General features: G+C 38.1%; 3 protein-coding genes across 3 annotated transcripts; all 3 read left to right on the top strand.

The window, feature by feature from the left end:
* The first annotated feature begins 12608 nt into the window (after window positions 1-12608).
* Window positions 12609-22826, top strand: LOC145787214 (uncharacterized). Its single transcript, XM_082598938.1, has 5 exons — window positions 12609-12684; window positions 18758-18861; window positions 20547-20692; window positions 21008-21120; window positions 22657-22826. Exons 1-5 carry the CDS (start codon window positions 12609-12611, stop codon window positions 22824-22826), a joined length of 609 nt encoding a protein of 202 aa, XP_082455064.1.
* Window positions 22827-28032: 5206 nt separating this feature from the next.
* On the top strand, window positions 28033-41633 carry LOC145787806 (uncharacterized). The gene is made up of 6 exons (XM_082599633.1): window positions 28033-28130; window positions 29218-29287; window positions 31854-32022; window positions 33242-33392; window positions 33869-33938; window positions 40282-41633. Exons 1-6 carry the CDS (start codon window positions 28074-28076, stop codon window positions 41145-41147), a joined length of 1383 nt encoding a protein of 460 aa, XP_082455759.1. The 5' UTR covers window positions 28033-28073; the 3' UTR covers window positions 41148-41633.
* A 2352-nt stretch (window positions 41634-43985) lies between these two features.
* LOC145787213 (zinc finger BED domain-containing protein 5-like) lies at window positions 43986-45806 on the top strand. The gene has a single exon (XM_082598937.1). It carries the CDS (start codon window positions 43986-43988, stop codon window positions 45804-45806), a length of 1821 nt encoding a protein of 606 aa, XP_082455063.1.
* Window positions 45807-51273: the final 5467 nt, after the last annotated feature.

Below are 51273 nucleotides of genomic sequence, written 5' to 3'. Positions count from 1 at the left end.
TTACTTTGCGTAACTTAACCATAGCCTTCCGGCTTTCAATTGCTCTGCAAGTAAGCTATACGATTGTTCAATATAAAGTTTTAATAGATTTTGGAATATAGATTCGATATATAGATATAGATAATATAGATCGTGTCCACCTTCAAGCAAAGCATGATAGCGAAAGTTGGTTTCTTGGTTTATTTTATTTCACAAACCGCTTATGATCAGCCATGCAAGATATGACACAGATGGTTTATAGAACAACAAAATAAAATATCAAAATTGCAGATGAAACTAGCAGAACAGAATTTTTCGCTAGACGATGCAAACATTGTAATGGCTGGGTGTTGTTTCGTGATGACGTAACAGGAAACACAATGACCTTCGCGAAGGTCCTTGTCACGCGAGCGCTGTGCACGGCAAGCGCTGTTTCCTTCTGAGCTTGTTTGCCTTATACAATCGTTACGGTTGTCTTAGGAAAGTGCTTCCCACCTTTAGGAGTGGGAGGGGGATATTTAAGTAAGTCACCGTAGGCTAGAATTATTTATTTTAGCGACATCGTACGAAATCCTAATGAGCACAATTTTGGGAGACAAGTTACTTAACATATCATTTTCAAACAATAGAAACGGTCACGTCGATAGCCAGAAGTGAGCACCCGCTACTTTTAAAGTAGCGCGCTACCCGCTATCGCTACTTAGACCAAAATAGCGCGCGCTACTGCTACCCGCTACCAATGTATAAAAGTAGCGCGCCACCCACTACCGCTACTCGGACCAAAGTAGCGCGCACTACCGCTACTTTGGTCTACATTGACACTAGGAAACACTCTTCAAGTCCCTAGTGGCGTAAAAATGAACTTGAAAACGAATGTTATCATTCGTTTACACCAGTGTTTCCCAAACTTTTTTTTAATAGCGCCCCCCTGGACAACGAACAGAGTATCAAACGCCCCCTTTGACAAAAAAAGTAAGACCAAAGTTTTTTTTCCATTCATCACAGTCCAACTTTAATGAGACCGATGAGGTTGGTGCAATGCCATCAGCCTCTTGAGATCGGGTTTCAATTAGGATGGGAACAATCTTAAGTCTCCCCATCTAACTATATCAAGACGGTTTCTTTTGTTATCCAGAAGCGTTGTCACGGCACTGAAAGCACGTTCCACCAATTAAGCATAAGCTGGGAAAGGCAATGATAAAAACTTTGACCCGATTCCACACGTGAGGGTATTTCTCTTTGATTTAGTTTTGTAGCCAGAACGATTGATACGAGATATTGAACTTCGTTTTGAGTGCAAAATCGCTTTGCAATGTTATCAGTTCTTTCTCAAAAATTCCATGTTCGGAAATATTACAGAAGAGGTCGATTATCCAGTCATGGATTTCTAACTGGAATACATCCTGGAATCGAACTCCCATGCCTTTGTGTACTTCTTGAAGATGATTGCTGTACGTCTACATCAACGGATCAACATCAGATATGCCTTTGTCACTGGTATCAAGTTGATGCAAGCTTGAGAATTGGAAAAATTCTCGTCTAGCTAAATTTCGCTGATACAACACGAGCTTATTTCATTACCCTGATAGGATAATTTCAATTCATTAAATTTGGAAAATATGTCTGACAAATAGGCGATATCATTTCTCACAACCAGGACGTCATTCGCAAGGCCAGGGTCACAACTATTTAAAAATTCCACGATAGTTTCAAACAGGGAATAAAATCGTGCAAGGCAATTTCTCTTGGAAAGCCGTCGTACTTCGGTGTGGAGCAGTAAGCGCTCAAAAGCTTCATCATTCTCATTGCACAATCGTTTGAATGAGCGTGTATTCAGAGCGTGCGCTTTAATTTTATTCACTGCTTTGATGACAGTCTTCATAGACAAATTAAGACGAATGCTAGATCAAAATATTGTCGGATTGTAAGATCGGATTTGCGTAATCGCAGTGCTTCAAATTGTCATGCGTTACGTTACGACCTCAACTAACTTGTGAGGCACTGCGGAGCGAAGTTGCCAACATAATTGCCACAATATCTGCCACAGAGCTCTTATAGTCACCGTCTTCTTTTGCACTTCTTTGAAGCGAAACATGACAAAAATGCTTTGCAATCCTCTTCTTGTAACTACCCCGATTTACTCTCAGCGCCCCCCAAACGCCCACTTTGTAGCCAGCGCCCCCTTCATGGTCGCAAACGCCCCCAGGGGGGCGCTGGCGCCCACTTTGGGAACCACTGGTTTACACTGTCATTTTAAGGTCGTTATAGAAAACACATTCTAACTTAAGGGAAATTTATTATTATGCATCTTTCAAAAACACAAGCATTTGAAAATGAGAATCATTAAATCCTACCCGCTTTGGCTTATCTTTTTCAACAGACACAAGTCTCTCCACCGCAGCTTTGGAAGGAATAGGGGTGTTGTATTTAATGAACAGACGTTTTAACTTGGTACAGTAGGCCATTCCAAAAGCTCAAGGACTTGCTCCTGTCCGAAAAAAAGGCGTCTACAATGGTTGTTTCCTTTTGCACCTAATGGTCCACACTAAGAATTTGTTACTACAAAATAATTAATATCATTTATAATGTTATCGCTGCATTGGCATACACACAAAATAGCCCTATAATGGTTTATTTTGACAAAAACCGTCGTGTAAGAAAATTTTATCAGCAACAAATATCTTAGCTAACCATTTGTCAACAGTTTTACTTTAAACAATATGATAAAACCGATTATATAACTGCTTGACCACGCCAGTGTTACCAAAAAACGAGTATTTTTGCACTTTAAATTAAAAGTAGCGGTTAGGGGGAGTGCGACTAAAAAAAAGAAGCGCCTCTCCCGCTACCGCTACCTTGAAAAAAAAATAGCACCGCTACTGCAGCCGCTACTCCAACTAAAAAGTAGCGCCGCTACCGTTACTTTTACCAAAAAATTAGCGCCTCTACAAAAGTAGCGCGCTACTTCCCACCCCTGTCGATAGCCTATGTCATGGACGTAAAAGGATATTTTGTTGTCATGCAGAGACGTATAATGTATCATCATGGTAATACTGCAGTAGGCCTGATATTATTATTGATACAATTATCGTGACTTGACACGCGTTTCAAAAGATAGTTTTGTAGTTCACAATCTAGCCTACCTTGATAAATACCGTTTGATAATTTCATTTACGAATAGGCGAATTGCCATTGCATAATCATGTAGGCTTATCTGAAAAGTACTCCAGAGAAAATAAATTATAGCATGAGAGTATTAATTTATGCTTAATACTTTGGGTACAAGCCCCTTAAGAAAATATTAAATGACTTTGTGTTATGGTAAATCAATGTCTTGTCTTGGTTAAGCTTGTAAAAATTGTCCTGCATGGGATACCCAACAAATAATCCAATATATTCGCAAGCAGAAAAAATATACAGTATAAACTGAAAACAATAGCCTAAAACAATATCCTAAGAAGAAAGAATAGAATAGTGTAGAATAGCAGAATAGAATAGAAAGAATAGCCTAAAATTCTTTTTAGTCTGGCTGAAATTGAAACAATGAAAATCACAAGCATAACAAGAGTTCACTGGTTGAGTGCAAAGTTTCCTACGTCCTGTTTAACTGGTCTGTTGAGAAAGCGCATAATCGGAAGTGTCTAAGTTTTAAGTGACAGTTGGCATACGCTATACTATCATCGGCTTTCTGTATTTGGACACAGGTTAGACCTTATTTTCAATGAGTATGCTCACTAGTGATGACCGCATCAATATCTTAATTAGTTGGGCGCCTAACTTCACGAATGAAGAAACTTCAAGAGCAAGCGGCGCTGGTTCAACTCTCGGGGTATGCGCTTGCGCAACGCATTCCAAAGACCGCTCTCCATGCAGCGGCACCTTATTTTTGTTTGTCGTATCCAGGCTTAAGCCCGGTGGTTGAAGATTTAGATTAAGTGGAAAGGAAGGCAAGGAAGCCAATCTTCGTGTCCACTTTTAGGCATACCTTTAAGTGTCTTATCAAACGCAGCCGCATGGTCTTGAGCAGTATCGAACCGACACCCTTTCGAATGTCGTTCCAGGGCTCTCACCACTCGGCTATGCAGCCGACAGCGGCAGCTGATGGGTGGAATAATTCACAGACAACACTTTAACAATAGACGAAAACTTTTCTCTGTCAATCTCGGTAACCGGGTCTGCGTCAATAGTTCAAACTTCAAAGCCTCAACAAGTATGTAAAACCGCCAGGATTCAGTACTCAAAAAAGCTTTCTCAGTCCGAGGATACAGATTCAATCAAGAAGAATCAAGAGATGACAATGATGTAACTTCTTCAAGAATGGTTTAGTTTAGTGGTGTACGCAAGAAAGCCCATTGTGCCATGACCCTCTCCAATATTTTTAAGCAATGAGGCTAACATTTACAATAAAAATGTGGCTGGTTTTTCCTAAACCTTTCACGGCCTAGTATGCTACCCGCATTATCCAATTCATCCATGCGAAGCTTGCCACAATTCGTTGATTCCTACCGCAGCTTTCGAATTTTCCCTTGTTGTTGTGTACTTTTGGGCCTAAGATGATCTTAGACATCATTCACTTATTAAGTGTACACAGTAAAATATATCACGTAAGGGCACAGTGGCTTACGCAGGATTTTCTCAAGGGGGCATTCGAATTTTTTTTTTCGAAGCGAAACGAAAACGATTTGAAAACAGGGCCTATTTGCTAATATTAACCAGTAAATCATATTGTGTAAGATTACCCTACCATACTCAGCTTGCATTGACGATAATTTGTTTAGTTTGCAGCTACTAGTTTACTGATTTAGATAGATTTTGTATTGAAAACAAAAAAATGTGATATAACACGCTTGACATCACATACAATGTTTTACGTAGACGACGCAGTTAGCTTACTTAACCCAATGAACTACGCGCATTGAGGGTAGGCCTACGTTCAGTGGCGTACACAGGATTTTCTTGCTGGGAGAGGGGAGCGTTCGATATAATTTGACATTTTTTTTATCAAGAGTAGCCTAATGCTACTTTATGTTCTAACCAAAGTTTAAGGTAGCCGAGGTTATCTGTTGATAAACATAAACTTTCACGATCTTTGCGTAATACGTATGTCACTGTACTTTTGAATTGAATTGTTAGCTATGTGAATATGAAAAGCATGCTATTAGGTCTAAACGGATAAGTAAAAACTGTAATAGGTCGATTAACAGACAATGTCCATAGATTAAAGCATAAATCGAACCCCTTTGTGAAAGGGTTATGAAGTTTAACTAAAATAACTAAATGATTTTGCAGGGCCGTTTTTAGAGCATAATTTGGCAATGATAAAGGTCGTCTCTAAAACATGTAATTACATCACTCTTGAAATACAAAAACTAAGCACGAAGGAAAAAAATAACGCAGTGTTTGTCTTAAAAAAAAAGACGCTGGGTTGAATGCAAAACAGCCCACTTTAACAAGGTATAGTTACAAAAAATTTGGCGACGTAAAGTTTCCTTCCGTATGCAACCCCCCTCCTAAAAAGGATGTGAATTAAACAAGTCATTTCGAATACAGTAGTAGGCTATACGCTGAATAATCGCGATCAACGCTTCTAGATGCCATTATTGAACATCTTTGTCATTTCATGAGCGTTTAATTTTGGACAAGTCTTATGCTATCAACCGTTGAAATACATTTTCCAAGAAAGCGAGAGCATAGTATTACTTCTTCTGTAAACTCCAATAAAATAACATAGATTTACTGGTTTCAAAGATTTAAAATATTTATTCCAAATGATGATCGATACAAACCGCACGGATGCAGCCTAAGCTATGAAATACGAGTATTTGTAGCAATATTGTCACATTATTTTTTATTTAAAATCGACGAAAACGTTGCACTAAATATGATAATGGGTGGACCCCTAAACAGAAATGTGGGCCAACTAACTGGGGTTGAGAAGCGGTAATAGATTAATTTAAGCTATTGAATATCAAGCTTATGCAACAATATTTACAACATTTTTTCTTTTTTCATTTCAAATAGCTAAAAAATATTGAACAAATTGAAAGAAGGAGTGGTCCCCTAAACAGTCGTGACCCCACCCCCTCGGGGCGTACGAAGAGAAGTTAATACAGCCCTGCTACACAAGACTACTCTTCAACAATAACATGCCTGCACTATGAGCATTGTTCACTAAGTTAAGTAACTTAGTCACTTAGAGGCTACTCTATGTAAACTGTCATACATGACCAGTGATGTACGCGCACACAAAAAATTTTGACGCCGTCAGCGTAAACGCAAACGTTCGAAAAACCATACGCCGTATGCGTCATGGTAACTTGTAAAAAAAGTTCACGGCGTCAGCGTCATCACATACACTAGCGTAAACTCATTTTGTTTGCTAGGTGCCAAACATTCACACGGTATAAACCACTCGAAACAAACAAGTTTTATTTTGAATTTCCACGAAGAAACACAAGCATGTGAAAGTGTTCATCTGACATTTTGCTGCGTTTTGGTTTCAATATGTCTTTGCCCATTGAAAACATTCTTTCAACTTATTCAAAATTTGGAAAGTTTGATAAAAAAAAAATGCAAACAACAGCTAAGAAATTAAAAAGTATGCGTTGACGCTATGCGCTAAAAAACCGCGAAAACTTTACGGCGTAGCCTCAAGCGACAACTATCCAAAAAAATGTGGCTACAAGCGTTAGCGCAAACAAAAAGTCTACGCCGCAGGTCTACGGCGTAGAATTTGCGGCGTATACGTACATCTCTGTACATGACTTTAAGAGTCTTCCGGGTATCCAACGTCAAAGCACCTGTTTGTTTCGGATAAGATCCAACTGCGTTCTAGTAATGCATTTTTAATGGAACTTCCGTCACTTGAAACACGCATTGATGTAGCTTACCAGTGACAACACATTTTACCGCTTTATACACCATAAGCCCTATGGGACGTAGCCACGGGCTCCCCAAAATATATTTTATCTTTCCCCCAAAAAATATGTTTTAATACCTTTACAGCCTTTTAATACCATTGTAATTCATACTGAGTGACGTTTGTCCCCCAAAATTTGCTTTTTCCTCCAAAAATTTTCTTTCTAGCTACGTCACCGTCCTACACTCTGCAGAATTGAATCTTCAACCCAGGTTGGTTAAGCCCAATTTTAATTATTGCTAGTTGCTACTGAAAGTTGGTTGCTTCAACTCCACCATGGACAAATCAGATTTTAAATTTTATCAGGTCAGAAGCTAGGTAGTTTTGTTTATTCATAAAACTAGAAGGAAGTGGCGTTGTGGATCCAAAAAGAAAGCATTTCGCAAAGAAAGCAACCAAAAGTGGCCTGTGGGCCGACATGCTGCTTTCACATGTGGAGGATCTTGCAACTTTCAATGGATGAGCTAATGCTAGTCTAATATAAAGAAATATATAGGCACCTAGATGTTTGATAAACAGACCTGAGCAGGCTGCATGCCGGCGTGGGAAAGATGATTGTGTGAAACTTTATAAAGCAGTTTGTCACTTTTTCTTTTTTGCACTACAGATGTTCCTGCTGGACAAAGCTAGAGGAAATAGTGGACTTTAAAAACTCAATAGTACTTAGGCTACGCAGTGAATTTGACAACACATAGTTTAGTCTGCGCCCTGGCCTGTGCCTATTGCTTTTAACAAGCTTAAACCGGAAACTGTAATGAATCAGTTCAAAGTGAACTGAAACTTCCACCACACTATACCGCAAGACGTGCTTCATTTTAAAATGTTGCAAGAAAGTGATATAGCACTTGTATACAATGAGATATGTTAGTCGTTGCAAAGAAGCAGTTTGTAGAAAATGTTTCGTAAACGTTTGTCAAATGTAGCCTATGTTTGGGATAAAAAAAAAAGAAAAACTATTTTTGACACTCTTTTAAATATAGCCTAATGCTTGTTTTCAGCTTTATACTATACATTCTATTGAAAACGAAAAAGGGACACCACCCACCAAAATGTTACTTGGTAGTTTTTAAGAAATAAATTTCGGTCGTTCTATTGTCAATTAATTGAGTCACAACATGTTCGGTAGGTTGCGCAAGAATATGGTGTATAAAGAGAGGTCTGTAGTCACTAGTACATCAATTGGAGTTCTAGATAAACAATTTCCCTGCAATGTGCATCAATCTGATTATGCCAGATGAATGAGTTAAATTGTCGCAACGCGGTAAGTGCAAAAAGTGTTTTGACTTCATGTTTTGGAAAATGTCTTGAGGTTGAGTGAAAAGGTAAAAAAGTTTTCAATGGCCCAAATGATTGAGCTTACATTCTTTGTCGAACTAAATTTAGCATAGCTCCATGCATATGGCTACCAGTTAAAATTTTTTAAATGTTGTATGCCTGCAATAATTCATATGTTGACCATTGTGATGGAACACCTTCATCTAATCCAATGACTATATACACCGATTCAGCATTTCAGTGATCAACGTGTATGGTTAAGCAAGCGTTACAGCACCAGAGCAATCTTCATTTATCGCCAATAGAGTTGACCAAGTCTATAAAGATGTGGCGAAAAAGTGTCGCCCTAATCTAGATGCCCAATAGGCCAGACTTCTAACTAAAGCGTTGCGTAAGCACTGTAGGAGGCAACAATACGTTTGAGGTCAGTCCAGTGTAAATCGAAATATTACGAGAGCTGCAGGTTAGCCAAAAAGTTCCGTTGTTTCTTGGTATGTTTTATATTTCAAGTTAAAGTATTGTTAAACCATGTAGTGCTACTAAGTGTTTTTAGTATTTTCAGGAATGTGTCTCATGTACAACTCTCCATTCAGCGGCACTTAGTGGATGGAATAGTTCACAGACAACATTTCAACAAGCTGAAACTTTACTTTGTCAATCTCGGTGACCCGGCCGCGAAAATTTTTTTCCCACGAGATTTCTGTCTCATTTGCTTATTTTGGTAAAAGTTTGTATTAAAACCGTGTGAATGCAACATCTTCTCCTTGGCACGGTTGGTCCAGTGGTTTCATCCTCTGCCTAGTGTTCGTGAGAACGAGGGTTCGACGCCCGTCGAAGTCAAACTTTTTTTTTCTTTAAATTAATTTTTGCGGTTCACAAGAGCTTTTCAAAAAAAGTCGGGTTAGGGAAAGCTTATATTTTGTTATCATTGCAGAATTTCATTGGCAAATAGTTATTTCGCAATCTGATCAACCAATCTCTCAAAACACTTTCGAAAAATCTTACTTTTAGAGTGATTAGAATCAATGAGACAGAAAGCTCGTGGGAAAAAAAATTCGCGACCCGGCCTGTGTCGGTGATTCAAAGCCTCCACAAGTAGGTGCGAAACTGCCAGGTTAAGCTCTGCAAGAAGCTTTCTCAGTCTGAAGATAAAGATTCCTACAACCATTAAAAATTCGATTTTTTTTAAACTGCTCATCACCTGCAAAAAAATTCTAGTTTTACAAATGTGTCTGTTCTTGTTCTAACCGTAAAAAAAAGGGTGCTGATTGGTAAACTTATTTAATTTTTAATTATTATTTTTTATTTCTTTATTTTTTGTTTTTATTTTTATTTTTTTTATTATTATTTTTAATTTAATATTTAATTCAGGTCTCAACCAAAAAGGTTGAATGTGACAAAGAGCGTTATGTTTAATCATTAGCAGCTAAAGCAAAGCTATGACACAGCATTTAACATAATATAAAAAAATAAACTAGAAATTGTGAATGTTTTCTGCTTCACAGCCTGTTATATCTTGTGATATGAACAACTAGGCTAATACTTTCAAGGAGTATAGAGCGTCGTGGATCTTAGTGTCTATGCTCAATACTACACAGTAAGCAGTTGCTTTCTGGAGGTGGCTCGAATATGCTTGAGCAACGATTTTAATTAAACCGTTATGTGATTTAGTCTACTTTATAAGCTTTGCCGTATTTGTTCATTCTTTCATTTCAGTTATGTGTAACGGTTTATCTTCGTTGATCAGATGTTTGGCAAGGACTAACTTTAAACGTTAGCAATTTTTGTTTATTCCTTTATGTAATATAAATGCTATACGGTATCGTTGCTTGGTTTTATTTGTTTGTGGTTCGTTAAAGTTTTCCTTTTACCTACAGTAATTGTATCGTTTCCAATTCCCATCGGTGGCAATGAGCATGTATAATAAAAAAAATAATACCGGAAGTAAACTGTCGAAGGCATAAAGGTTACTGTAGCAATCGCTAAGCAGAACCTTACTCATTACACGTTCGAGCATTATGAGGAACTGAGAGACTTGCTATTGCATACAATAAACAGGAATATCAAACCACCTTGCAGCCAAACTTTAGCCTAATACATAGAACCCCTTTAATCATGTTTTTGTCAAAACCTGGTCAGCAAAAATTAACTTTCTTAAATCATTTCAATGTTGCCATTAAAACAATGCAAAAAAGGAAACTTTTGCATGTCTGAAAATGAGTTTTTTAGAAAACCTGGTCAGTGTGCATGTTCTCACTATTTTTACCCTCATGTCACTTATTTTATCCAAGCACTAGCCTATATGGCATCTCTCATTTGATACTAACTGCTCATTAAAATCACAATGCCATAACTGTTGTGTTAGTCTCGAATAATAATAATAATGTTATGGTTTTATTTATTGTCGCTCTACAACAGCTAAGGTCTTTTAGCGACAGGGCTCATTTTTAATTTATATCAGGTTTACGATGTTATCACATTATTACCCGACTCATTCTCACTGCGCTATGCAGGATGGAACACAATCGGTACCGTTTTTAAGTCTTCGGTTTGACCCGACCTGGAATCGATCTCAGATCTACCAGCACCAGAGCCGAAGGCGAAACCACTCGGCCATTGAGCTGGTGTTAGTCTCGAATGACTACAAAAACCTCAGTCATCGCTCACGTAGCAGTCCTCGCGTCGCCCAACGGCAGGTACGCGCACAGTGCTGCGTAATTACCATTGCGTGGCGTCTCAGGGCATAACATGTATTATGCCTTTACACTACAATAACCAGGGCCGTTTGATTGATTGTGGAAACCTTTATCCTAGGACTACCAGCTCAGTGGCCGAGTGGTTTCGCCTTCGGCTCTGGTGTTGGTAGATCTGAGATCGATTCCAGGTCGGGTCAAACCGAAGACTTTAAAAACGGTACCGATTGTGTTCTATCCTGCATAGCGCAGTGAGAATGAGTCGGGTGATAATGTGACAACATCGTAAACCTGATATAAATTAAAAATGAGCCCTGTCGCTAAAAGACCTTAGCTGTTGTAGAGCGACAATAAATAAAACCATAACATTATTATTATTTATCCTAGGACTGGAAAAGCTTTTTTGAAAGCTTAATCCTGACAGTTTCAAACACTTGTAGAGGCTTTGAACCACTGACGCAGGCCCAGTCACCGAGATTAACAGAGCGAAGTTTCCGATTGTTAAAGTGTTGTCTGTGAGCTTTTCCATCCACTAATTGAGCCCTGTACAGTGTACATATACGATCCTCCAGACCCAAATCAATACACATTTAAGAAAAACGCACTATGTCCAAAGAATATGCGGTGTTTTGCCAAGTTTCCGAGGCCCTTGCAAAGGTTACGGTTACGGCCCTTTAAAATCTTTCTGGCCGGGTCCAAAAATACCCTCTGGATCCCTCTCTCAACGCTACTGGCCAAAACTATTTTAAAGGCTTTAAAATTAAACACAATGTAAAAAAACACTAAAAATCAGTTGAAACAAAAATTACGTAGCCTATTGCCCCATTGCCGCTTTAGACAAACTTATGACATAAAATATTTCAACTAATCAAAACACTTGGGCTTCATCGAACGGATGAATACAGTATGACAAACAAACAAATGCTTTTGCATTAAATACCACACGTTTAATTGTGAAGCTAACAATTTAACCCATATCAACGAGTTCAATATGTAAAAAGATAAGAAGGACCCCTTTAAGCACGATAAGTTAATGCACTTGTGTATGTACAGTACAACTAGTGGTGGATCTAAGAGAAGAGCAATTGGACACGTGCTCCCCAGACAGCCACTTTATCTGGCCCAGATCTGGTAAGGATCTGGTCAGATCCGTACCCGATCTGATAAAGATCTGGACCAGATAAGGTGGCAGTCTGGTTCCCTTTATAAAAAATAAATAACATTTCACATTAAATTAATCTAATAAACGGCATAGAGGGCACGTTTCTTAAGTCTGTAATGGATCTAGAAAAACCGTAAAAAAACATTTGTCTTAAGCTCATTAAAAAATGAATTTAAATTGCAATATTCCTAAAAAAAGTACTTACTCAATTATACAAAGTCAAATATGTAAACTAAATTATATTATTGTTTATAAATGTAGGCTACGAGGTGAAATGTACTTGTAGCCTGCAGTACATCGGTCCCATAATCAACCAATCACGTTTGTTTCGGCATAGCTCCATATTCAAAAGAAAAAGAAAGTCGTGAATTTTTTGCTCAGAATTGTTTATAATGCAGTCCTAAATGAGTTTACAAGTTTACACTGATTTTTCTGTCTGTTTTAGTTTTAAGAGACTTCAACAATTAAGTTTACTTGCATGACTTTAAAACTGATGCCTACATCTGTAAAGTTTACTGAGTACTTTTGACTTAACTTTGATCTGTTCCATTTAGTCATCCAAAATCCAATCCACTGCGTAATGTCTCGAGAAAACTTTCAAGCATTTTTGGAGAACTTCAGTTTGCCCCAAACTGAAGTTGATAAATTGTGGAATGGTGAGTTTGTAAATTCTCTACAACCTATGCATTTTTTCGCGAAGTGTTGTGTTAACAATGTACCGGATTAATGAGTTTCTATAGCCTACTAGTTGTTATTATGCAGAGCAAAATGCAGCACCAAAGGATAATTTAACCTTTAGTGCAGTGACGTCACATGTTACGGTACTGAAAATTTTGAGGCATGACACTGTATGGATGAACTCCATAGCATTGCTTTCTGTGATAATGTCACGAAAATGGTGTCACATTCTTTGCATTGCTTCAGGCCATTACGTAACCAATATTTACTTCACGGCAAAAACGGAAGTAAGCTTATAACAGGTCACAAACTGTGGGCTTGTAATTTCGCTAATGCTGAGGGCTACAAGACGGTGTAGTAAGCTTCACTAAGAGTACGTTTTTCTGTTCAAAATTTCTTGGTTAAGTGGGCAATACAAAATGAATGATGAATGAAATCGATTGTCTTCAAATATTGCATCCAGTATTTGGCCTGTCCTTCCTGTAAAGTAGGCCTACGAAGACGTTTTTCATGCAGGTTACGCTAAGATTGCATTTTGTACCAAAAAGGTATTTCAAATAGGCCTACTTGTTGTAGTAGGTTTCTTTTACTTTGCAACAGAAAAAAGTAGGTCAAATATGATCAACTTCTCTACAAACCATGTAATTAACTATTATTTATTATTAAACAAAACACAATTTTGAAATACGCTGTGTCTAGTTTCCGTCGTATCCAAACTTTCACCAGGTGGTTGAAGATTTAGATTAACTGGACGGAAAGGCAAGAAAGCCAACCTGCGTGCCCAGAGATGAGTGTGATCTTGATCTTTAAGATCACTTTTATTTTGGTGATCTTGATCTAAGATCACGTTTTGTGTGATCTTGATCTTCAAGAACAATATCATTAAGAGTAGTTTAAAATTGAAATTTACTCACTATAAATCGAGGCATTTTTTGAATACTCGTACTGTACAAGCAATTTATGGCAACTAATAACACTATATCACTGTTAATATGATACGTGTCCAACAAAAGTCGATTTGAAGTTTCAATCTAATTTGGTCCGTGTTGCCATTTCAAAATAGAAAAAGTTTTCTGTCTTGGTCATAATAAAGAAGTCAACTTCCGTAGCCTATATACTTTATGTTGACGTATGATAAAAAGTCATTCAACTTTGTTCATGGTTCTGTTTTGTGAATTTTAAGAAAATGTTTGCTCTCTTTGATCCAATTTTAGATGTTTGGTAAGTTTCGATTGCCGGTGCGATACAGAAACTGGACTTTATAGTTGACTTTGATCATGTAAAGTGGTTTATTGAAGCAAATCAACCAAACCAAGAGTTGTTTAGCGCCTGAGTATACGCAATTATATTAAATGTGAAAACATATGCAGCCTCTTTTTTGTATAGCCTGTGTAATTTTGCTTGGAGAGGTTTAGGCCTATATCTGCCAGTGTTTCCATTGACTTGAATCTCCAAAACATCAGATTTTTTCCGAAAAGTTCCAAACTAACATCAGACTCAAAATCTTGGTGATTTCAATAATAATCTAAAAGTTTCTCACACCTAACCTAACAGCACACCTGCATAAATAAAATGCACACACAAGCTGTGAATTTTGCGTAAACTGTATGCTACATTTAAACATTAAGTATTCGTAATGCTATTACTGCAGAATAATACACACTACACAGTCTTAACATCAGGAGGTAACCTAGTAGCCTATAGTCACCAGAAGAACGCAAGTCACTTTATTTAAAAACAGACCTGTTGCCCTTTCAACCATGACGGGTGTTCTCTTTCCCACACAGATTTCCCCCTGCTGACTACTAGCGGGTAAGCTTAGCTTTTATTACGCCAGGTAATGGGCCTTACCACACATCATCATACTCATGGCCAGTGGCGTACGCAGGGGTGGGGGGGCCATTGGGCCATGCCCCCCCCCCTCCCCCTTAAAAATGTTTTAGTAGTTAACGACGTAGATTAAAGCATTTAATATGTTTTGCATTGCTCTGTCAAAGCAATTACTGTAACAATGTTGTTTTATAGACTAAGCCAATACGAAATACATGGCCCAATCCACCTACCCCACCCCAGGCATGCCAATGTAACATAGTGTTCTGTAAGCCTATTATAGTGATTAGTGAGAGAAAAATGGAGAAAGTCTAAACTAAAACCATACTGGCATATCATGAAGACGTCTGGGATATCAATGACCAGTGGCATAGCCAAGGGGGGGGGGTTGGGCCTTGGGGGTTACACCCCCACTTTGGCACGCGTGTGACGTCACGATATTGAGAATGATGCTTTCAGTCTCTTTATGCTTGGGAATTATGGTTTCAGTCTAAAAAAAACTTGCCTAATTTTAAACAAAACTGCATTAAAAGAGCGAGTTTTGCCAATACCAAACATTCAAACATCTCAGCCAGGAATTAACAACAAGAAAACGTAGAGACTTAGCTTTATTTCCGAAAAATGCCGAAGAAAACATGATCTTATCCTTTTGCTGTGCCACCTGACAGCACCATTTTACAGGAATATTCATACCCACATTTTTGTTGAAAATGCTCTCAGAATGCACCAAATTCAAAGTAATTTTTCAAAATTTTCTGGGGGAGGCCCCCCAGACCCCCCGCCGCTGGGTGTCGTCTCGGCGAAAACGCTGTTGGGCTTTGCCCGCCGGTCGTCAAAACCTCTCCTTTCAAAATTCCTGGCTACGCTACTCTCAATGCCCCCCCCCTTGAGAAAATCATGCGGACGCTACTGCTCATGGCACTATTCAATTCCAAATAATTTTGTATACTTTTCCCACACATTAACAGCAAAAATATGATTTCTGCCAGTTATTGAAAAACAATTCGTGACTTTGTAATAAAATTATTGCAAAGAAAAAAATATTTTTCATAGAATTTAATGCTACGAATAGAAAAATATATGTATAGGTTTGCCTTCCAATGCATCTCCAACACTCAATATTGTATAATTCACAATATTGTGCCCTTAACATAATACTGTAAAACTGATTTGAAACCCACCAGAGACCTGACGGGAAATGAGATTCCCACCACCAAAAGTAATTACAATAAACAATTTTTTTTTTACTAGCTGAACTTTATGTTAGTAAAGATTGTTTTTTTTTAAAAGGAAAGTTTTCATAACATAATATACAGGGTGGGCTAAAAGTACGCTTACAGTTATATACTGTAAATAATGTAATAACTGTAAGCCTACTTTTGGCCCACCCTGCATAACAACAATAAATACTATTAATACTACAAAAAGTGCTCAATGCCAAGCAAAAAGCGAAGCAGAGCGAATTAATTGAAATATAGTTCATCAGTCGTCATCTCCGCCTGCGGCAGATTGCGCATCTACATGGCTTATTTGCTTATAGGAGTGGCGATTTTGAGCCAACTCGCCCAGTGTCGTCAAGTTGAGTCGGGTCCATGATTGAATGTTGTCTTGCCATCGTTTTGGTTGTCTGCCACGTTTTCTTTTTCCTTCTACCTTGCCTTCTGTGCAAACTTTGCTGATTTCGAATTGTGATCTTTTAGTGTGGCCGAACAGTTTTAAAACTTTTGATTTTATTATTGCTGCAATTAGTTTATTAGCTGCAATATAGTTATTAGTCTCTAAACTCTTGACAGCCTGTTTCATCCTAAAGGAGGATTATCAAAAGGTCCTTATTCAAATAGAATAAGGACTTTTCTTTTTTTCTATTTGAATAAGGACCTTCTGATGATCCTCCTTTAGGGTGAAACAGGCTGTCAAGGATTTAGAGACTAATAATTATATTTCAATTAATTCGCTCTGCTTGGCTTTTTGCTTGGCATTGAGCACTTTTTGTAGTATTAATAGTATTTATTGTTGTTATATTCTATGTTATGAAAACTTTCCTTTTAAAAAAAAACAATCTTTACCAACATAAAGTTCAGCTAGTAAAAAAAATCAAAAAATTGTTTATTGTAAAAAAAAAAATCAAAAAATTATTCCTTATTCAAATAGAATAAGGACCTTTCTTTTTTTCTATTTGAATAAGGATCTTCTGATGATCTTCCTTTTAGGCTTAGGGTGAAACAGGCTGTAAGGGTTTAGAGACTAATAACTATATTTGATTTAATATATAACAACCATTTTCATAATTCAAAGTTGAAAGGGTTAAGCAGGTGGTTAGCCTGGGTCCACAATAGCCTTGTTTACTTCAAGCAAGCTTATTAGGCCAAAACAAAAAAAAGTAAGTTAAGAAAAAAATTTATAAATTTTGATACCAACTATTTGATTTTTTTTTACATTTTTGTTCCCTCACAGATAATTTCTTGGCTATACAGCTAGCCTATAGTCTATTACAACACAAATAGGCTACGTGTTTACTGAACTCGACTTAGATAGAACCTATAAGTTGCGTTGATAAGGAAAAGCAAAGAATAACGCATTTAAATAAAGTCATGACAAGCAACAACAAAAGTAAAACATTCAAATATCAAGCTCAATGGTTCGGGAGGATAAGCAAAAGAAGAAAACGTCAGAGGAAACGTTTCGCCAGCAAGTAAAGTGCAAATTGGAAAGAGATCAGCGTTTTAACAAAGCTAAATTTATAAGTTAAATGGACAATGCAAAACTGAATGTCCAAAAAAGTGAAGTTTAAAAGGGGTGTGGGGGCTCACCTGTCGGAAAATTTTGAAAAATATAATGTCATTTTGGTAACTTTTTGAGCATTTTTGGAGCAATAATGATTATTTGTTATCAAAGTGCAGTGCACACTTTGTATGTAGCCATAGGTTGCTATGTATGTAACCAAACTCAGCAAATTAAAATTGGATTTGGGTAAAAGTCACGACAACAGACGAATTTCAATAATTTATGGCTTAAAAATTTGTAGCCTATAGCTTCAGCAGGTCAGAACTTCAAAAATCTTACTGAGGTGGCCCTGCTATCAATTAGGGCTAGGCTATAGTATTTTCACGGCACATTTTACTTAATCGCTTATCACCATAAACACTGAAGTTTATCAATGTAATTGTTAATCAATTATGCCACTTCAGTGAACAGTGTTTACTTCGGAATATTGAATTCATTTTGTAACTTTTTTGAATTTGCTATATTTGGAATATTTAAATTCACTTTGTACCTGTCTAGCATTGCCATACTAGACAGGTAGTTACTACCTGACCTAGCCCCCTGAAGAAGTCAGTAGTGTTGGATTGAAAAAAACTTTGGAATAAAAGCAGGAGATCCCCTTTTACATCTTGTGATAAATTAGCTTAGTTTGCATCAGAAGAAGGCATATCATGTTATTTAATTAAATGCCTGGTGAACAGCCTCATTCAACTTCTTATCCTTTGTTAGTGCAAGAAAAGTGTTGAACACAGATAATCATATTCATAATTCCCATCATATGCAATGAGCACATCTCCATTGAAACACCACTTGACAATAAATGCATGATATATAAACCCAAAATCTTTATATCTGCCACAATTTCACGCCAAGTATTCATGGCATTTCGGATAACCACAAAACTCCAATAGCCAGTTCGCTACGAAAAACCTAGATGTAGCAGTTGCTATAGGCGGTTCGTCTATTACGTAGGCAATTAAGTTGATTATACATGTAGGCCTACAGTATATGTCATTTCGAAAAATACCGTGGGGGGGCCCTCATACTTGGATACGTACTTGTGTACTCATCAGGAATTACTTTAAATCTGCAATATAGCCTACATAAAATGAGAATTATAAGATAAATCTGATTTATGCACTGTAACTGTAACCACACTGCAGACTGATAAAAAGTGTTAAACCCATTAAGGTTAGTTTGTTTTGTATGTTTGTGCTACAACAAAGCGAACTCTCTACCAAAGCTTTAAATAAATACCAATTATGATAAAATACTAACAACCAACAGAAAATTTAACAGTAGGCTATTTGTTAATCTGTATGAACAAACAATGTAAAAGTTTGTGTTATTGCTTAGCCTACTTGTATATGTTTGTAATATAATATGGCTGCAAATATTTAAATAATAGACCAAACTGTTAATCTGGTTTTATTAATTTTTAAAAATATATTTTTCAAGGAAACATTCGTTCAGTGACAGATCTTGCTACCGCCGAAAGGTCAACGATTCTTGGGCTAGTTAACCATCCGATTCTGAACACAGTGCTTCCAGTACTACAAAGAGTTAGTATGATTTCCTTCTTTGATTTTTTGAAATGTATCAACGTGACTTAGCTATTCATTCATACGCAATACACATAGGCTTGCAGCAACTCTCCACAGGAGCACGACTGGTATCCTACAGCTTTAGAAACAGGTTGCCAACAGAATTCAAGTTTTATCTGGGTCTTTATTTCGAATCTTCAGACATTTGCATATTTTAGTGAGCACACCTCGTTTAATTGAAGCACAGTGGCTGAGTGTATCACAATTATTGTCTTTTGGTGACGCAAGCTTTATAACGTCACAAGAACGTTGTCTGCACGTTATTCAGTCACGTGATTTCCAAGGTAGACATCAAATAGAAAACCACGTCGATTGGAACGTGCCCTTTACGCCACTCTATTTTTACAGCGTTAGCTTTAATACGGCATTCACATTGCAAAACTTGTTAACGATACTATTAACTTGATTAGTTGATTCCATTTAGCCCAATGAATAAAGCACAAGCAAATAACATCAAAACTGCAGACAGTTACAACACAAAATAGTCTCAATTTATGATCAAGGAGGACCGACCCACCAAAGACTATGAATAACTAAGTTACTGGTAACAAAAATAAAAACCAAGCTAGCTCAGAAGAAAAAGAGGGGAGAGGAAAAGGCAATTCCAATCCAGAGTGCCATTTGCCGCCAGCTGATTATTATTTATAGCAAGTCAATAAGACCAACCGTTTGTCGGCTGCGTAGGCGAGTGGTGAGAACGTCTGCACGACGTTCAAAAGGACGTGGGTTCGACACCGCTCTAGAGCAAGCGGCTGTGTCTCGACAAAGACACTTTAATGACATTCCAAATTAGGAAAAACAGCTGACTAGAAGACTAACATGTTGTATCGCAGTGTACCGTATGTTGTCGCAATGGGCGCCAAATAAAACATGATTAGTATTACTGTTATGTCAGTAAGTCTGATTTCTAAACATTAAGGTCAAGTGCTGCAAAATAAATGAAACATAGTTAGTTAGGTACACTATGGCACAAATCTTTGTCAGAAAGAAGTCACGAGGGGAGTCGAACTAGCCATGCAGTGAACCAGAGCACAGCACACTTGCTTTCATTAGAATAGCTGGCTCGAAAAGAAATACTCTCAATCTGTGCATGACAGAATTGATATAATTTAATGGCGACAGCAGTGAGCAATACAACGTGTCGAAAAAAGACAATTCCTCAAGAAAATTCAACTTCACTGTCTCCACAACGTTGAATAAAACATTATTTTTGTAAAAAACTCGAAAAAACTGTTACTCGAAAGAACGTTATTCAGCCATGAAGCTACGTAACCTCATAGAGGACATTTATGTGGAAAGAGCTTTTGCCAGGTGAATTTAAACGTGGTAGTTACGTTACAAGATGTCGCTGTCGCCACACTATTACCCTTGGTCTCTTGAGCTAAAGTCATAGCTCATAGGCCTAAACATTACGTAGCAGAATAAGCCAACAATCTATCGGTCACATCAAGCAGGCTATTTTAGGCATTGGCTACTAGAGATCGACAGTAGGCTATTTAAACGATTGCTTTTGTATACAGCACCCTAAATAAATAAGTTTATATTCTACTTCAAAAAAGTCTAACATTTCAGCCACCAAAGAGCTTTTTTATAATGTTTATAGAAACAAGATTTCTAATCGAGTAAAAAATATTCAATTTCAGTATTCACTTGAAATATCATCTTCCAATGAGCCAACCAAACGGGCATTAGATTTGCTTCGTTGCCATGCCACAGTTGAAGAATCATCCTTCCTCAACGACACACCTGGAGATGACATGCCGACTGTAGATGAAGCACCAAGCACAAGGTCTTTTACACTGGTTCAAATCCAAGGAAAAACATGTTCTACAATCAATCTGCAATTATGGGCTACCTCAAATTAATTTGATTCTTACGGAAATTAACACGCGGCATATAGGCTACAGTAGTTCTAGACGTAAGATATAATTCAATAAAAAACAGCAGTTGCAATAAAAAAGGTCAAGAAAGTAATGAGAAAGGATTGCAAAATTAAAAAAACGCTCCAGCCACCAAACTTTTTGCATTCCAAAAGTTGAATAAAATAATTTGCATTACCATATATATCGTTACCATCTGTATACATTTGTGTTTGTGTTTTTAGTTGTGGAAGACGTAGGGACATTGTGCATCATGGTAACGTCATAAATGCAAACACTTCTGGTGGAACCATGATTCAACCAAATTTTGGAGGAACAACGACCTACAACGTCTTCGGTGAGATTAGTGGCAGTGTTATGACTTCATAATTGTAGTCAGTGGTTCTTAACCTTGGGCTCAAGAACCTTTTGTGAGCCTGGAAAGTTTTAAGGGTCTTAAATTTAGGCTGGGCTTGAACTAGCAATTTACATCAAAATAAAATTTGGTGTGATTGATCTTGTAGGCTACATTTTACAGCAAACCATTACATAACGGTATAAGAACACAGCACACGATATAAATCATGTTTTAAAAAATAGTGTCCAACAGAATATGAAAGTAAACTGCTTCTTTCAATCAAACTTACAACGTGACCAATGGAGCCAGAGCTGGAGCCTTTAATTTTGTTTATTGCAGAGTGAGAACTACAAAACTTGCAACAACTCCGGCCACAGTTTTGGTTGAGAAACTCATGAGTTTGTTTTATTAAATCTACAATAACATGTTACCTTCAAGGCTTTGACCTGAAGTAGATTTTACATACATTCGCGCGCAAATAGTATAAAAATATTTATGCCCTTCAGAGCATGCAAAAGCAAAAAGCCTGTAAATGTTTCAAAATAGATTTTAAGTGGATATGGTTGTATGTACACGTATTTTAACTTTTTTGTTATTAACTCGGCCTATGTATCTATCTTATCAAAGAAGGTATGCGTTTGTAAAAAATGATATGTACTGACAAAGTCATTGTTGTGTGGCAAAGCAGTGCAATACCTATGGATTAATCTGACGTAGTAGCCTGCTCTCTATTTTCTCAATACAGAACAGTAAGCTATTATTTTCAGTAAGCTATTGCTCATGCACACAAATCGAAATGACTTTTTTATCGTGTTTTACAATGAAATCAATAGCATAAAATTGTTTTCAGCTGTCTTGCTACATATTTAACGTCTTTTAGTACAGTAGCAAACAATATTCGAACTTTAAATATCATAAACAAAAAATAACATCCATGCAATAGGCCTACAAGGCAATTTTGCGCAAAAAGTATTTTTCAGGGTAGGAAGGATTTTTGGACAAAAATTGTAAAACAATTGCACAAGAGGTCTCAGAATGTCCTGTTGTATCCTGAAATGAAGGTTAAAGTTGAAACAAAAATTTATCTTCCCTCTCGACCCCTACAATCAAGACATGGACATTTCGATTTTTAAAATAGACAGGAAGATTTGACAACGATAGCTCAATTCTCAGGGCTTGCAATGGAACAACATTCTACAAAGACACCTAAAGTTCATCGAAAGTTTGCCAAAATTTGGTTTAATCCATTCAACTGTCATCATGAAAGTAAAATAGTATTCAAGATTTCTTGGATAATTTGCACAAATGTGATTTCAATCAGGTTAACCGTCCTTGTAGACTTCACTTGAGATCAGCTGTCGTGCCTTAAATTGTCATTCGATGAGGTTTTAAGGTATAGTGCTACGAAGATTATTATCAAAAAAAAAATTTTTAGTGAATGGAACAATTTATTGTCATAGATAGTCTTTTGCCATGTTTTACTCAACGGCTGCAAACACTCCATTGTTCATGTTTTGTTTCTGTGTTTGAAAACAGTGACTACGGCTGGCTCAAAGCAGAAAACATCAAGCGAGGTAACTGATCTATGCAAGTGTCCAGCATGTCGTGACCAATTGAGAAAACCCGTTCGAATTCTCTCGTGTGGACACAGTTTCTGTCATGTGTGCCTGGAACAGATATGCAATAGCAGTCAACATGAAAAGTAAGGGAAAAACTTTGTTTAAAATGTTTTTTATTAATTCTGTTTACTTTACTGGTTAACAAAAAGTTTGTATATAAATCTCTACCAATGCTTTTTCAAACTCATTTTACGAAGGGCTGTAGAGTCGCAGTTAAAGGAATTTTGAAGTGTCTGGAGTCAGATTCATTAAAAATGGCCAATTTCGATTTGATACAAAACGATAAACAATAAAACTTTACTAGAAAATAGAAGTTTTTGTTTTTGTTAGCTTTTGTGAAAATCGTCGTTTCAACTTTAGTGAAATTAAATTTTTTTTAAAAAATGAAAAAAAACAAAATTTAGAAAAATCTGGCAACGCTGAAGCCGAAGTCAGAGTCGGAAACTCGGAGTGCGCCAGTTATAAACGGAGAGTCGGAGCAGTGCCGGTTTTTGGGGTGTAAAAACCGTGCGATCGCACAGGGCCCGCAAATTAAGGGGCCCGGAATTTACTCAGAAAATGCAGTAATTTTTGTCATTTCCCATGGAAAAGTTCAACAAGTGAATTCAACAAAGGAATTAACAACAAGAAAACATAGAGACTCAACGGGTGCAACCCTTTTCGTACCCTGAAAGGATCGAGAAAAAACAACAGAGCCGAAGTCGCTGATCGGAGTTGCCGCAACCATTTCAAAATTTTTCTCGATCTTTTCAGGGGACGAAATAGGTCGAAATTCGATTTTGTTGACAGCGGACAAACCTGTCCAGTCTGAGCAGCTATCTCGGCGGACAAATTAAGTCTCACGGCGGACACACCAGATTTAACTTATCTGACTGAAATAGGTTGCATCCAGACTCAACATAGAGACATAGCTATATTTCTGAAAAATGCTAAAGAAAACATGATCTTATCGTGTTGCTATGCCACCGGACAGCACCATTTTGATTTTACAGTAATAATCATGCCCAAATTTTTGTTGAACATGCTCTCAAAATGCACCAAATTCAAAGTAATTTTTTGAAAATTTTCTGGGGGAGCCCTCCAGATCTCCCGCCGCTGGGTGTCGCTTTCGGCAAACACGCCGTCAGGCTTCGCCCGCCGACCATTAAATCAACCCCCTCCCATTTCAAAATACCCAGCTACGCTACTGAAATGGATCATTGTCATTGGGGCGCTCAAAGCACATTCCGCACAGGGCCCGAAATACCCTAAGACCGGCACTGGTCGGAGTCGTATATGTTTCGCCCAACTCCATAGGATAAGTTTGGCAGAAAATTTCAATCTGATCTTAGTTTTTTCTGAAAAGTTTAAATATTTTCTGTTTAATTTTATACGGGTAAAAGTGGCGTGATTTCTCAAATAATGTTTTTGCTTACAGTCAAAAAACAGTTTTTAAAACAACATATTTTTTAAGAAATTTTTGTATTAAACTAATCAGTAAAAGTAGCTTGATGTGTATGGGTAAAAAGACAATTTTGTCTCTTCATAAAAAGGTTACTTCTGTTCTGTGTGTCCGGGGAATTTGTGAATCCTTTTTGCTGACGCAGCAGGAAAATGACCAGTTGAAGTCAATACAAATGATACGCTTGCGCTTATGATAACTGACCACATCCATACAAATTTTCATGCTATTATGTGATCTTTTTCAAACTGTGGACTGACTAAAATACAGTTCCATAAAATTCCCACAGTATAAAAACACACACCGTGCTTTAAACTATCCAAAAACAATTTCGATTCTACTGATTGAAAGAGATCCCCATTGCCCGAGAAAATTATAAGCACATTGTTGGAATATAAACAACTTATCTTGTTTACCTCTAAAAGCTAAAAAGAGGGGATTTACTTCTTGTTCAATAAACAAAAACCTTTAATAACTGATCCTGCAATTTTTTTCAGTTTGATAGCTAAAAGCTCAGCTGCTTGGCTAGGTTTAAAGTACTTACATAGTTATTCAGTTGTGATTGGTTAAACTGATAATCAGATGATAGGCTTACTTTGGTTATACAAAAAAGTTTTCACATTTTGCACCTGTTCATTTACATCTCAATTTTTATGACTTTTTCCTTTAGAATTGACTTTCGTCATATTTACTGAAGCGTTATGGGACTCACATTAGTAGAGCAGCAGCCTATCGATGATTAGATTTGCATAATTATGCAAGGCGCTCTTCGCTCCTAAACTGGAGTCGTTTTGAAGTTGTCGCTTGATATTGTACTCGACCCTGTTCTATCTAAAATGCTCAAAGGCTTTTGGCTAGTGTTAGACCAGATAGTGATCTTCAAGTTGAAAGCGAAACTCATTGACATAAAAGTTGCTCAAATATATAGCTAGGTCTACTCCAACATCAACGCAGGATTGAAAAAATATGGAAGCATTCTATGAGCCTTAAGCATAACGTCAAATTATTATTATTATTTGCATCAGATAAAGCTGTCCACATATTAAAGTCACAAAACGTTACGATTATTATCATAGGATATTTTCTTACAATAGTTGGAGACAAGCAAACTGAACACACCCTTTAATTGATACACGAGATCTTGGTAATATGAACGATAAATTAAAAAAGCTGGTGGAGTGCAGAGACAATAGGCCTAGCCTACCATATTTTCATAGCCCAAAAAAGAGGACACGTAACGCCAGCAAGTAGAATGCAAGTAGAATGGAAAATTTTTTACATCTTTTGGATAAGTTTAAGCGTATGCAGCAAAAGTTACAGCAAAAAAACAAGCTAGGCTAAATATGAATATTTTGCAGCCCACTTATACGACCTGACTTGTTAGCCTACATTCTGCAACACGTTTTCAAATTTTTCCAACTTTTGGTTACTCTCTGAATGAAATTTTTAAAAATCATATTTTAACATCTTTTGCTCTCTTTCCCAAGTGACACAATGAGTTTTAACATCACAAGGGTTGGAAATACGAAGACAATTTACCTATAAGATTTCAGTCAGACTGGTAACAGGACTTGCTTACAAGGACTTTTTAACAGTATGCTTGAACGTTTTTTAATATAGTTTTTCTCATTTTTGACTGCTTCCTCAAGGCAACAAAAAGCTTTCATATTATTACAAGTCAGCAAAAAGTGAAAATGTCCAATTTTTAGAAAATTTAAGTCAGACAGCAACGATCGCAAAAATTTACAAAATGTAACAAATCAGGCACCACCTTCAAGTAGCAATGCCTTGACTTTTGCAGTGAGAAAGGATCAGCTTTGAAATTACAAAATTGTTGGCAAGGAATATGATTGAAATTGTATGCTACTCAATCGTTAAGATTCTGAAAACGGACTGAGATAACTAAAAGGCTGCTTGCTTCCATGCACCATTGAGGCTGAAACGAGAATCGTAGCCTACATAATATGCGTTCTATTTGTATCTGCATAAACTGAAAGTATCTATGCCACGATTTCATTTTGCAGTAGCCTACCGGAAGCTATGTTGTTCATAGTGCACTTTTGGACATTCTTTCCTACTTTCTTAACTTGACCAACGAGCCAAACTCTTAAGTTGGTAATCATAACGTCTACTAGCGTTGAACCAATTTAATAAAATCTGAGTAAAAAGATTTTTTTTTTGTAAAAGTATGCAGAGAGCCTTAAATTATAAATACGATAAACTCTTTTGCATTGTTCTGTTTTTAGGTCACATTTTTTTTGAATAATTATATTTCTTCGTGATTTAGCCTACACAGCCCACTCATTTTATTGATTTCTCAAATTTATTATTTCGTCACAAATTTCCTTATTAAATTCCAAATTCAAAGCCACGAATTTCCGATAACCGCGAAACAATGGTGTTTGATATGTTACAATTCAGTAGACGTCTGATTGTTTACAACAACGGATCAATAAGATAGGCTACGCCAATCTTTTAAATTATCTTTGAATATTACATTGGTGCAGAAAATTGTTTTGTAAAGCACATATAAGCCATCACCGAAAATTCGCACAACAATAAAATCCTGTTGAAAATTTAAGCAAGAAAACTCAAAATACCAAAAAAGAGGATATTTGAGCATTTCTGAGTGTCCTCGGAGGACTATTCATTTTTCTTGAAAAAAGAGGATAAATCCTCTAAAAAGAGGACATGGTAGCCCTAAAAGACAGTAAATAAGTAATCGCTAATATCTGGTCAGAAAATAACTTTCCAAGGAAACTGAGTTGACAAAAACCGCGGAAACAAATAAAGAAATGAAATTGATTTTGTTTTTACTGACTTTATTTCTCCTTCTTTGTCTTAAAACATTGTTTGACGCTTGGTGTCTGTTAGCAGATTATCGCAAAATAAAAACTTTTTCAGCTACGTATCGAGCGTAGGCCTCAGCCTGCTGAAGTGCATATTGTTGTGATATTGTCAATTAATAATTTATCAATTATTTTGAATTCCCCACTTTTGAAAAACTTGTAATCGGCTTTGGTTCCACAAATTGTCACAATCGTTTCACCGATCAACAAAATCTCTCCTTGCTGATATCATTGCCCTTTGAAAAGAAAAATTAAAACAAAATTGATTAGCCTGGTATTAGAAAAAGAGGGTTGTACCCAGGCCCGGATTTAGGGGGGGCAGAGGGGGCAGTTGCCCGGGCCCCCCGACTTTTGAAGGGCCCCCCTATGTGGAAAAAAATGTGATTTTGTGTTATTTTTTCCTTTTGGCCTTAAAAGTTTCTGCAAAATGCTGTGCAGTACTGGACTGATGCTACTGAAGACGTAGAGGTGGTTTTTCGCGTCGTAGGCTTGAAAATTTTTTTTGCACGGGGGCCCCCCGATCTAAAAGTGCCCCGGGCCCTCCATCAGCTAAATCCGGCCCTGGGTGTACCTACAAATGTACCTATCAACTTTCTTTCACTGCTATAAAAAAAAACGTAAGTTCGAAACAGTTGGCCTGTGTTTGTAGTTAATAATGGCTTATGAGGCATTTTCTTTCAAAAACGATTTTTCTTAAACTGTTGTATAAAATTTCTTGTAAACGAATTGTAAAGTCTGTTCTAATGTCATCATAAAATCATTACTCTCTTGTAGCTACACGGAGTCCACAAAAAGCGAATTGCTTATAGATCTATTTTACTGTTGCAAAACAATAGCTTACATGGGATAGAAGCCATTAATTGGCTCTATAGTAATTCTCGTGCTTATACTGTATCCTTTTTATTGCAACAGGAAATTTGAAATGTGCTAAATGTAACATGTTTTCGCAGACTGTCCTTCAAACTTAAAGTTTCAATAAAATCTCGAAAAGTAAACATTAGGTGCCCAAAGTGTGAGGAAACATCAGAGTTGTCCCGCAATGAGATGGAAAATTTACCAAGAAACCTCAGTCTTGAAAGTGTAATGGATGAATTAACGAAGGTATAGCCAGTGAAACTGAAATCGTAAAATAAACGCAATGAAACGTTACAATCTAATTGAACAATTTAATTTTACTTCAATAATTCTTGTTCGTGGTTTTTTAACATAGGCTACTTAACTCGCAGCATCCCAATATAACCTTTACAGTAGAAAAAGCCAATCAGACCTTCCCTTTTCTCGATGTCGAAATAAAAGTTAATAGCAACAAATTTGATAGGCCTACTTGGGTTTGGCGAAAACGAACCAATAGGCTACTAACCTCCGTCTGAATTTCAACGCAATGTGCCCTTCTAACTACAAATCTGAATTGATTAAGTGCCTGTTAAGCGAGCACGAGACATTTGCTCCAATTCTGATCGTTTCAATAATGAAGTCAATCTATCACGTTCTTATTTTAATGCTAACAGCTATCCTTCGTGGTTTTTTAATAAAGTGCTGAGAGGGTTTTTGGATTCAAGTTCTAGCCTATTGACTCTCAGATGGAGGAACGTGAACGCGAATTAAAAAACTTTCTCACTATCCCTTTTATTGGTAAAGAATCCAAACGTTTTGTCAAGAATATGTCATATAGATCATATACTCGATTGTCACACTTGTTCAAACAATAAGCCATCTCTGGAATCTTTTAGAATTGTACGTAAATGCTTCACCGAAGTTGATACTAAAATCCATGAGGCCTTGCTCATAAAATGTTGCAATCCTCGCCTCAATAGGCAGCTATTTGCCGCAGGCGCCTCCTATCTGCTAAATGTCTTCACGTGATTTTTGCGTTATTGATTTTGTTTCTTCCCTGCCTTGCCGTTTCAGTCTTATGCGTTTCTTTTTTCTATATCTGTGTATGTAGATCAGTTTCTATAATTTCTATATATGAAGAACATCAGTCAGTTGGTTACTTGAAAAGGGTTAGCATGAATATGGCCGAAAACGTTTGTAATTTCTAGTTTATTTTTATGTTTTTCTCGACCTTTGCTATGTTGACGTGTATTGTTTTTGATATGATGGTCAGAAATAAAAACAACTGAACTGAAATGTTATTATGTTAAACGCCGTCTTGTAGTTAGGTTTTATTTGTCTACTTTACTTTCAGGTAAAAACAACTCCTCAAAATGAGAACAAAGAAAAACGTTTAACGACAGCCGATATCAAACGACTGCGTGGTAAGTAGCCTATGGTATAAGTCAATCTGTCTATGGGTAATTGTTTGTCATGACTTTATCTGGGGCAATTACTACGCAACGGAGCTGAAAAAAAGGTTGATAGGTAGCACACCATTTGAAGATGTTAAGAAGCAGGTATATTCTTGGTTTAGCAGTGACGATGAAGCGTCAATAAAAAATTTGATAAGTTGTGAGTGGGCGAACCGATAAAGAATACAATAGGTCGAAGATGTGTGTGAGTGATTTTTATAAATTTTAGGCAATATATAAATTTTCGGAATTACACTCTTATCACTCTTGGGACGTTGATAAACTGGGATATCGATTTTGCGTTGAGTTGCAAATCGTCAAACAAACTTGTTTTTAGATTTTTCAATAGATGCAATAGGATTAGGTCTATTCCCTAAAACTTCATTTGTGGGCTACAACTACTATGGTTCAAAAGGTGCGAAAGTTTGTTATGATACTCAAAACTGTCTATAATTACAGTAGCTTTTTCTTTATCGGCTTTCATTATTTTGATGGAGCTGTTAGATTTTGGTTTTTTTAAAGCTGCCATTTATTCTGGAAGAAGGTTGGGTAGAGAGGGTCTTGCATACTTCAGAATTTGAGTAATTTTTGACCTGGCCATTACAAAATCAGCTACATCATTTACACCTATGTAGCTTTTCTCTGTTGCCACGACACCCAACTTCGGGGTTGACTGTAGTAAAGTAGCAAAATCGAGCACTTTGGTTTGAGGTTTAAGTAATTTCTTTTGGTTTAGACCAGAGGTCGGCAACCTTTCTTCAGTCGCGGGCCAAAACAAAACTGCGCAGATGTCAACGGGCCGTACAAGTTTTCCATTTGCACTTCCGTTTTCTTTACTTTTCATAATATTGTTAAAATTGGCGTTCTTATCAGAGTATCTCCATATTTAGCTACTATAGGCTTATATAGATTAATATAAAGAAAATTAGTAACAATTGGTAACGAAAAACACCAAGTACTTTATTTATTGACAGCACAACATTAATGTGATATTTGATGTTGTTTCCTGCTAGAAAGTTTCTGAAGGTCAGGTGATAGGTTGGATGAGGCAAGAATCATAACATCTTGCAAGTGGTCATTAGTAAGTTGTGTTCTCAACTTGCCGTTAAATATACGGTTAATTGACTATTACTAACGCAACTCATGTAGCCTGCAACTAGCATGCAGTAAATAGGCTAATATAACCGGACTTCAAGGTGAAACTGCCAAGTACCTTGATGCTACCTTCTGCAAGCTTAAGCTAAATTTTGCCCCAAACCTAGTTTACTATAACAAAGCGACCCGTGATCGATAGGTCGCGGGTACAAAGGCGCTCTGTGATAATTTCCTATGCTTGGTGGATTCTAACAAGCAGCAAATTCTTCAAAGACAAGAATCACTTGTTGAAAAAAACGGAAAAATGGAACTGGGAGTAAATTATAACTCTAAAAAATAAAGTAATTTAAAAGTCTGGACCGGCTGTCACTAAAAAGGCCAATTCCTGCTTCCTAAGCTACACATATTTCTAAATTATCAACCTTCAAACAAACTAATTCTTAAAACTTCAAATCTATCAAACTATCTGTCAGGCCTGCAACGTCGCTCTCTCTAAAATGCAGTTCACAGAGAAAGAATATCAAGGAAATTCAAAATGGCGACAATGCCCTAACTAAGCATTGTTGCGGCATAAGTACACAGGCTACGTGATTACAAGTGAGCGTTACGGATAAATATGGAAAAGTAAAAATTGCGAAAGTTTTACATAACATTTAGTAATCTTAATTCTGTTATGTAAAACCAAATGGCAGCATAAAATAATGGGATGTTCGTTTTGGCCCGCCAACTACAATTTGCAAAAATGCTGCGGGCCGGATAATTTTGCTTGGCGGGCCGGATCCGGCCCGCGGGCCGTAGGTTGCCGACCCCTGGTTTAGACTTTTTACCCATCTGTTCGTCAGACAATGTGTCATTTTTTTAGAGTTGTCTCCCTTTCTTGTTAATTGATAGCATTTAAATTCTTTTTATAGTTTTAAAACTTGCGTGCAATAATTTTTGTTTCAAAGTTAATGTCATTTTACATGTTTAGTTGATTTACACTTTACAGCAATATGGCCCTGTGTTTTCCCAAGCTAGACAGGTAGTCACTACCAGATCTAGCCTCCTGAAGAAGTCAGTCGGGTCTGATTGATGAAACGTCAGAATAAAAGCAGATTATCAGATTATTTATTTTGTAATAGTTTAGCTTAGTTTAGGCTACACCAGAAGAACGTATCATCTTATTGAACTAAATGCCTGGTGAACAGCCTCTTTCAATTTTTAGCATTAGCCTATTAACAAGCTGCAGACTATAGGCTATAGCAAGCTTAGGCCTACACTGCCATTTTTTTTGTGAAGAATGATTGTGTTGCCCATGCTCTTTGATGTAATAGGCCTACAGATAGCTGACTAAAAGGATTACCGTGTTCTTGGGGCTAAGCGTCTTAGTAGTTTGAATTGCGTTCTTTTAATATTTTTGTTCAAAAATGTCATACCTCATTCTGTTATGTGTTAATTACAGCTACAGCCATAGTCGACTCAAAGCAGAGCGCACCAAACAACACGATTGAGAAGTATAAGTGTCCTGCATGCCACAACACATTGCGGAAACCGATACGCGTCCTCAAATGTGGAGACAGTTTGTGTCACGTGTGCCTGAAACAACTGCGCAGTGCGAGCCAGAAGGAAACGTAAGATACAAATTAGTTTGAATTGGTATCCAATGGTTTTAGTTACACCAACAATCGGCTTCACTATCAGTGAGCGTCATCATGGTTTAGCACAGCATTTCTTAAACTGGGGTAAATTTACCCCTGGAGGTAAGTTTCCTCGTTTTGGGGGTAAATGTGCTATCAATCAATATATCCACATCAGTTGACGGGACAGAAAAATTGTGCCAGCTGTAGGTAGCCTACTGGTATTGGAGATATCATTTCACCGCTTGACGGAGATAACTGGAGATGATCTCAATCAAAACTTGAAGGATGACATCATCAGTTATCTTCAAAACTTGCAGGAGGAGTTTGAACGATATTTTCCCAAGATAAATACTGGCAGCATTTTGATGAAAGTAGCGAGAAATCCTTTTGTATGTAATGTGAAAGATGTTCCTGAAGCAATCCGAGAAGAATTTAAAGAATTAACAAACGATTCTTTTGCAAAAGATGAGTTTCACTCTTGCACCCTAGAAAATGTTTGGGTTAAAATATAACATTGCTATCCAAGAATAGGTATTCAAGCTCTGAATATTCTTACGTTTTCTTCAACTTACCTATGCGAATGCGGCTTCTCTGCATTGCTTAGGCTACTATCAAATCGAAAGCACGAAACCAACTTCATGTTGAATCCGATATTTGTTGTGCGCTATCCCCTACTTTACCAGACATATAACAACTCGTTGCCACGAAGCAAGGGCAGCCGTCGCATTAAATATAACTGATGGAATTTGTTAGTTTCGTTTTTTATTAAATGAGTACCATTTTATCTATTGGGGGTAAATCTGATATTCATCTTTGTTAAAAGGGTAAAACATACAAAAAAAGATTAAGAACCACTGTAGCCTACTTTAGCATGATCATTATGAGTTGTGATTTGCATCATTCTTTCTTGAATTATTGATTTTTGATTAATACCGCACTGAAGCTCAGCAGGATAACACAATCTTACGCACGTTAAGGACTGCTCTACATTCAGCGGCATCTAATGGATGGAATAACTCCCCAGCAACAAGACTTCAACCATCGGAAATTCCACTCTGTCAATTTCTGTGACCAGGCCTGCGTCAGTGATTCAAAGCTTTTACAAGTATGCGAAACTGCCAGGATTAAGCTCTTCAAGAAGCTTTCCCAGTCCGAAGACAAAGATTCAATCAATCAATCTTATAATTAATAGTTTTGACTGTAATTGCAGACAGCTGCTAAAGCTCAAGTTTGCAACGAAATTTCAGAAGGTGAAAGTCTGGTGTCCAAAGTGTGGGGAATCGTCACAGTTGTCTGGCATAGAAATGGAAAACATACCAAGAAATCTTAGTCTTGAAAATGCGATCGATGAAATAACAAAGGTGCAAAATGTTTAGCTGAATTTCTTAAATTAAAAGAATGTAACCTTGCGTTATAATATAATTGGAGGATCACTCAAGGCTGTCGGAAGACACTTGCTGCATTCAGAGAGCTTGTCCAGTAAGCCCTATCCTGTCTGTCAGACTTCAAACCATCACCAACTTGTTTATTTTTTATTTCTGTTTTTTCTACCAGAGATTAAAATTAGATTTTGACATAGAACACCACAATTAGAATGCAAAATTTAAGTTACATCCATCCGGATGGGATTTTCACATCACATTGAACTGAGAAAAAGAAAGTGTGTCGCCTTTCCTTTGAGAAGGCACCTTTCCAGCAGGTAAAGGCACTAACAAAAAATCAAGTGAGGCGCGAGCAGACAACAAATTATGCCGAGACGTGAGAAAAACAATTTTGACTCACCGCGTAAGACAAATAAGCCTCCAGCCAGAACAATGCTCAATATTTTCTCGTTTAGGTAAAAACAACTCCACATCGTGAAAAAGAAGAAAAACGTTTAACGCCTGCAGCGCTCCAACAATTGCATGGTAGGTAATTCAATAATTTTGTTGCTAATTGTTTGCCAATATTATTTTCGGTAGGAAAAAAATTTTCAACCTATTAGCTATCCCATCAGGAAGAAGAAAAAACAGCAAAACCTTGTAATGTTTAGAACAACGGTGGGCAAACTGCGGCTCGCGAGCCGCATGCGGCTCTTCAACATAAATTTTGTGGCTCTTGTATTGAATCGTAATATTACAAAAAAATTAAGATTATACTTTATAAATATATTATCTCGGACTGCCAACCAAGCAGTGGCGTACCTAGGGTATATCAGGTATGGCTCGAGCCACGGGTGCCACATTGATAGGGGCGCAAAAATCGGTTGGTATAAATTAAAATTTGTGACTTAGCCTACACTGTCTTCAAAATCTAATTTGCGGCCAATACAACACAAAGATCAAAAAAGAGTCTCTCTTTTACTGTAGCCATTATTAAACAATGGAATTGTGACTTTGCAAAAGCAACATTGTGCTTCTCCTGGCTCATTTTACGTTCAGTCAGCAACAATCGGAAGTTTAGTAAAGTCGCTAAATGCAGCGATTAATTGAAGCTTAGAAGTAGTACCAGAACTTACTTATTCATTTTTACAAGAATTTATAACTTTGTAAAATCAAAACATTGTGCAACCTTGACAAATGAACACTTGGAAGAATTAATTCGCACAGCATTAACAACTTATCGTCCAAATTTTCAGAGATTAGTGAGTCAAGTGGATAAACATATAATACTCATATGGATAAACAATTATTGTGTTTTTATTGCTGTTATGTTATGTCAACTGATTTTGCGGCTCCCTGGTGTTTATGGTGTATCCACGATCGGCGCTTTCTTTGAACAACTTTGTCCACCCCTGGTTTAGAATGTGGATGGGTGGTTTCGTTGTTTGAATAGTGAGATGCATGCCTGCATAACTAATTAGCATGGATACAACAAATAAAAAAAAGTGAAAAAGTAGACTATTTCACTGAGTTGGCAACTTATTTTTATGGAAGAATGATCAATGTCTTATTCCGTAAGGGATAGATTTTCCATACTTTATAGCAGGTGGTTATGCAATAAGACAAAACATTATATGGACGTCTACAATTACTTTTCGATTTATTAAATTGCAAAATAACGAAAATAATTACCAAAAAGTATTCAGGTAAATAGCGTTTCACTGACTCTCTCTTAACAATCAAATCACATAGACACCAACCTGAAGCACAATGTAATTGGGTCAAACATGACGTTGCAGCAGTGACGTAGCGTAACTCATTTGATTGGGGGGTGGAGGCACTCCAGAACCACAAATATTTAACTTGATATTAAAATTATCTACAGGCAATTTTTAATCTATAACGTTCCAAATTTTACCCCTTATCCAACAAACAGATTTGTAATAAATCTTGGCCATTTTCTCTTTTTTAGTTTAACCTATTTGCTATAATACTGGGCTATATGCAATTTTACACTCATAAGTCATAACAGACAGAAATGAAAACTGATGCGAAATTCCGCAGGGTTTCATGATTTTCATGAATTCGGCGAGTTTTAAAAGATAAATTATATTGAAATTGGGCTAGTTTCCACAATACTGTATAGCATATTCGTAGGAGATGGGGGCAGGGGGGAAGGCGATCGTCCCCCCACTGGAAAAAAACATTGCCATTTTTGAGCAAAATGTCCAGTTATTTGAGCAAATCAATCGTTCCATATTTCGACATGTTACAAGTTTAGGACTTTGCATAATTATTATAATTTATGAGATACATTAATATTTTCCAATCAATGTAAAATGTATTATCAATTTTGGAAGCTATATTGCATGTGGTAGGCCTATTGCAATTTGGGCAGAATGATAAGTTTTGATTCGACAACTGCAAAAAATAAGTGTAAAAGAGCATATAGTTGACGAACAGAGGTAAGCTTATTACTGATATTTACTAACATGTAGGCTGCATTTGTTCACGGGTAAGATATAAAAGCCTGCTGGGTATAGGCCTACTGGTAATTTGATGTAGTTTTTTGCTTTTTTTCTCAGTATCCCACTAATGTAGGTATTTGTAGGGCAAAAATGTCTCGGTATTTGAACAAATCAATTCTTATCATGAGTTTTTAACATTCTACCATTTTAGTAACTTTGTATATTTGTTTATAGTGTTTTATTTTGTGTGAAATACAATATAAAATGTAGCATCGACAATTTTGGAAAATTTAGTATCGCAATTTGGGCAGAATGTTAAGTTTCGATTCAACATTTGCAAAAAGTAAGTGTAAAAAAGCACAATTGGCGAGCAAAGATAAGCTTATTCACTATAGTATAGCATGTAGGCTACATTCTTCGCGGATAGGATTCTAAAGTCTGCTGGGAACTGGGAACCTTATGAGCTTTTTTCTCTATATCCTACTAATGCAGTTATCGATAAAAGCATTCGGGCAAAAATATCGATACAATTTTGAAAGCCTGCTAGGTACAAGTAACCTTATGAGGTTTCTGTTTTGGCATCGGAAACTTGTTTAGGTTTTTTGATTTTTGTCGATATTCTACAAATGCATTTATTTGTAAAAATATGTGGAAAAAATGTCTAGTTATTAACATAATGATGGTACTGAAAGAACATTGACTATGATTTCATTGCAATTTTGCATCAAATTCTAAAAGTAGTATTGTTCAAAGGTGCAAGTTTCCTGCAAAAAAAATTCAATTTTATAATTTACTTATGGTAATTGTAAGCAGGCATAGCTCAGCAACAATACGACATTTAATAACAACGACAAAGCATGACTTTGTGGACTTCCAAGACACGATATCAACTAATATACTAAAAAATAGATAAAATAATAATAAAAATAAATATTGGAAAACAAATAGAAAAAATTCAGTAAGTATTCTTCGTCGTATGAGCTGTTCTTCGGGACTATATGTTTGGGCATGATGTCATCAGCCACTCTACAGTCTCGTCATCCAGGGTCTTCAGTCCAAGCGTTCCATGTGGTGGTTGATGGATTGGGCAGTCATGGACGACATGATCTACTGTCTGGTCTGTGGCGCCACACTCGCATCCCGGTGAGGAAGCCAGGCCCCATCTGCACATGTCTGAACGAAAGCGACCGACGCCGGTTCGTAGGCGGTTAAGCCGGACCCACGCAAGTCTTGCGAGGGACATTCCCGGAGGGTGAGGATCGACGTCGGGTAGGAAATCATGGAGTCGGGAGGTGTTGTTTTGCCACTCCATGTTCCATGTGTAGTTCGTCCAGTGTGCCGCACTTATTCCAAGATCTTCAACGTTGTTCAGAAGCTGTTGTGCGGCGGGCACAAATGGGCGTCTTGATTTCAGTCGCTGCTGTCCTCCAGGTAGGCGCTGGAGTGCACTGTGGAGGAGGTGGTCGGGGTCCAGTGCGCGACGAGCAAGGGAAATCATGGCTCCTTTACGGCGAAGCTCAGCAGGTTGGATGCCTGCAAGGATGGGAAGGCAGTCCGTTGGAGTGGGACGCAGGCATCCAGTCACAGTGCGTAGTGCGTCATTGATGGCGGTGTCAATGTGGCGGGTGTGAGAGCTGCGGCACCACACTGGTGCGCAGTACTCAGCGGTAGAATGGACGAGGGCCAAGGTAGCTGTGCGAAGGGTTTTCGCATCAGCTCCCCAGCCGGAACCCGCCAGCCGCCTCAAAAGTGCAACGCGCGCCGATAGTTTTTTGCGCAGTGACTCCAGGTGTCGTCGGTACGTGAGTGACCTGTCCAGGGCTACGCCGAGGTAGGTGGGTTCGGCGCAGTAGGGGAGGTGTTCGTCATCGGTGGTAATGTTGATCTCACGTTTTGCTTCCTTGTTGTTTAGATGGAAGGCCGCCGACACTGTCTTTGCCTTGCTGAGCTGTAGCTTCCATTTCTGGAGATATGTTGATATAGTTGACATGTCCTGGCTTAGGTTCCTCTCCATTGACTGCCAGTCTCCGGCTGGATGCAGGAGAGCCAGATCGTCTGCGTAAGCATACTTCCTGGAGATGGTGTCAGGCAGATCATAGATGTAAGTGTTAAAGAGGAGGGGAGCCAGGACAGAGCCCTGTGGGACGCCGTTCCTGAGTCGACGTAGTCTACTTCGTCGGCCGCTACCGGTGGAAAGAGTAAAGCTGCGGTTTTGCACAAGTTCCATAATCATATGGACCATGTGCCTGTCAGGAAGGAGACGAAGTAGTTTGCAGGTAAGGCCGCTGTGCCATACAGTGTCGTAGGCAGCCGTGAGATCGACAAACACGGCGCCAGCCTTCTTTTTTGCCGAGAAGCTGTCCTCGATGTCTTGGGTCATCAGGGTGACCTGGTCTACAGTTGATCTACCGTGGCGAAAGCCGGCTTGTTCCCGAGGGAGCTGAGGATCTATTATCGGTTCGACACGGGCGTAGATAAGTCTTTCGAGTATCTTGAAGGGGATACAGAGCAGAGAGATGGGACGGTAGCTCTTCGGATCCCCTGGGGGCTTCTTCGGCTTTGGGACTGCAACCACTAGGGCTCTTCTCCAGATTCTTGGGATGCGCAGGTGACGCAAGCAGCAGGAAAGGAAGTCTTTTAACCAGGACCTCATAGAGGGGGCAGCTTGGAGTATTAGTTCCGGGCATAGGTGGTCAAGGCCCGGGGATTTGCCTGGCTTTAGGTGCTGGAGGGCGGAGGCAAATTCTTCTGGGGTAAACTCACCAGAGATGTTGCCCTCGACAGGTGTTGGGACCTTCCAGAGGTCCGTCATTTCCTTGAGAACGGACTTGTCTGATTCACGGTCTCTCGTTCTGTGCACTCCATTTTTCACAAGTTGTGAGGCGATGGCATTTGCTGAAATGGGGCATTGGCGACGAGAGGCACGTGATCTGCCAGTGAGGTTGTTGAGTGTACTCCATGCTGTGCGGCTGGAGTGCGTGAAGTCGATTGAGTCTATGGCTTCTGTCCAGCGCTTCTTCCTCTTTGAATCCAATCTTGCCAGCAGGGCTGTTGCTGAGTTGGTGGTGGCGGTGCCCTGGGGGGAACGGAGGAAGTCGCGGTAGAGCCTGTCGCACTCCACATCCCAGCAAGGTATGTAGTTTTTCCGTCGACCTCGCGGGATGGAGTCTTTTGCCGCAGATATGATTGCATCACAGAAGTCCTGGTAGGCTTCATCCACTTTGATGGTGTGTGGGGATGGGAGGTACTGCGTAGCTTCGTTTGTGAGTAAGCTGTAGTATTCCCAATCGGCCTTTCTGAAGTTCCATCGCTTGACAGGCTTGCTCGGAATAGGTGTGGCAAGCAAGGGGGCCGTGATTAGCGAGGGTCGGTGTTGAGACCTTGGGAACTTCTCTAGCACACGTCTGTCCGGCTGGCGATCATCGGGGTCATCACTTGCGAAAGCCAGGTCTGGGTTCGTGCCAGTGTTCCAACGACCGGAGTGGAAGCTCGGTACGCCCTTAGGATCGTATAAGAGGGCGAGGTTGTTGTTGGTTGCCCAAGCGGCCAGACTTTCTCCGTCGTTGTTGATGGAGTTGTAGCCCCAGTCAGTGTGGTGGCAGTTAAAATCGCCAGCGTAGAGGCTGGGGTGGGGGAACACTGGGATGGCTGTTGATGTTATCCGCGAAGGTGGAGGCTTGTAGACATTGACGATGTTGTAGCCTGCTACATCTACACAAAGCCACTCGATCTCCGATTGAGCTTGGGATTGGTCAACCAAGGACCAGCTCAGCCGGTCATGGACAAACGTGGCGAGGCCGTGTTTCCTGCTGCAGGTTGCGCCTGCGAGTGTGAAGTTGGTTATTACCAACTTATCCACAGATGTACAGTGAGTCTCCTGGAGGAGGATGATGAGGGCTTGATGCTTGGTGGCCAGGTGCTCGATGATGTTGAGCTTGCTGGCCGTGATGCCCTCGGTGTTCAGCTGCAGTACGGTGGGTCGTCGGTACTTTTCGACAGTTCGAGCACTGCCGTGCCCTGAAAAGGGCATTTCCCTACCCACCCTGCACTGAACAGTCTCATTAGCTCTTGTTTGACAAGTTTCGTTTCGCATACGTATTTTGTATAATTTCGTATGTTACTGACGGGGGGGACCACGTGAAGGTACTTGTCTTCCTCCCCTGTCTTCCTAAGTAAGTATTAAACAACTATCAATGCTTCTTTTTCGGGCACTCGACCTTTTGTTTAACTAACTGGCCCAATTTGAGTGTGAATTCGGCGCGATGATCGAAATTTCAGAATACCACATCAATATACTGAAGCAAAAAATAAATTCTCATTATAAACGAGGAACTTTCAAGGAACCTCACTATATGTTCCGCGGAACCCCTGTTAAAGAACATTGATCTATACCATTGTTTTGATAATGTCATTGTTTTCAGATTCAGCGTCGATGTATCAACAACAAAACAACTTCCAAAACGCGGTGAAAATCTTTGAAATAGTTATTGAGCACGTTGAAGGATGGGATAAGTTGGAGCCTAGTATCCACCAAGCAGAATGTTTGTTGTGCTTGAAAAAGAAAGATCCTGAAAAAGTAGAAATTGCTTGTGGTTCGATTGTATCCATTGTTGACACAAACCGATCGTCACGCTTGACTAATCAAGTGCGTGACTCTTTTGATCAAAGTATTGACAACTTTGCTTCTAAACTTGCAAAAGTTATGAATGACAATCACGCAACTTTTCTGGTCCGTTGCAGATTTCAGTTCGCCAAGAATCACTATAAGAGGGAGGAAAGGCTAGACAAACTTTATGACATTGCATTATCGTTAGAAACCATATGTGAGAGTGTGCCCAAACAAAACAAACGTGATCAATTTCAAGAGGAGTATTCGTTGTTGGAGGAAATACTTGAATTCATGGAAAGTACTGGCGATGTTGACTTGAAAATGAAATGCCTAAAAATTGCTTGTTTTTTGTATCGTTTTGGTAACTTTTGCTACATTGTAGGTGATTGCTACAAAGCGATAACAAAGTATGAATGCGCAATCACATTATTCAAAACAGTAGCACATGCTGAGGCACATCAATATAGTATATTTGGATACTTCCACTATGACATGGGAAAGGCGCTTAAACTCAACAGACAATTTTTTGCAGCAAAAATTGCCTACACAAAAGCCAGTAAAATTTTCAACACCGCCATTGATTGGTCCAGCAAAGGACATAAATTGTCAAAAATTTCTCTTTCCATAACCGAGTTGAAACTTGTTGAACAACAAATTTATCTTTTGAACAACCGCTAAATACTTCAGAAAAAAATACCTTAAACAGAAATCTAACTTACAGATTGTATCAGATTGGAGGAGTGTTTTGCGAAAGTTTGATAACCGAAAACAAACTGTAGGCCTACTAACCATCATCATTATGTTCTTTCCTTACTTCGAGCGTTGGGGGCAATGAAGCGACAAGTTTCGCTGTGTGGCATGTGTCTAATGTTTATTGCACAGAAAGTGAAACGTCTTTACCAAAATTGTGTCTATTGCAGTTTTGTAATTAAATCCTGGCCAGTCTTTGATATCATTATAGTCAAAGCTCTTGGTGATCTGCCCCATTTCATTTTCCATTCATTGTTTTTTCTAGTGGGCCTAGTTGTTTTTCAATAGAATTATTGCGAATCATATTTCCAATAAAGGGAGGGAAAATAATTTTAATTTCAACTTTAGCCTACCCCTGATTTTAATACAATTTTGGTAAAGAGGTCACTTTCTTCAACCACAGACATATACAACCCCGATTTTAAGATACAACAATATATTGTACGACTGGTAGTGGTATAGTCTACTTCTTTGTGACATTTTTGTCCAAACCTAGCTAGTCAATATCCATAACTGGCTAAGCTATGGATATCGGATCAAGCTGGTTTGGTCTTCCACAGGTGTAGCCTACAGCAGGGCTTCCCAAACTGGGAGTCGCGACCCCCAAGGGGTCGTGTAACGAACTTCAGGGGTCGCAGAAAGTATAGGCTACCAATTTGTACAAGGTAGGGAGGCCGGAGTACAGTGAATCATGGTACACAGTGAATCACCCGATCAAACGTAAAAAGTATATATTAAATTTTCTCTGTAATCACTGTTGCGTGACCACAGTAAAGCTTTCGTTTCACGTGCAAAACCACAGGCGGAGCATAGTTCAGCATTTTGTCCAAGATAGAATTTGTCGATTTCGTTAGTAAAAAGTAAAAAAATGATGTTGAAGAGTTTTGATCATATCTTTGTGCATGGTCAAACTTATGCAAGAGTGTTTATACAGAAAATAGGCTACAGTTATAAGTGGGCATAAATTAGGAATAAAACTTAAAACTAAACTCGTTTGAGAAAAGCATGTTTTTCTCATTTTTGTTTTGAGGATAGGCATAGTGCACAGTGAATTATGCCTCAGTAAATCAATGGCGGATTCGATTCACTGTGTACCAGATTTTAGCATACTGTGATATGTGAAAAAAGTTTCTTATTTTAGATACGTTTGTAACTAAATATGCCTAGAGCTAAAAAATAAGCCAAGAAAAATTGGTGCTACTCCTTCGGAGTTGATGAAAGAAGCTGTAGAGCAGATCATCAAAGATAAAGCTTCAATCCGCAATGTATCTGAAACCTACTCAATTCCGTTTACTACATTATGGCGGTATTTAAAAAAGACAAAATCTTCTGAATGTGCCACTGATGTTGTTTTTGAACCAAAATATGCTTGCAGGAAAATGTTTTCTGATGTTGAAGAGATTATGTTAAAGGATTACTGATGATCAAGATACCTGTACGTCCAATGAATTGGAACTTGGAAGTTGCTTTAGTTCCCTCTACATCATCAACTGTTGTCAGAACAGAATGTACCACTAACCTACCCTCACCATCCCCTGCAGCATTTGTGACTCCAGAGATGGTTTCTCCGTTCCCTAAGTGCACTCAGCCAAGGGAAAAAGTCTTCTTTTGCAAGAAAAAGGAGGAAATCGCAAATATTAACTGACACACCTGTAAAGGAAGCTATAGCTACAGAAAAAATGAAAACAGGCCAAAAAAGAGGGAAGAAGTTAAATTTACAAAGGACAAAGAAAAAGGTCATCCAGATAGATGTACCAAGCAGCAGTGAAGATGAACTTGATATTGTGGTTTGCTCTGATGAATCTGAGGTAAGTTTATCTGAATCTCTCAGTTTCAATGGATTTGATAACGAAGAGCTGCAAACTGGAGATTTTGTCCTGTGCAAACTTCCCACTGAAAAAGGACGAATTGCAATGTAGGCTATGTTGGTGTAATCAATGATGTTGGTGAAGAATATGAAGTGAAGTTTTTAAGAACATCAAGATGGTCTGGTTTCAATTTTCCTGACGTGGCTGATGTATGTGATGTGGCAAAAAGGGATGTCGTTCTTAAACTGCCGAATCCACAAAGCTCCGGAGGAACTTCAAAGGCTGGCAGACAACTAACTTTTCCAATTGATTTATCTGCGTACAAACAATTCATTTCCTAGGCAAATAGACTACTGCACCTTTAAAAGAAACATTTGTTTGTGAATGTAAATGCCGATTTTTTTTGCGCTTTGTTTCCTTGTAAATGGGAATAATACAATTCCTTTGTTCCATCATGTTTTTCAGCATTCTTTTCTGTTTTTTCACTTTAACGCAGTGGTTCTCAACCGGGGTGCCGCGGCACCCTAGGGTGCCGTTTACGTTTAGCAAGGGTGCCGCGAGCTATTGCATATTACAGTACAATTCTTATTACATCCAAATTAATTGGAACGGAATCTTGTGACGGAATCTTGTGACTTAGCATTGTGACGTGACGTAATCGGTTGCCTTTGTCTTACACGTGCTCAGTTGCCTTTGTCTTACTTACACGTTTGTCCTACATTTCGCAATCGTATTCAGTAACGAGGTGCAGTCGATCGAGATAGTTGGTTCTTTTCAGTGATTGTTGAGTTGTCTTTAATGTTGTGTTTTTCAGAGTTTATGTTACATTTTAAGTTGTTTAAAGCCTTAATAAATGATTAGCTTTATAACAGAGCAACGCAGTGTTTTTCATACAGGATACAATACTTTATTACAGATCACTAATACAGTACAATAGTTTACTTTTTGCATTATTGTAATGGAGAAGTTTATAACGAAAAAAAGAGCAGCTATCGAAAGTGGAAGTACATTAGAAAAAAAAGCAAAGAAAATTCGCCTATATTGCAACAGTTATCTGAACATCGGCTTTACTTGGTGTGGTGATGAAACCCAACCTTCGCCAGATTGTCTTATCTGTCACGCAAAATTGTCAAATGAAGCTATGGTGCCAAGTAAATTGAACAGGCACTTTTCGACAAAGCATGGGCACCTCTCCGACAAACCGCCGAGCTATTTCAAAAGACTCTTGGATGAGCGAAAACAACAAAGTCAGACATTCACCAAAACGTTTGAAGTTTCCACGAAATCGAAACAAGCCAGCTATCTGGTAGCAGAGATAATAGCTAAAAATTGTAAACCTCACACGGAAGCGGAGAGAGTTATTCTCCCTGCTTGCACTGCAATTGTGAAAACAATGTTTGTAACAGAGGCTGAGAAAGAAGTAAAAAAGATTCCTTTGTCAAATGATACCATTCGTAGACGTATTTGTGACATGTCCACGGATATACAAGATACTGTAATTTCTTCTGTGAAGGAAAGCAAAATCTTTACGATGCAAGTTGACGAATCAACTGATATCAGTGGGAAGGCCCAATTGTTGGCATTTATGCGGTTTGTCAATGATGGAAAAATAACTGACCAGTTTTTCTGCTGTAAAGAGCTCAAGGGAAGGACGACTGGTCAAGATATTTTTGATACTTTAAGTAAGTGTTTGGAAGAAAATGGATTAACATGGAAAGAATGTGTAGGAATTTGTACGGATGGAGCCCCATCCATGGTTGGGTCAATCAAAGGATTTGTGTCACTTTCAAAAAGGGTAAATAATGAAATAATAACAACACACTGTTTCCTTCATCGTGAAGTGCTTGTTGGGAAAACATTAGACTCGGATTTAAAGCAAGCTCTAAAACAAGTTGTAGAAATGGTTAATTACATCAAAGTTAGACCACTTAAGTCAAGATTATTTACCAAACTTTGCAAAGAAATGGAAGCAAATTATGAAAATCTTCTGCTACACACAGAGGCAAGATGGCTGTCCCGTGGAAAAGCATTATCACGAGTATATGCGCTGAAGGAAGAAATGTTAGCTTTTTTTAAACTTGAAAAACAAGAACAATTTGGTGATTTGCTTTGCGATGACATCTGGGTCTCCAAATTAGCATATTTGGTAGATATCTTTGACCATTTAAACAAGACAAACTCTAGTATGCAAGGCAAGAGTGAAAATCTCTTATCTTCAACTGACAAAATGAGAGCATTTCAAGAAAAATTAAAAGTGTGGTCAGTACGTGCAAAAGAAGGAACCTTTGGCATGTTCTCTCATTTCTCTGAAACAAATAACCGGGAAATAATCCCATTGATTATTCAGCATCTCAAATCTTTGCAAGCAAAAATAGAGAATTATTTTCCAACACTATGCTCAGAAAACTATACATGGGTCAGAAACCCATTTTTGCAGCAGGACAACCATTTTACTTTGAATCTCAAAGAAGAGGAAGAACTTATTGACATTCGCAATGACGGAAACATAAAGCTATTGTACAATGAGATGTCGCTCGATGAATTTTGGATTAAAATTCAAAATGAATTTCCTTGCATTGGAGAAAAGGCGGTTGTGATTTTACTTCAATTTTCGACTTCGTATCTATGTGAGACTGGATTTTCCGTTTTGACTAACATAAAAACAAAAAAACGAGAAAGGTTACTTGCGGTTGAAGAAGAGATGAGAGTAGCATTATCAAATGTGCGCCCAGACATTGAAAGGATTTGTGCTAAAAATCAAGCGCAAATTTCTCACTGACTTTGTTTAAAATGAACTTCATTAAATCGTTAATAATATGATACCGCAGCTGTTGTTAGTTTTGTTAAAACTCTTTTTTTTGGCTGTAGACTGTTTGCAGGGTGCCGCAAAATCTTTTGGTTATTTGCAGGGTGCCGTAAGCCAAAAAAGGTTGAGAACCACTGCTTTAACGTCTTGATAGCTTAATTTTGTCCAAATTCACCTGCACAACTTTTGAACAAGTAACCCCTCTGAGGCTAATGCAGGTGCTCGTTAGGGGGAGGGGGAGAAATTTCGGCGATTCTCTGAGAGAACTGTTTTTAGAGAACAGCCCCTAAGCTTATTTGATCATAGGCCTAAAGGTGACCTTATGCTGCAGAAATACCTTTTTGGATACAGTACCATCTTCCACATGCTCCTATAGGCCTGCAGAGAGATCATTAACCTAGTCCTAGAGCCTAGAGGACTTTTTATGATGCAGGCCTCTCAGAACGTGTACGCCAACTTTTTTTAAACTTTTTCACATGTGCATGCACTGAGTTTGGAGGGATGAACACGCCACCTACAATTGCTGTACGACTGCTTGTATTTTGAGTGTTTTACTTGTTCATGCATTCTGTTTGAGGATCGGATTTCCTATGCAGGCATGGGGGGTCGCCAACTTGTGTAGATCGGAAGCTAAAACCATAATAACCTACCACGTCTTTTAGTCGTAAATATCACCGGGGGGGGGGGGCAAGCTTGCAATCGGGGAGATAGTTCCCCCTTCCCCACCCCATGGCGACGCCTCTGTGTAGCTCATGGATCTGTTCCTTTTGCCTATTTACAAGAGGAAATCTATGCCTCACTTTTAAAAAGTAACTGATTGTAACCGTGATTCACAGTGTACCGGCACCGGTCCACAGTGAATCATTTTTTTGTTTACATTTACAATGCAAAATTTCAAAAACTAAAAGTGCAACAGATCTTGCATTAGAGTCATACAGTATATAGTTTAGATCATGTGGAATCGTGTAACAAAATTTGATGCTTCTATGTTCATTTGAATGTGAATAAATGCAAAAATAAACATTTGTGATTCACTGTGCCCCGGTCTCCCTACTGCATATTAACACTTCTGTACGAGATGCTGTGACAGTTATTAACTTTATTAAGAGTCGCGCACTCAATAGGGTGCCCGTATTTTTGAAAATTTATGAGGTGAAATGGAATCGGAGTTAACAACTCTTTTACTGCATCGTGAAGTGAGGTGGCTTTCAAAAGTCAATTAAAGCTTTAAAATGGCTAACCAATTAACGCTGAAAACCGAAATCGTGATTTTTCCAACAGAATAAAATTCAGTCTTGGTCCACCATTTTCGCAATGACATCTAGCTTTTGGAATTATGCCAAGCCCAAACGTCAGATTTACTTGAAAAACTGAACGAATTTAATTTGTTCCTCCTAGGAGAAAACATCAATATTTTGCATTGAAATCTAAAATTGATGCGTTCATTAAAAAATTGAACATCTGGAAACAAAAATTTATGATTTATCTGAAATGTTCTCACTTCGCCTGCCGTTCCAGCTTTAAGTAACATTGAAACCGTCTGGAGACCAGTTTTAATTAACACTGAGCCACGGCTGGACTTGCTTTGTGGCAGAAAGGAGTCAGAGTCACACCCATCACACTGAATAAATGTGTTTGCTTCTTTGTTTTGTTTCCAGTTGGCTGCCCATAGGCTTCGTTGTTATGGTTAGAAATAAATAAATACAAACTGAACTGAGAACGGTAAATTTTTTTGGTTTTCGTTAGATTTGAGCTTTTAATAAATATCACAAATGTATATTTCGCACTGTTCGTCGTTTTAATCGTAAAAGGCCGCGAAACATTTTAGGAGATTAAAAGGGGTCGCGAGCAAAAAAGTTTGGGAAGCCCTGGCCTACAGGTTAACCAAATGCCATGGAGCCAAAGCTCTTCATATTTGGCCTGGTGGTCAGGAGATTGTTGTTTTCAAACACTTTATTCATTAGTGTTGCTTTTTTGCCTGGAGTTCAATGCGTGCATTGTAAGGGCATTTAATAAAATATCTTTTGAAAATTTACTTCGTAGTATTGGCGCATTGTCTAGTGTCATTTTGATAGAGCTTTCCTTTCTCTACAATCACCTCTCGTCGACCACCATCCATTAAGCCTACAACAACTTTACACTCAGTATTGCCGTTGAAGCATCTTGAGCAGCAGTTGTCAGCCTGTGGTTTTCAAGTGGTTGTTTTACAGCAGAAGCGTGGTTTCGGTTTCTGAATCTTTATCCTTGGACTGACAAAGCACACAGAGCCGGATACCGAGATTGACAGAGTGAAGTTTCCAATTATTGAAGTGTTGTTGCCAGAGAATTATTCTATCCATTAGGTGCTGCTGAATGGAAAGCAGTGAATGTGTTGCTCAAGCGCACACTCAAAGAGACGAACCAGCGCCGCTTGATCTTGAAGCTTCTTCGTCCACAAAGTCCACAAAGTCCCATGCGCTAACCAACTGAGCTATCGGGGCGGACATCTATCCATTGAATATCTTGCTATCCATTGAACAGTTCTTTATCGCTGTATGAATAAGTTAGTCGAGTGAATATTGTTTAGAACTGTAAGCCACAAAACGCAGCAGAAGCATAGATTTGCAACTGCTCAAGTAGGCTACTTGGATGAGACAGCGCTTTCTTTAGAATTTCTTATCTGGCCGGGTTACAGTAGCCTACAATTGAAAATGACACAAGCTTAGCCTACACTCGATCAATTAGCCTACTCCAAAAATGATATGACCTCTGGACAACACTATTAACTCCAATCAGATTTAAGCAATGACAGCCATAAGCAGACAAAAGGGTTTAAGTTACTTTAAATTGAATCTTGCTTTTGAGTCCCTTTAAATTGAATCTTGCTAGACATTTTTAATCTTTTCAGACATGTTGGATCAATATGCCTGGCCAACGCAGTTTATGAAGTCAAGGTTCAGTTGGTCAAGCAAAAATAGTAGGCTACTGCTGGCTACGCACTTAGCCAAACTCAGCAGCACCAGTTTTCATGTTAATAAAACAATAGAAACCCTTTTATGATGCAGAAATCAGTAGGCTTAACAACATCAAATTTCACGTCTTGAAGCAGTTTAACATCGCCTACTTTAATACGAGAAAGCTTTGTTCTTGAGAAACATCTGAAATAGCATGTACCATGATCGAAAAATACTTGGAACTGCCTATTTCATTCAAAAATTAAATTTGTTTATTTTTTAAATTCGTAGGCCTACAGCCTTACACTATTATTATAGGAGCTAAAATGGGACCCCCTCAAACGTGAAAAAACGAAAAACTACTCGTTTTTCCTTGAGCCTACAATGTTATTCTAGGGGAGAAAGTTGCCTGACTTTCCCCCCCCCCCTCTCGGAGCCCCTGCTTATAGCCTATGATTCAAATACTTCGGTGGATATTTTTAGCAAAAAACCGGCATATTTTTAATGAAGAATTTTACCTTGGTAGACAACTTTTGTTTGTTACCATCATTTTATAATCATACAAGCTATGTGTCATATATTGTGTCGTGATAAATACTTTGAATAACTTACTAACTTATTAGCAGCCTAATTTCTAGGTCCAACCATAAGTTAGCGCGTAGCCTATGCTTCTAACATCAAAAACATATTATAATTATAGATAAAGACTCTTCAAAATATTCAGCCTGGTTTCTTCTCAGTGACACGTCTGTTGACAGCATTATTATAAATTGTTACAGCGAAATCGATTCTAAATAAAATCCGCTAAAAGTTAGATTGTTGTACAAATGCCAGCATTTGATGACTGCAAAATAACAGAAGCCTACCGTTCAATAAACCACACCAAGCAGAATTCTTTGCGCAATGAATGATGCGTAGGCCATGGAATGTTAAGATTACTAATTGTAATTTCACCTGATTACAATTAGGCCTACAAGAATATGCCAGTTGGCCTATAATAGCTTCTTGATAACGGTTCGTAATGTTTCTATGATATTTTTAACATTCACTGCAGCCTATTTCCAGAACTAGAATCCACCGATCCGTTTCTTCATTTTTTGTGACACTGTCCAAGTTTGAGAATTGTATGAAAAGGTTGACTACATATATAGCATTGTAATATTCTGTGACGAGTTGCTAAATTTAAGTTTAGATTAATTACAACATTTTTCCAAATGCAGTTCTTCCAATTTCTATCTGCCTTAGAATTTCATTGTCACGCCGTCCAACTTCAGTTATCAAATGTTTAAAATAGGAGTAAGATTTTGCTTTTTGTATATTTTAATCATCAATTATAATTTGAAGTAGCCTACTGAAGTGTCTGATGATTTTGATATAATAATAATAATCATTGATTTGGCTTTTTAGCACGTTAATTTGCATATTAAATGCTTTACGAATTGAATTAATATTATTCAATATTTCTTAAAGATCTTCTTACGATTCAGCTAACAGAACAATATCATCAGCATAGATTAAATTTGTTATATTCAAACCACCAACTTTTACCCCTTTCATAGCTTATCATCAACTTATCGAAAAATCCTTTCTGTGTGTAAATTAAAGCAACACGGAAAAAGTAGCCAACACATCTTACTCCAAGCTTGATATCAATTCCATTAGACAAATCTTAAACCATGTGAATAAATGCTTTTTGATTCCAGTACAAATTTATAATAAAAGGTAGGTCCATAGGTCCTGGCCATTCATATCAATATTGCACATGCAATAAATCAGTTTTTCATGGTTAACTCTATATCAAATGCTTTCTCATAATAATCAATAAAACATTCATATACATCAGGGTGCATCATTTCCCCCTCATTTTAGAATTTCAACTTGTGCCATGGAGAAATACTGGTTTCAGGTTAAACAAGTAGATTGACTTGCCTTTGGTACGGTTTTGCTGCAACAACCAATTGAAAACGTTAGGCTGACAACTGCTGCACAAGATGCTTCTCACCATAGCAAGTCGTTGTAGGCTGGTGGATGTTTGTCGACGCGAAGCGTTGTAGAGAAAGCTCTATCAAAAGGTCACTAGACAATGCGCTGATCCTGTGAAATGAACTTTCCGAAAGTTTTTCCTTAAATTCCCTTACAACGCACGGTATTGCATTCCAGGCAAGCAAGAGCAACATTAATAAATGAACTGTTTTTTCTTGACACTTACCGTGTTCCCCCCATGGTTTTATGACCCACAAGCCAAATATGGAGAGCTTTGGCGCCACGGTTTTTGATTAACCTGTACACCGTACAAGCCCAGCCAGCTTGACTCTATATCCATAGTTCAGCTAGCCATGGATATAGACTACCTTGACCCTACGTCCATAGATGCACATTTGACTTGTTTCAGGAGGTAAAGCAAAAAAGGTTGAAAACCCATTTTAAAAACGTGGCAGCCCCAATAAAGAAAAAAAAAACTTGGATAGTAAAAATGACAGATTTTGGTGTTTGGAATGGTCGTCCAG

Source organism: Aplidium turbinatum, chromosome 18 (genome assembly GCF_918807975.1).
Source record: "Aplidium turbinatum chromosome 18, kaAplTurb1.1, whole genome shotgun sequence".
NCBI lineage: Eukaryota > Metazoa > Chordata > Ascidiacea > Aplousobranchia > Polyclinidae > Aplidium > Aplidium turbinatum.
This window is presented reverse-complemented; position numbering and strand designations above follow the sequence as displayed.

Bases quoted from the DNA above. Each gene is read 5' to 3' on its own strand.
- LOC145787214 (XM_082598938.1), top strand. From the start codon at position 12,609: ATGTCTCGAGAAAACTTTCAAGCATTTTTGGAGAACTTCAGTTTGCCC. The intron at 20,693-21,007 runs GTCTTTTACACT...TTGTGTTTTTAG, and splicing joins GATGAAGCACCAAGCACAAG to TTGTGGAAGACGTAGGGACA. The intron at 21,121-22,656 runs GTGAGATTAGTG...GTTTGAAAACAG, and splicing joins AACGACCTACAACGTCTTCG to TGACTACGGCTGGCTCAAAG.
- LOC145787806 (XM_082599633.1), top strand. From the start codon at position 28,074: ATGGAAAATTTACCAAGAAACCTCAGTCTTGAAAGTGTAATGGATGAA. The intron at 28,131-29,217 runs GTATAGCCAGTG...CTTTACTTTCAG, and splicing joins TAATGGATGAATTAACGAAG to GTAAAAACAACTCCTCAAAA. The intron at 32,023-33,241 runs GTAAGATACAAA...CTGTAATTGCAG, and splicing joins AGTGCGAGCCAGAAGGAAAC to ACAGCTGCTAAAGCTCAAGT.
- LOC145787213 (XM_082598937.1), top strand. From the start codon at position 43,986: ATGGAGAAGTTTATAACGAAAAAAAGAGCAGCTATCGAAAGTGGAAGT.